Source organism: Pinus tabuliformis, chromosome 9 (assembly GCF_031772625.1).
Source record: "Pinus tabuliformis cultivar Carrire ecotype Pingquan chromosome 9, CPIR1, whole genome shotgun sequence".
Lineage (NCBI taxonomy): Eukaryota > Viridiplantae > Streptophyta > Pinopsida > Pinales > Pinaceae > Pinus > Pinus tabuliformis.
The window spans coordinates 1,129,803,596-1,129,875,684 of record NC_142307.1 but is presented as its reverse complement, the minus strand read 5'-3'; positions in this window follow the sequence as shown (position 1 = coordinate 1,129,875,684).

Here is a 72,089-nt window from a genome sequence, read left to right as displayed (position 1 = left end):
TAATTAAAATGATTAGATGGGGTGATGGTGGACAGGGCGGCCACATGGCCCTCTGCAACCTTTCCAAGGTCACCATGAATGGCATTCATGGCACCTTGCAAGTGTCATTTAATTCCTACTCAATTCAAGGCAAGGCCATTATCTGCTTAACCATGGAGCTAGAGAACCATTCTATCATTCTGCCCTTGATTCACTATGTATGCCCTCCACAGGTGGGAGAGCCGACTGAACGCACCAACACTAGGCGTAGATGTTAGCTTGTGAGCTACATAGATTTGGGTAATGGCTTCCACCATTCCCACGCAGACCTCTGTAATTCGGCTCACGACCTCCAGCCCTATGTAATTTCTGCGCAAAGCTCTTCTGTCAATTCTTCTTCTGCTCCTCCTGACTCTCTACCTATTCCCATTTCCACCATGGTCCTCCATCACATGCGCAGCTGACATGGTGGCATGTGAGGAAGAAGTTATTGTTCCCTTGCTTTGCAGAGCCATGACTCTACTTCTCCTGCATCCTCTACTGAAAATTCCCACCAACACAGTTTCGCAGGTCAATATCCGAATACAAGAAGTGGCAGAGGCAGAACCGGTCCTCACAGCTCAAGACGTGAAGCTGCAGTTGTTCACACTGCTACCTTTCCTTTGCCTCCGCATCCTGTTCCTCACACAACGCAGTTTTGGTTCTGTAGCTCTTTGAACCACCCGATTATTGTAGCCACTGTCTCAATTTCCATTACAGAAGAGAATGAGCATCATATTCCCATGACCATTTCTACGAAGGAGGCGAACAGATTTGGCCCGAGCAGGAACAAGGGTAACAATGATGAGCAAGCAGTTGATGGTGGTCAGAACAGAAGGCACGGTAAAGCCATTGCTGGCAGTTCACATGTTGAGATGGGCATTCATAGTGACACGTAGGCCTTGGAGAGCCATCTGGATGACACGTCAGGCCCGTAGGTTGAGACTGGCAGCATGGAGGAAGGCCATCAGGCATTGGGACATGGCAAGTTGGACAACCCGGATGACTGGGCGTGTCCTATTGTGGAGGAGCCTGCTCCGGAAGACTTCAAGCAGTGTGTCATGTTTTCCATGTGGCATTTTTTCTAGTTCTTGGTTTCACTTTCTCCAATCTTATGTGTCCTCTGGATAATATGTTGGTTAGCTGGTCTAGTCAGGATAAACTGTTGCTTTTAGTGTTGGTTTTGGTGTTGGTTCTGGTCGGTTGGTCTAGTCAGGAAAACTGTGGGCTAATTTTTGGATATATTTTGGACATATCTTTGGACTGGTTTCCCCTTTGTTGGGGCAGTCTCAGACAATTATCATGGATGCATGTTGATTGAGGTCGGGTTCCTCTGTGGCCAAGAATCACTGTAATTACTTTTTTTGGTATCATATTAATAGATTAACATTACTTAGAAAATATATATATATATATATCATTGTTGTTGTCTAGTGCATTTTAATACAATCAAATGGAAATATAAATCAATCTCTCTCTCTCTCTCTCTCTCTCTCTCTCTCACACACACACACACACACACACATTGTTGTTGTCTGGTGCATTTTAATACAATCAAATGGAAATATAAACAATGGTTCATGAAATTTCAAATAGTTCTTTCAGTGGTTAAAATGGGAAAATTTCTTAAACTCTTCCAATGTTATGCATTTCATCTTTCATAGTATCTATAAATATTTTATCTCATGTATTTTGTTGAATTATGATTAAATTCTCTCCATTTTGGTATTCTCTCCCCCTTTGACATGTTATCTACTCTCTCTCTCTCTCTCTCTCTCTCTCTCTCTCTCTCTCTCTCTCTCATTGTTGTTGTCTAGTGCATTTTAATACAATCAAATGGAAACATAAACAATGGTTCATGAAATTTCAAATAGTTCTTTCAGTGGTTAAAATGGGAAAATTTCTTAAACTCTTCCAATGTTATGCATTTCATCTTTCAAGTATCTGTAAATATTTTATCTCATGTATTTTGTTGAATTATGCTTCAATTCTCTCCATTTTTGGTATTCTCTCCCCCTTTGACATGTTATCTACTCTCTCTCTCTCTCTCTCTCTCTCTCTCTCTCATGTTTTTTGTGCCTTCATTTATTTCGTTTGATTCATGATCATCCTTGTACTATTGTTCCACATACTCTAGTTCTAATTCAGTAGGCACAGAGCGAGATGCTCCATAGAATTTTTGTAGTTTTTCCTAAAGTCTTTTAGTTGAAAAACATTGACCAACCTTTCCTTTTACAAAATCTGATAGACTACTCAAGATTTCTGCCATCACTTTTGGATTGCATTATTTTGACTCCTTTACCACTATGCTTCTGGTAACGACTGATTCCCATACCTCATATCCTAATGCCATCAAATAGTACTCCATTTTGTTGCTCCATGACACATAACTTATTCCATCGAACAGTGGAGCTTTGGAAACCTGATTTACTTATGATTTTATGACTGGGGAGGAGATATATTCAGAAGGTTTGGATCCTTCCCTTCTTGACTTTTCCATTTGTGTTCCCAAGATCTACATTCCAATTCTTAGGTTGTGCTTGAAGGAATTATTTATGATACCAGATGTTGGAATACTAAGAGGGGGTGAATCAATATTTCTTTCAATTGTTAATTCGCTAGTTATGATTTTTCTTTGATTAGAAGCCTCATATACCAAAAAATTTAAATAATAAAAAATTACTTAATTAATAAAGAAAGTGAGGACTCCAATCCTCTTCAACTTTACAACAAACATATCCAATTTCTTCAAGGCTCCAAGCTTGAATGGGAACTCCAATTCTCAAATATCAATCTAGGTTCCAACCTAGTATTTCACAAGGATTCAACCTTGTATGAGAACTCAAATCATAAAATATAAATCCAGGCTCCAACCTAATCACTCATAACGCTAGAACCTTGTATGAGGACTCTAATCCTTAAAGATAAATCCAGGATCTACCCTAGTCTTCAAGGTCTTCTTAAGATCTTCTTCAAGAAGGATTACAATGTTTTATCCAAATATCTGCTTCAAGTGTAACAAGCCCCCCCCCCATATTTACCCAATTTAATTGGCTTGTCAAGGTAAACATGATACAAAGAGTTACTATGACATGAACCAACCTCATAGCTCCATTTAACAAAGTGGGACCTACAAATGATACTTACTGACCACAAATTAACATCCTACACGGCTTACAGGACACTTAGGGGCCAAAGGACCACCACAGGTGACAAAACGCTGAGTTGGATTACGTTTTAAGGGCATGGGCCTACAACCGCATGCACAAGCCTAAAAGGGTGCGGTTATTACCCTCCAACATCACACACAAGCCTATAAGCGTGTGGTTATAGCCCAAAATCCTTAGTTCAGAGGGTACATTCTCGATACTTGAGCCACAATTCCAGGCTAGCCTTCATACCATTTCCTAGCACTTCCTAAGACTTTCTAGAGGGATAAATAACTTAATGGAAATTCTATTCATACAAAACATGAACAAGAACTTGACCTAACTATCCCTAACCATGACAGTCATTTCGTCAAACATATGGTGAACATGTAAACTACAGGTCATGAATGAATATCTGATCGTAGGAGTATGAAATTTATCTGAGAATCACCAAGAAGGTCTAATGCCCTCTCATAATAGTTTCAATAACAATTGTTAGCCCATGCATTCATTAACCATCAAATACTTATCAAATCTTGAATAAGTCATAGTTAGAGTACATTACAAATCCATGCTTATAACTAGCATATGACCATATTATTAACCATGACATAACAATAATAAAATCATAATAATAACAAGTACAAGTGTTCATAGATCACAATAATAAAATAACTCATTAACTTATGAAAAAAATAACCAAGTCAAGGACTTCTATATATCACCTGACCATAGATAGGGTTGAACCAAATATTTGTTTCAGCCAATCACCCCCATGCCATACTCCAAGCATGAATGTGGGATCTAAAGACATAAACAACCAATAATTCCTAGAGATTAAACCATCTCCACCCTCAGGCTACTGCGATCTTGCCAAAACTGGACAAGAGATCACAAGCCCAAAACAAGCTTGGATTCCTTAGAGTTTCTTCACCATTACCTTAAGGAATTTAACCCTCACCACCTTGCTTTTGAGGGCTTCCAAGTGATTAAAACACCTCCACCCCCAGCACCTTAGGAATTTTCCTGAGAACACCTCACCTAGTTCCAAAACATGTCATCAATCCAAAGCTCAACTAGAAAAGAATACCATCACACCATGGATATCCAGAAATGGAGAAGCAAGGTTGAAACCATTGTCAAACCCGATAAGCCCCATGCTAATGACAACAAATGAACCAAATGAACAAATGCATGTACCATGCATTCACACCTCAACTAGGAAATAACACATGCAACCTATTACCTACAAAATCCTCCTGCTGAAGCTACTTCATCTAACCTTCTTTGCTTGTCCTTTGATTTCCTTGTCTTTCCTTGCTTTCCTTGTCTTTCATTTTCTTTCTCTTGTTCGTACTCTTCTCTCTCTGAAACAGATTCCAAAGCCAAAAAAAAAAAAAAAAAAACAAAAAACAAACGAACAAACAAACAAAAACAATAATAATAACAAAAAAAAAAAAAAACAAAAAAAACAAAAAAACAAAACAAAAACAAAACAAAAAAAAAACAAAACAAAACAAAGACAAAATCAAAAACAAGAAAAAACAAAAAAAAACAAAACAAGAAACAAAAAACAAAAACAAAAAATAAATAAATAAATAAAATAAACAAAAAACAAAAACAAAAACAAAAACAAAAAACAAAAAACAAAACAAAAAACAATACAAAACAAAAAACAATACAAAAAAAAAAAAAAACAAAACAAAAAACAAAACAAAACAAAAAAACAAAACAAAAAACAAAAAGCAAAAAACAAAAGAACAAAAAACAAAAACAAAAAAACAAAAAACAAAAACAAAAACAAAAAACAAAAACAAAAACAAAAACAAAAACAAAAACAAAAACAATAAATAAATAATTAAAATAAATAAATAAAAATTCTCCGATTTTCCTTTATTTTCATAACTAAATGTCAATTAATTCCTCTTTTCCTTTGCCAATGCCTTTGTCAATTTCCTTAGCCATAATAAATCGAAGTCACACCTGCCAAGATGTTTTTCCCAACATTCATCTTGGAATACAATTCCCAAGACTTATTCATTTTACCTTTATTAACCCTTATTACATGAAATCTTAACCAGAGGTTGTTATAAACCCGTCCCCCTTTCGGGAAAACCATCCTTGGTGTTCTATTAGACCTATGACCAAAAATAAATTGAAAAGAAAACATACTACTTATGAAGTTTTATAACTTAGCTCGATGTAGTATATACAATAAATTATTGTGGAAAACCATGACCAACATGACAAATATGAAAATCATACCGCTTATTGGAGTTTTATAACACAACTCATTGTAGTATTTATAATAACAACCATATATAGATATGTACATATACCAAAACTCCTTTTCCTCAACCATCAAACATTGGCGAATACATAGCCTACATCTAATCAACCATCTCCCATGTACCTTCATCAGACCCAAAATGCTTCCACTGCACTTTAACTTGCTCAATTGCTCTGTTCCAGAGAATAAGTTGTTTCCAATGAAATATGCACTGAGGTTCTAACTGAAATTATCCTTCTGGATCCATGTGCAATATAGACCAGTCAATCACATTATCAACATCCTTCACATTTCTCTTAAGTAATGAAACATGGAAAACATCATGGACTTTCATTGTTGGTGGCAGTGCAAGTATGTAGGTCATTGGTCCAATCCTCTCAAGGATCTCAAAATGCCTGCAATACTGAGGTGTCAACTTAGCACATGAACCAATCCTCAAAGAGATCGTCTTTGGCTTGATGTTCAAGTACACATACTCCCCAACCTGAAACTCCTTAAATGCCATGTGCTGGTCTACATAATCTTTTTCCTATCCTTTGTTTCCTTTATATTCTTCTTAATAAACTAGATTTCTTGTTCCATCTCAGGCAACATGTCTGCCCCAATCAATACCCATTTCATTGGATCACTCCAGTTGATGGGAATATTACAACTCCACCCATAAAGAGCCTCAAATGGAATCATCCTTAGTGGCTCCTCATACCCATTATTGTAAGCAAACTCTACCAGTGGAAGATACTCATCCCACATCCTTTGTTGGTTTATAACATATATCCTTAATATATCCTCCATAATCCTTTTAACCCTCTCTGTATGTTTATTTGTCTGCGGATGATAAGTTGTACTGAAAGCCAAATCTATCCCCAAAATTGCAAACAACTCCTTCCAAAACTTGGATCTGAACTTGGCATCTATGTCAGATACAATCTTCTTAGGAACACCATGCAATATCACTATCTTCTTGATGAAGACCCAAGCTACGTCACTAGATGAATTAGTAGAATTCGTTGGAATGAAATGAGCTACCTTCGTAAACCTATCAACCACAACCATGATGGAATCTTGTTGTCTAGATGTTCATGGAAAACCTGTGATGAAATCCATAGTTACCTCCCATTTCCATTCTAGAATCATAATCCGTTGCAATAGACCACCTGGATGCTTGCACTATATTTTTTCCTGTTAACAATCCAAACACCTTGTAATGAAATTAGCTACCTCTTTCTTATGATTTGGTAAATAGTAGAACTTATTTACAACTGTCAAGGTCTTTTGATATCTCGGGTGACTTGAATACGACTGGACAGGAAATTCCCTCAAGATGAGATTATTGAGTTCACTGTTGTCTGCCACATAGATCTTATCCCTAAATCTTACCAAACCATTTGTCATAAGATGATAATCCACATCTTGATCACCTGTGCTCTATTGTTGAAACCTATGCTTAAGCTTCTGGTACCTATCATCCTCTTTTCCTTCTTGTAAGATACAATCCTACAAATTTGTCCCATATTAACTCATAGCTACAATGTGATTTACCTGCACTCTTCTGCTAAGAGCATCTATAACCGCGTTCTCCTTTCCCTTGATGTACCTGGCCAACCATCTAGCTTACCTAGAATTCATAGTAGGTTGGTTAAACAAATATCTCATCCCACTATGATCACTCATCAAAACAAACCCCCTTCCGAGAAGATAGTGCCTCCACATTTACAATGCATGAATGATCGCTGCCAACTCAAGATCATGAGTCACATAATTCTGTTCATGCTCATTCAATTTCCTTGAGTCATAGTATACCACTTGTCACTCTTACATCATGACTCCACCAATTCTTCTCTTGCAAGAATTTTTACATACCACAAAATATTTATCTAGATCTACAATCTTTAGAATTAGAGTGTTTGTAATAAACTAATTCAACTGTTAAAAACTAGCTAAACATTCCTCTATCCATTCAAATTTATTTCCTTTCCTTTAAAAATATGTAATAGGATAGGAAACCAATAAGAAGTTCTTGATGATCCACCTGTAATAACCTGCTAACCCCATAAATGATTTAACCTCATCCACATTCCTAGGAGCTTCCCATTCCATGATAGCTCTAATCTTTTCCAGGTCCACTTCTATATTGTCCTTGGAAACAACATGTCACAAGTAATGAACTTTTGTCTAAAAGAAACTACACTTACTAAGCTTGGCATACATATGATCCTCTCTCAACAATATTAACACTACTACCAAGTGTTCTGCATGCTCTTCCTCATTCTTAGAATATATCAATATGTCATCAATAAATATTGTCACAAACTTGTCCAAATAAGGACACAACACACTATTTATTAAACACATGAAAGTAGTTGGAGAATTAGTCAAACAAAAAGGAGCCATAATAAACTCATAATGACCATACCTGATCTGGAATGCAGTCTTGTAGATGTCCTCTTATTTGATGCAGACTTGATGATATCCTGATCTCAAATCACTATATGAGAACACTTCTCCCCCCTTTAGCTCATCAAACAACTCATCAATCCTTGACAATGGATACCTTTTCTTGATCGTCACCTTGTTCAACTATCTATAATCAATGCACAACCTAAGAGTACCATCCTTCTTCTTCACAAACAACACTGGTGCATCCCAATGGGATACACTTGGCCTTATGTATCCTTCGTCAGGCATTTCCTTCAACTACAATATCATTTCCACTAACTTTGGAGTACTCATCTTGTAAGGTGCCTTTGAGGTTGGTGCTTCTCTTGGTACCAACTCAATAGAGAAATCTGCTTCCCTATGAGGTGGTAACTCTAAAATCTCTACTGGATATACATCTTGAAACTGATGGAAAACTGTATACCTCTTCAACACTTCAACATCCTCAACATCCTTCCCTTTTTCACTGGAAACGTGTACTGCAAACAATACACACCCTTTCTACAAATGCACTTTTCTTGCATATCTGTAACCATTATCACCTACGTAGGCCTCTTCTTTCCCTGCAATATTCTCTTCTCCCTATCTTCATTGAAGCATTCGACATACTTCTCAGAAAAATCCACCTTGGCCCTATGAAGGTACAACTAATCCATACCCAAAAGCATATTGTTGTTGAGGTATAAAATGTGTCTTTTTAACTCCTATTTATCCTACATTAATTATCAAACCAGGAACGATTCTCTATTTCAATAGTGTACTCAGTCTGAGGTGACAATTTAATCCAAGAGTAATGTTTTCCAATTTGCAATATAGTGCTTCAAATACAAGAGTAAACTGATGCTTGAAATAAAACCTATTTGCAAATAAAAGAAACTCAATGCTCTGAAACTAAATCATTCACTCAGGAAATTAACAACAACTATCAGTCAAGGATGCAGTAGCAATAAATCTATCCTTTGTCAATTGATGAAAATGAAATCAAACATAAACAAGATACACAATCTGAGAACTCTGACAATAGTAGCCAATGTTCTTTACAGTTGTTGATCTCACACTCCACACTAAAGCAACTAATGAGAAATGACAAGGAATCAAATCAACAATGCTACTAATGGAATAAATGCGCTAACTGTAATGATGCTAAAAGGCAAAACCAAATACTTGCAGAAAAGAAATGAACAACAATGTTATCTAGTAGAAACGAACAGCAATGTCATTCAACAGAAATGAACAACAATCTTATTTAATAGAAACAAACAGAAATCTGCAATGAACAACAAAGTTAGTTTACTAGAATGAACAACGAAGCTTTATAATTGAAATGAATAGCATAACAATATAGTTTCTCAAGATGATAATCTTATTATGATGAAAAAGGAATGGCAACGTGATTCAGTTACAGTAAGACAATTCATAAACTCTGGAAATGAAGAATAGTAAAGTAATGCGATTTAAATGAATGAAAACCGAACCATCACATGATTGCGATTGAAAGTAATGATACAGATAGCAAGTGGATCCACTAGGGCTGAGCCCTTAGCCACTAGTGAAGCACCACCAAATTACTTCAGTATAAACGAATGGAACATCAACCGAATTATGTATTAATCATATGAAAATATTACAGACAATCGTACTCTATTTTAATCAACGAGAGTCAATAATCAAAGTAGGAATACAACAGTGAGTTCTGAATAACGATAATTGATAATCCATCCCCTAATCTTTACAAGCGTTGTCCCTTTTATAATGGACATGCGGATAAAATAAGGAATAACAGATAGACTGTAAAACAGTGATCCCTCGGAATCAAAAGATCCTGAGGGATATGCTCCATCTTCTAACTCCAATCAATCCCTCTGTCTTCTTGTGATGATGCTGCGATTTTCCATCCTTATCCTTAATTCTGTGCTCCGATTCTAATCTGCTTGTCTGGATACAGCTTTCTGGTGAAGGAATAGCAGTTACTCTGTTTTGTCTTTTTCTTCAAAATGGTAGTTTTCCATTTCTTCTATTTTCTCCATGGAAAAAGACAATAATTAACTAATCGCAATAATAAATAACTCCCTAGTTTTCGCTATAATTCTTTGATATATTATCATCATAGGAATAAAAGGATTTATGATAAAAGGAAAAGATAAGGAAATAAATGGAAAATTCATACCTTTTCCATAGCTCAACACACCCCCCTACTTATCCTTTTTCATGGCCTCATGAAAACCATGTAATTTGCATGCAAAGCTCTCAAAGAATATGTTGGAGAGGGATTGTTAGGCAGTGATCTAAAACCACGATTTGTAGCTATAACTTCAAAGATGGACCCTGTCTGCCCTTCAAGCAACTCATATATGGCCTTGTACCCTTTTGCAGGATACCAGATAATAGGGCTTTGAAACCTACAACCAGGCCAATACAGGCCTTCCCTCAAAATGAGGTTACTATAGGTAACCAAGCGATCTACAACTAACTTCAAGTTCTTGTAATTGAATGGCTCTTTGTCTTGTATATTCTGATTGGAAGTCTTCCATCTGAATTTAGCTGCTTCCAAGGAATTGTCTTTGATAGAGAGGAAATATTCTACCCCTTGTTGGACAATTTCTTTGTGGATGGGTCCCAAGGTTTGGATCACTCCTTCCTTTTTCATTAGGCTTGTATGTTTAGCCAGCAGCTGTAATGGGTTTTTCAGTTCACCCCTAACCCAAAGTTCTAGCCCGTTTTCTTGTCTCTGAAAAGTATTATGGGTCTTGAGCCACTTTAACTAGTTAACAGCAAATGAAATAAATGTTTGAAACTGTACATCACCCACAAAAGGACTGGGATTTTTCTCCATTTCCTCTTCCAATATAAAATTACGTAAATAAAACTCACAGAGTAATCATTGAACTTTTACTCCATGGTGTTTACATAAATTTATAAAATCATCAACAATTTTTAATTCTATAGATTTCCCTGCCTTAACAGCCTTAATTTTTAACTGTAAATATCTTTCTAACAAAAATAAAGCATAGTTTTTGGTAGATGACCTACATGCTAGAACATCTGTATATAAAGAACAGAGAGTATCCATTTGAATTCTGACTGTTTTCAGGCTGTTCTTTACCTCTTCAATTTTTTCTTCTACCCATCGATATTAATCAAAGGCTTCATTCTCTAATGCATTGATGTTCCTTAATTGTTGCTGTAATTATTGGTATCTCTTCTGAGGAACAGTATCTTCCTCAAGCTTTTCTATAGTCTATTGAGCTTGTGCCAGATCCTCTTGGAGTTTTGTTATACCAGGGTGGTTGTTTATCAAAACATCTTTGGGTTGAAGATTTATCTAGGTACTCTTATCACAATTCCAAGTGCCCATAGTCTATGTCTCTTTATCATAGAATGTTTGGGTGGCCGTATTGCTGGAGGATAGTGCCTCTGTTTGAACATCTTTATCACAGACATATGCCTTTTTTGTTTAGGAAGCTTCATCTGTAACAATTGCATGTTGTTCCTTACCATCTTGAATGCGTATGGGCTCGGTTTGAGTCTCCGCGGCCTTTGTATCATGGGGTTCAGTTTGTATAGTTGCTTCCACTATTTTCAGGGCTTTTCTTGAGATTTTCCCCCTTTTCAGTGCCCTTATCTTCCATCTGAGTTGTTTTACTAAATTTTACAATTTTTTTTGTTCCTTTCACAACCTCTTAATTTCACTTTTCTTCTTCTTCTCAGGAGGAACAACTATTTCCCTAACTGTCTCTATTCTTTCTGGGCTCGGTTGTTCAGTTGGATTTTGCTCTTCAAGGGTTGTGCCTTTGCCCTGGCTGGTTTCCATATCCTCTATTTGGAGCGTCTCTTCAGCGTTTACATTCTCCGGACTAGGTTCCTCTGGAGGGGTAACCCTAGTTTGGTCTGCCACTTCCTGAGTGGCTTCTGCTCCTACTTCTTCCTCATTATTTATTTCTTCTAATGAATTCTTGGTGCGAGCAGAGTGTTCCTGTGATTGCTCTGCCTCAATATTGAGGTTGGGCGGACTTTGGGGCTGAATATACTCACTCATATTTGTTATAGACATTTTTGTGCCTTACAGCATGAAGCATGAAATGTCGATAATCTAAGGGATCCAAAGTCCCTAAACATGTTGTTCCTACCCCTAGAGGAACAAGGTCAGCAAACCACAGCACTAAATATCAGTTCTCCACCTGAAAACACTCAAAAACAGGCTAATTCTGGATCATGTCAACTGCTCCACTAAGCATCTGCGCTGAATGTCAACTGCTCCACTATGTACCTGCGCTGAATGTCAACTGCAAAGAAGGCTACCTGCGCTGGGCGAGTTTGGCCAAGTGGCATAGTCATTCCTCAAGGTGTCAATGCCCAGGAAGCTTCCAAAATGACACTTGGATCAGGGAATTCGACTTGTGATGAGTAAGAGGGTCTAGATCTCCAAGTGGAAGCAAGAACCTCCAAGTGGACTCAAGAACTGAAGAATAACTGAAGTGGGAGAGGACACTAGTCAGCTTCATGCCAAGCTCAAGTTGACTCATCCTTTCTCCAAAATCCTATATATAGATCTCTCTCATGAGGTCTAGGGAGGCTGGAATCTTGTGAATGTAAGGAAGTGCTGTTGGTTTGAGTATAGAACTATTGGGTGATTTGCTTGAAGGAGGTGAAGAGGAGATTTCTTTCTGCTGGGAGGTGATGCTGGATTGGGCCTTTTATGGTTGTATTACTTCCTGAACTTTACTTCTTCCATTAATAAAGCATTTGAGGTTCTTCTATATGCATGTGTCTTAATGGTGTATTGTTATACTTGTGTATTTGATTTATTCTAATCCTTGAATCAATTATGAATGTATGCTTCTTGTAGTTTCCCTCTCTTGCCATTTTGCAGGATCTTGGTGTAGCTGGGCCAGTGAAAGAGCAAGGAGCTGGGAGCAAGCAACAAAGAGAGAAGATTGGATCAATCATTAGCGGAAGACAACGGTTAGTGGATCTCTTTCTCCCCTCTCTTACATCTCATAAAGAAATAATCTCGAATAGCTTTGCTTTGATTGTTGCTGAGGTACTATCACCCTTAGAGTGGGATAGGGTCATTCCGTATTGGATACTTTTCCCAACAACAAATTGGCGACTCCGCTGGGGATCGTATCTTGTTGGTTGTTTGTGTTTTTGCTATTCATTTCATAAACACAGGGAGTACCGAATCGAACTGCATTTGGATCTTTCAAATGCAAAGTAGAGGGCAGCTACTCTGGCTCAGTTTCTGGGCAAGTTTATGATTTGAAGAGCTGATCCACAAGGACTCTAAATAGCTCTTAGTGATAGCTTTTCATCCTCCTTTTCATCCCTTAGTGTGTACTTGACTGATAGCTTCTGATTTGGCCAAAAACTGTGAATTTTTGAGCAATCTGTGACCCGAAAACTGAGAAAAGCGAAAGTTTATCTCTTTAGTGCAGGCACTGTGAAGGCAGTCTGCATTTCAGCGCAGTTCCCGAAGGGGCTACCTGCGCTGAAGGTCAAAATGCCAGTGTACTACCTACGCTGAACCAGTTTTGCCTAGAGCTACTGGGGTTCCCTCCTGTTTATTGCCCTGTTTTCACCCTTGTTTTTGCAGCCTGTTACCAGTCAATGTACCTATCTGAAACCAACTTTCCTTGCCACTATTCCGCCTCGGTTGTATAAAGAAATTGTATTTGTTCTTTGTGTATTTCTTATATCATTTACAGTTTCCCGTAACGAAAGTGAACTAGTCTTGCTGTGGCCTCTTAGATCTAGACCTGTATTAAGTATCGTTTTGATCTTAAGAGTTAGTTTGTTTACTGTTCATAGCTGATTGAGCTTTTGCTTTCGTCATATGGTTTGAATTTATATATTTCTAGTGTCGAAACAAGTAAATCTTAAGGTGTCTTTTGATTTTGGACAAGCTTGTTTGCTTTCACTTGAAATTGAATTCGAAATTATACAACAGCTTTCTTTTTGTATTGCACCAACATTAAGAAAGAGAAAAGAAATACCTGCATTGTGCATGTGCATTTTGACAGCTTGCATGTTGATTTAGGGAAAAGTGCATTAGTGTGTGGTGTGAAAAGATGATGTCTTTCTTTTCCCTCAGTAGTTAAGATTTTCAAAGTTGAAAGATTGAAAAGCTTGCTTATCATCTTAGACTGCATTTAGGAGTGTTACTATACATTCGTGGTGATCCATAAAGGCAAACTGCTAAACAAGATCAACCTTAAAATAAATTGAATTTACATAACAACGCATTGAAACATAACGCAAACACATAGAGGTCTAAGCTAGAGACGTGTTTCGGCATCGTTAAACGTGATATCTTAGCGTTGAGTGGTTGGGTGATTCCTCCACGGTGAAGCGATAAGTATCAATACGGACTTGTGCTCCCACGTACCGTCGCGTATATATTGGGAGACCCCTATAGGAATAAATCCTTTATCCATAGGAAACTGTGTCGGCCGCCCTACTGATCGCAATGCAGTGAACACAGCATTCATGAAGATCGACCACTCGTACCGTAAAACGTATTATGTGGTTTTGCGAAAAGTTTGGCACACCCTCTGCCTAGATCTCCAGAGCAGTTTCTTTTGGCCTTTTTCAAACTCTATAACTGAAAAAGTCCATCCGAGCATTTGTCACTTCGGGCTCGTTAAAACATCGAAGGAGACTAGAGTCATCTTTAGCTTTTTCTCGACTCTTAAAAAGTGAAAAAGCAAGTTGTGTCTAAAGCGTCGTTATAAAATTTATTTTAAACGGAACATAATCACCTCCTATTCCTGCGTTGATCTTTAGGTTGAGAACATGGAACGCCCCAACCAGGGGATTCCACATGATGGAAATCCTAGTCCTTTCTCCTCTTGGGGAGAAGTTGGTGCGCCCCATATGGCCACATTGTCGCTTCCAGGACTGACAATTGGCCTGCCTATTTGGCTATTCTCAACCAATGTAGTTCAGAACACCATGGTTCCTGAACAGTTGAGTCAACAGTTAGATCAGTCTAGAGCTGCCCACCAGCCTTCTACTTCCTATAACTCTTCCTCCAATCCTTCATCTTCGCAAGGTAGAGCCGGCAAAAGCCAAGCTCCCATGGAGAAGAAGGAGAAGAAGAAGAAAGAAAAGAAGAAGAAGGAGCCTAAGGCGACTGGGGGCAAGCAAAAGACATCTGACAAAAATCCACACACAGCACAGACCGGGCCTAAATCGCCATGTGTCATATGTAGAGGAGACCACTTCCATAGAGATTGTCCCTGTATTCCCCGGATAATAAGGGACTGGTCCCCTCGGTTGCACAATTTGGGAGCATCAACCTCTGATAGCCATGTTGAATGCTTACCGTCAACCAACGAAAGTGAAGGTTCAAGACAAAGAGGGGGAGCAAGATCCCCCTGCAGACTGTGTGAAGGCGATCACGCTATCCACCGTTGTCCCTTCTTAGATGAAGCGAAGAGAGTTTTGGAAGATCGTCCGGTTTCACCATTAAGACTTCCTCCTGGATACAAAAAACTCGTGCCAAGTCCTTCGTTGGTTGAAAATACAGCTGGCCCGCTCAAGTGGTCAGCTGAAGTGTCAGTCATTGAAAATGAACCTACTGAATCCAGACCAGACGAAAGTCCAAAGGTCGAAACGGCAGTTGACCCGGTTCCGCCTTCAGAGGTTTCATCTTCAAATGACACCGTCAATGAAGATTCATCTTCAAATGACACCCTCACTGAAGAGAATAAGGATGACACCATCCAGATTCTTTTCATCAACACCGACTCTGATGAGCATCAGGGCAATGCGCCCATTCCTTTATCGCAGGAAGGAACATCGTCAGGGTCATATCCGGCCGTGTATTCGGTCCCACCACCAAGCAACCTGGTTGTGTCCTTTGATTGGAACCAACTAGGCAGACCCCGGTTGCCAGCCAGTATACCATTCAGAATCATAGTCCAAATTTACAGAATGGTAATGGCTGGAACTATCATTGATGAAGGGGCATCTGTGAGTATCCTTTCCTCTATTGCTTGGAAAGCACTAGGTTCCCCGGCGCTTTTGCCTGAGATAAGAAATCTCTTGGGTTTTGATAAAGGAACCAGTCGACCATTAGGGATCCTCCCCAATGTGCTTGTTACATTGAAAGGGAAGACCATTCAAATGAACGTGATGGTCGTTCAAGGACCCTTGGATTATAATCTACTCCTTGGACGAGACTATATATATTGCATGGGAGCTATAGTCTCCTCACTCTTTAGAGTAATGTGTTTTCCACACGAAGGAAGAATGGTCAAGCTCGTAGACCAACTTTCATTTCCGGGATCACGCATCGCAAATAGTCAAATACCAACCCTGAATGGTCTATTCAATCAAGAAATGTCTCCACCCCCAGTCCTCCTTCCCGATGAGTGCGAGTGATTCGGAAAGATGGGACTGGAACCCAGGGGGCATGCATCTTGGTCTGCTTCGGGCAGAGGAAACCTTGGGTATGAAATAGAATTTCTGCGGGAGAATATGACTAGTCCGTACCCCGTCCGTAGAGGAAGAGGGGTTGTTCTGGAATAGGATTCTTTTGTCAAGGTTACTTGTTTGACAAAGGTCATTCACCATTGTCTACTTCGGTAGACAGTGCCGAGGAAATGTTTTCGTTTGATGGTGTTAACAAAACAATCTTTGGGTAACCAGAAAGAGGCAAGCCTCACCCTTTAAAACAAATGTTTTATCGGATAAGTAGGGGCAGCCTTGAAATTGTACTTTATACCTGGGGGCATGCAACCTTTTGGAGTGCAAGCAAGGGACGACTATTTATTTTTTTAAATTTTTAGGTCCTCCCTTTAAACCTGTAGGTCTAACCCTTTAAACTCGTAGGATTAGCCGTTTCCAAACTTGCATAAAGAAAGGAGCGGAGCATAGCTTCGTGAGATAAAGCTCCATAAAAAATAGCTATCTCACAGGAGACATTCTTATCTTATGACTGGTATATCGAGCAGTTTTACCGCGGAATTTATGCTCGTTAAAAAATAGAAAAGCGAGATCCGAGCAGTTTTAGTACATAGTTCATGCTTGTTAAAAAATAAACATGAGATTGAGCAGTGTTTTGGTGCATTCAAGCTCGTTAAATAAAAAATGAACCTACCCCAGTAAATAACCATTTGTGATCGTAAAATTATTAGCCATAAAAAGCCTTGGTCGTGTTTGCACCTGCCACCTCCATTTCATTTGGCCGATCGTTCACCTCCATATGATTGTTTACCCATTTTGAGGAACAGCTGTGAAGAGTGATTTCACCTAGCCATCCTTGTGACACTGCCGTGATTGGAAAATTCCAACCTATACCTGGAATCAGTTGCTATCCCTGTTTATCACTCGTTCCTCAAAAGACGAGTCTTCTTTGAGCTCTTTTCATCTGACTCGTAAAATATGAAAAGTTTGCCGAGTTTTGGCCTTCCAGCTCGTTAAAAGGACCAGAAGAGCTATCCCTCCCGTAGATTTTAATCTTTTTGGACCTGAGGGATTATTGCACAAAAAGGTCGAGCGCTTGTTTTATTCGGCTCGTTAAAATTATCGAAAACTCATCCCTTCTGTATTGTTTTATACTTTTTCGGACTTAAGGGATTAGATGACGAAAAAGGAATTTTGGAGTTAACTTTCCGTACCTTTTCAGACTCTCTAAAAATGAAAAGGACCGAGTTTTCCTTGTCGTTAGACTCGTTAAAATGATTAAATAGCGACAAACTTGTCTTTAGACGAGAACGAGTTTCCCTATCGCTAGGCTCGTTAAAACATAGCGATGGGCTTGCCCGAAGGGCAGGTTATAGAACAAGCATATGTTATCCTCCTCAAGCTTGACAAAAATAAAGAGGTACTGGTCAGAAATGACTGGGGAAAAATTGGGAGAACCTCAAAGCTTTAATGGTAGCAGGTCGCTCTTGAACATGACACTTTTCCTCCGTATCACATCGGGTTGGGTTGTTTCATTCACCGGTCTCATCACCATGGTCTTCGCCAAACCATCCACACTTGGGGTAATGCTACCGATCCATCGCATCAGTGTCGTTATATGTTCAAGAGATGTTGTTCAGAAAGAGTCAACCGTGTCCCATCCACTGCCATACATTATCCTTCATCCACCCATGATCGCCACCCTGAATCATATTTCACAGATTGTTTTCACCTCCACTAAAATCATTAGCTCCGTTCCATGTCACTGATGTGGGATTCATTAAGGCCCTCCTTTGACGGATCGCTTCTTGTCGACTTCAGCTCATTATCCAAGAAGTTGATCTAGGAACACCCCCCTCAGTACTTTGAAACTTGCATGCCTCAATGGAAAGTTTCTCACTTCCGGCGACAGGTATACATCAATGACCTTCGACCAGAAGATTTTGCGTGGTGTTCGACGCCAAGTCCTTTATTCACACCACGTGAATTGTACTGCAGTACCTTGAGGGTCATTATCATTATCGGTGATTCCTCTCGCGCTTGTTAACGGTTTTCATCATTGACCGGTAATCAAGCGATGTCTTTCCATGTTCGACTTCAGCACAATTCTCACATGGATCGACTTGTACTTAGAGTGAAGATCGAATGAGTTTGAAGACCCCGGATCTAGTTTCATCAATCCGGGCTGCGATATATATTCAGGAAATATAAAGACATTTGACATGTACATCATTACAGCAGATGATCATCCTACTCAAAGGATGATAATTTCAGCAGAGAATTATCAGTCTACCATCAGACGATCGTCTGTTCTATGTACCAAAATGAATTTATAAATCTGAGCATGGGAATGCCCGCCTCAGCTAGATCATGAAAGCAGAATGAAAAATAATGTATTGTATTGTATTGTATTACAGGTCACCTCTCAGCGATTGAATGAACTTCGGATCCTCCTGATAAAGCATTTCACCCGATAATCGACCTCATACTTTAGGGGGCAACTGTTATAGACATTTTTGTGCCTTACAGCATGAAGCATGAAATGTCGATAATCTAAGGGATCCAAAGTCCCTAAACATGTTGTTCATACCCCTATAGGAACAAGGTCAGCAAACCACAGCACTAAATATCAGTTCTCCACCTGAAAACACTCAAAAACAGGCTAATTCTGGATCATGTCAACTGCTCCACTAAGCATCTGCGCTGAATGTCAACTGCTCCACTGTGTACCTACGCTGAATGTCAACTGCAAAGAAGGCTACCTGCGCTGGGCGAGTTTGGCCAAGTGGCACAGTCATTCCTCAAGGTGTCAATGCCCAGGAAGCTTCCAAAATGACACTTGGATCAGGGAATTTGACTTGTGATGAGTAAGAGGGTCTAGATCTCCAAGTGGAAGCAAGAACCTCCAAGTGGACTCAAGAACTGAAGAATAACTGAAGTGGGAGAGGACACTAGTCAGCTTCATGCCAAGCTCAAGCTGACTCATCCTTTCTCCAAAATCCTATATATAGATCTCTCTCATGAGGTCTAGGGAGGCTGGAATCTTGTGAATGTAAGGAAGTGCTGTTGGTTTGAGTATAGAACTATTGGGTGATTTGCTTGAAGGAGGTGAAGAGGAGATTTCTTTCTGCTGGGAGGTGATGCTGGATTGGGCCTTTTATGGTTGTATTACTTCCTGAACTTTACTTCTTCCATTAATAAAGCATTTGAGGTTCTTCTATATGCATGTGTCTTAATGGTGTATTGTTATACTTGTGTATTTGATTTATTCTAATCCTTGAATCAATTATGAATGTATGCTTCTTGTAGTTTCCCTCTCTTGCCATTTTGCAGGATCTTGGTGTAGCTGGGCCAGTGAAAGAGCAAGGAGCTGGGAGCAAGCAGCAAAGAGAGAAGATTGGATCAATCATTAGCGGAAGACAACGATTAGTGGATCTCTTTCTCCCCTCTCTTACATCTCATAAAGAAATAATCTCGAATAGCTTTGCTTTGATTGTCGCTGAGGTACTATCACCCTTAGAGTGGGATAGGGTCATTCCGTATTGGATACTTTTCCCAACAACAATATTGGCCAAAATTTGGGCCAACTCATCCTCCTGCAATGGGTTTTGTGGTGGACTTGCGCTAGGGTTTAAAGGAAGTTCAGTTCCCTCCCTCTTCTTCACTAGTGTGTTCAGTTTCTTCCTCCAATTCTGACTCTTGGTTATCTCTTCCTTCGGTTTGTGAAGGTTGCTCATTTTTAGAACTGAGTAATTCTAAGGGTTATTTGCTTCTACCCTGGAGGTTCTCAAACATTCCCCTACCTATTCTTAATCTGGATGAGTGTCTCTGTTTCATAGGCATGTTTGTTGTGTTGGCGGTTCTTTTTCTTTTTGGGGCTCATAAGGCTAGTCCCCTGTCTATGTAAAACACCAATTCTTCCCAACTGGTTTGTTGTTGAGCAAGGCTTTAACTTACTATTAATCGAATTAAACAATGGTGGCTCACTACAGTACCTATATGACTAGATTTCTTTACGCTCTCAGCAGCGTCATGCAGCAAAAAATTTAGATATGCAGGGAGATTTATGGCACATTTATGTTTTCATATTGACAATAATTTGAGGTGGCGTGGTCTTACCAAATCCTTTCTCCCATCACATGTAATGTAGCTCTGCACTACTCTAGCTAGTTCCATCCATGGTTCCCCCAGAGATGAAGGCTGGACTCCTTTTCCTTTAACGATCAGGTTCTGTCTCTCATCCCGAAAGGTGGCCATGGCATCTTGAAGTCTCACTTTCTTATGTGTCCATATGGGACCAACTGCTGGTAGTCAAAATACTTCTACAATTAATGTATCTGTCATTGTTATTTGCCTTCCTCTTACTATGGAACGATCGTCCTGCAAATTCTGCAAAAATTCGATAGCCACAGTTTCATGGGGCTGTTGTAACCATGTAAAATAGGTGATCCATCCTATTCTTACCAAACTTTCTCGTGCAGCGTCAGAAACTATTAATTCCTGTGGCTTGCTGCATACTAATCGACCTCCCATTTCATCTAAGTTCTGCACACTGTTAATTTTACACAGCAATACACAGAGATAACAATGGAATAGCAAACTATGCATATCAGATAATATCCCTTTTTTAACATCAATACTGTTAAAATTTTCTATTAAGGGATTTGATGCAGTCTAGTACCTCCAAATACGAAACTAACACATATACAAGAGTATTTTGGAAGTCACACGCGCCCCCCTTAAGGATGATAGGTCGTCCTCGACCGATTTAAATGGAGGAGCAGCATACTGGACAGCAATCGTACAGTATAAAAAAGGAAAGGTGTACATATCCATGACAAGAGCATAAAAAGTATCAAGTTGCTAAAATCAAGGCTTATGATGAAAATCGTGAATAGATATGGAGATGATATGGAGTGATGCGAAAAAAGGGAAAAGGACAGCTGACATAGGTAAAATTCTTATGTGGTCCTCGTCCCACTTAAACCATTATGATTGATTTTTTAAACAATATTCATGCATGAAAGGTTCAAAAAGGAATTTGGGAACATAACCTCTTTTGAAATAAATATAAAGAAATAAGAAAAGGGTTTATAATTACTATTGGTGTTGAAAAATATGACTCCAATACCATCAGTAGAGCTCTGTTGCCCACAGGTGTTTATAACCTTAACAAAGTTGCTTTTTCACCCTTGGAACCATAATCCTTTATATATGCCTAGGAAAGTGCTTTGTGATGTCAGAATGGAGGCCATTGTGCTGACTTGGTAACCAATTGAATCACAATGCCATTCACCAGGAAGGAGTGAAAGGTGGGCAGGCCGGCTTGTGATGAGACCTCATGTTCCAAGGACTTTTATTTTTTCTGTTGTTCCCATTGGATCATATCCCTGGTGCGGTGGCCATAGTGGGAATGCCACTTCACTGCTTTCTTATGATCATGGTAGGCTGGCTCTTGATGAGACCCCTATCCTCCATTTAACAAATCATAGAATTGTTAGTAATCATATAGATATATTTTTTCTTTCTTTTTCTTTTCTTTTATATGTCACTTCCTATTTATATATAGAGGATGGCTCGACACTCCTTAAGAGTAGGGATGGTGGAAGAAGTTTGAACATCTCAATAGGGGAGAATTTGCCCTTATTTTTATTCAATAATAATAATCAAAGAGAATTATGAGAATTAGGGAAGAACCAACATGATAACTATAATCACTCAATTTAAGTTTAAGTGAAGATAAAGATAGCAAAGTGATATAGATAGTTGTGTCTTCTCTTTTTTCTTATCAATACAAAGCAATCTCTTGAAAGATGACAATTTTTCTTTGGTTTTCTTATTTCAGTAACCTCTAATTTTTGTGTCCTTGCATGTATTTGTATCTTTGGCTTGAAAGGATCATGAAGAGTGAAACATTATTCACAAAGATTCTCAAAAAAATGATGTTCTTTAAGAGAAACAGCGAAAAATGCACTCAAAAAGTGTTTTTCCTTAGATGGAATAGTTGTTGTTCCTTAAGAGGAACAGCAAAAAGAACATCTGCACATAAAACTGCGGTTCCTTTAAGAGGAACGACAAAAAAAAATAAAAATTACATGCAAAATTGTTGTTCCTTAAGCGGAACAGCAAGTAAAGAAAGCGCAAAATAAAGTGCCAATCCTTTAGTGGAACAGCCAAAAAACACTCCAAATCGAAACTGTTGTTCCTTAGAAGGAATGGCAGAAATTAAAAAAATAGCAAAATTGTTGTTCCTTTAAAAGGAACAGCAGTTGTTCCTTAAGAGGAACATCACAAATGTAAGCAAGTAGTATTGTTGTTCCTTAAATGGAATGGTTGTTGTTCCTTAAGAGGAACAACAGTTGTTCCTTTAATAGAACAGCTAAAAAAATGCACGCAGGTTGTTGTTCCTTAAGAGGAATGGTTGTTGTTCCTTAAGAGGAACAACAGTTGTTCCTTAAATAGAATAGCAAAAATATGAATCATGCAGCATTGTTGTTCCTTAAGAAGGACGGTTGTTGTTCCTTAAGAGGAATAGTAGTTGTTCCTCTAGAGGAACAGCAGAAAAATAGAGGCAAGCGAAGTGTTGTTCCTTAAGAGGAATGACTGTTATTCCTTAAGAGGAACAACAAAAATAGAAACACGTGAAAATGTTGTTACTTAAGAGGGACGGCTGTTGTTCCTTAAGAGGAATAGCGAAAATACAATCATGTGGAGGTGTTAACCTTAAGAGGAATGACTGTTGTTCCTTAGGAGGAACAGAAGTTGTTCCTTAAGAGGAACAACAAAAATACAAACACGCAGAAGTGTTGTTCCTTAAGAGGAACGATTGCTATTCCTTAGGAGGAACAACAGTTGTTCCTTAAGAGGAACAGCAAAATGCAAACATGTGGAAGTGTTGTTCCTTAAGAGGAATGGTTGTTGTTCCTTTGGAGAAACAGTCGTTGTTCCTTAAGAGGAACATCAAAAATGCAAATGTCAAAAGGGACATACAGAAAATGTTGTTCCTTAAGAGGAACAACAAACAAATATAAGCTCATAAGATTGTTGTCCCTTAAGAGGAATACTAGCTATTCCTTAAGAGGAACAGTATGAAAATAAAATAGAATAAAGAAATCATCTGCTGCTCCTTAAATGGAATGGCTGTTGTTCCTTAAGAGGAACAGCAACTGTTACTTAAATGGAACAATAGTAAAAATATGTACAAAAAAACAAGTTTATATAGGCGAAATTTAAAAAGAAAAGTTTATGTACAAAATTCAGAAACAAAGGAATTGTTTAGTGAATTAATGCTGAGGAGGGGTTATCTTCCTCAGCTAGAATCTGCATAGTGGAATCTTCCTATAATTGCTGGTAAGAGGATTCCCGACTAAGCGATTTGTGATAAAGTCGCACTCGATGACCATTTGCTTTGAAAGAATGTCCAGATACGTCAATGGTAGTCAATGTAATGGTGCCATTGTCATGCACTTTCTATATCTCATAAGGTCCAAGCCATCATGTCTAGAGTTTACCAGGAAAATCCTAAAACCTAGAATTGTATAGGAGTGCCCAATCTCCTTCAAGGAAGATATTCTTTTTAATAAGGGCATCATGCCATTTTGCTCTCTGCTATTGAATTAATGTAGTGTGTTGAAGAGCTAAAAGCCTTATTTCATCTAACTCATGGATTTGTTATAATCTATTAGTCTGGGCCTCATTTAACTTCAAACCCACCTCCTGCACTGTTCTTAATGTTTGAATTTCGAATTCAATTGGAAATATAGGTTTTTTTTCCAAATACTAATTGATATGGTGAATACTCGGTGGTGTTTCTCCACGTTGTTTGGTATGCCCACAAGGCTTCTGGCAATCTTGAAGCCTAGTCACATCTGTGTGATGTAACTGTTTTTGTCAGTATTGCCTCAATTACCTTATTAGTGCTTTCTACTTGGCCATTTTCCTGTGGGTGGTATGGGGTTGTAATTTTGTGCCAAATGTGGTAATTTTTTAATGTTGTAGTGATTTTATTACCTACAATTGCGGTCCCCCATCTGTAATTATCTCCATCGGGAGGCCATATTGCACAAATAATTGAAAAATAAAATGTATTGTAGAATCCTTTGTAGCTCTTGGAAGTGCCTCTACTTCAACCCATTTGGTAACATACTTTGTTGCAACCAATATGTATGTTTTTTTATTTGATGATGGGTTAATAGGACCAATAAAATCGAGCACCCATCACTCAAATGGCTCAATTACTAACTGTGGGTTCAGAGGCATTTCATCAGATTGTCCAGGGCGTCCTGCCTTCTGGCAGCTATCACAGGCTTGAACAAACTTTTTAGCATCTTTAAAAATAGTGGGCTAGTAATAGCATGTTTCTAGAACCTTGTGACCAGTACTATGGTCTGCAAAATGTCTTCCACATGGCCCATCGTGGCATGCTTTCAAAATGTCAAATATTTCATCTTCTCGGATGCATCTTCTGATGTGCATATCTACCCCTATATGAAATAAGTAGCCCCCAATCTAAGAGAATCTGGTATTATGCTGCACTATCTGTTTTTGTTCATTAGGAATTAAATGCTTAGGTAATTTGCCTACTGCTAAGTAATTTGCAACGTCAGCATTCCATGGTGTTCTGACAGTAACAGCAAACAAATGTTCATCCAGAAATTGATCTTCGACTATTGTTGCATCTGCTAGCTTTGGCATTCGTGAGAGAAAATCAGCTACAAGATTCTCTTTTCCAGGTTGATCCTTAATTATGATGTCAAATTCCTGCAAGAGAATCAACCATCTTGTTACTCTTCCATTTGTAACCGGTTTATTTGCTAAATATTTTATGGCAAAGTGATCTGTATATAAAACTACAAGATACTAGTTATATAATGTCTAAACTTATTTATAGCATGTATTAAAGCTAAAAATCTTTTTCAGTCACAATATAACTTAATTCAGTAGGAGATAGATTCTTGCTAATATAATAAATTTCATATGGCTTTTTTTCTTCTTCCTGCCCAAGAACTGCTCCAATTGTTGTGTCTGAAGCATCAAATGAAATTTGGGATGGCAAATCCCACTTTGGGCCCCTAAGCACTGGGGCCGTTGATACAAGCCTTTTCAGATCCTCAAAAGCACGGTCACACTTATCTGTCCAGATGAAATCAACATTCCCTATTAGTGCATATAAAGGTGCAACAATTTGAGAAAAATGTTCTATAAATCTTCTATAATAACCAGAAAATCCCAGAAAACTGCGTACCTTTGTTTGTGTGGTAGGAGTAGATATTAACAAAATTATTTGAATTTTAGCTGGATATACCTATATTCTAGCTGTTGAGATATAATGACCTAAGGTTAATCCTTCAGTCATCATCATATGACACTTTTCATGGCTCAAGTAGAGCCTAGTGGTAATACATCTTTGTAGCACTTTTTCTAGTGTTTGTAATGCTGGCTCAAAATCATCTCCATAAGGTATGAAATCATCCATATATACTTCGAACCCTTCATTTATTAGATCTAAAAAAATGCTGAGGATGGCCCTTTGCATGTGGCCGGAGCATTGCATAACCCAAAGGGTAAAACTCTGTAAGCAAATGTTCCCCAAGGACAGGTAAAAGTGGTTTTATCCCGATCTTCAAGGCCAACCTGAATCTGATTGTATCCACTGAAGCCATCGAGGAAAGAAAAGAATTTTTTTCCTATTAATGTGTCTAATACCTGATCAGTGAATGGAAGGGGAAAGTGGTCTTTATGTGTTTCTTTGTTCAATTCTCTGTAGTCTACACATATGCACCACTTCTCATTCTTATTTGGCACCACTACTAGTGGAGAGACCCACTTGCTGTTAGATATTGGATAAATAAAGTTTACATCCAAAAAAAAAATTAATTCAGCTTTCACAATATCCTTAAGATGAGGGTTTAATCTCTGTTGGGGTTGGCGAACGGGTCTAGTGTCCTTTTCTGTATAAAAGTGACGTGTACACAATTGGGGATCAATTCCTTTCATGTCTGGGTAATCCCATGAAAAATCTTTGGTATATTTTCTCAGTAGTTGGACCAGATTTTCTTCTTGTTCAACAGTCAGATTTTTGTTAATGTTCAAGTTTTTCCTGGTTCAATTTCTATAGTTTTGTTTTTGTAAACAGAGGTGGTAGGTATTGATTGATCATGAGTGTCTTTCAGGGGATCTTCTTCTACATCATTATCAAATGTTGCCTCAATCATGTGACATTGTAAATGGGATCTGGTTTCTAGTTAGTTAATGAAGCTATTAATGATGTCATCCTCTGTTTGGTCTTTAAATCTAAAGGGAATATTCAATGGTTAATGGTGATCTAATGTTTTCTATCAGGTATGATACAGGTTGTTTCTTTGTTTTAATTACTGTGAGGCTTGGCTGGGCTGGAGGGTATAAGGCTATATTCTTGACATTACTCCCTCTTGCTATAGTCATGTTGCCTTGTCGATAGCCAATGTAAGCATCAGCAGTTGCCAGCCAGGGTCTACCTAAAATTAAAGGGTGTCCATATAGTCGGTTTTTGGGATTAATAGTTAGAATGTTTGCAGGGTATTCCCAGGAGTCTACAGATACCATTACATCATGTAGTGTACCTTCTGGTCTGACTACTGATCGATCAGCCAACTCCAATAAGGTTGTGGTTGGGTCTAATGATGTAATTCCAAGCCTTTGACAAGTGGTGGTTGTTAAAATATTGATTGCGGCTCCTAAATCAACCAAAGCATTTGGGAAGGAGCATCCATTGATTTGCACCGTAACTATAGGATTCCCTGGGTCCTCATATTTTACAGGTACTTCTCTTCCTGATAGTAAGTTAGATAGGGTGCCGACTACTTGGACAGTTGGGTTAGTTTTTATTCTCCTCTTTGACCTTTTTATTCATAATTCTTTAATGGTTTCTACGTAAATTGGGATATCTTGGATAGCTTGGAGGAGTGTAGTTTTTATAGACAAATTTTTTAGTTCTCCCAGAAGCTCAAAATCAGGATTTTCTATTGGGCGCGGTATGATTAATCGTTCTGGGAATGGAGGAGAAGAGGTTGTTTCTTGTTCATGAGTTTGTTGTCTAACCAAATTATCTTCTTATAGTGTTTGTTCTAAAGGTAACGAATTTCAACTTGAGCATTTTTATCTCCCTCTATTTCTATTATGCACCCATATCTTTAATTGAATGTCATTGCAATCCCTTAACTCGGTTTCTAGTTCTGGTCATTCAATTATTTGAACAGATTGAACCGGTATATTGTTGGGGTTCGGGTTGGGTTGGGCTGGGAGTTGCAGTCTTAAGTTAGTCTGGGGATTTTGTTGCAATGTATAAGGTGCTGGAAGTGTAGGTTGAGGGAGAGGAATCATTCCAGCTAGCTAATTCATTGGTCTTTTCCAGTTCGACTGCTAGGTTTGACTCTGCGAGGTGGAGGGTGACCATTGTGTTGGATATGCATTGTTTTGCCAAAATGGTGGACAATAAGGAAAGTTCGGCCAATTGGTTTGATTTGTTTGATTTGGCCATGATGATATGGGAAATGGTTGTTGTGACCAACTAGGTAAAGGAGGCTAATTCTACCATATTCCATTATATTGTTGAGAATTATATTAAGCAGGCTTAAAAGAAGAGGATGGATCAACGGGCATACCTATTTGTCGTGGTTGCCACTGGCAGCGCTGATTGAGTAGGTAAACCCATTCTGTTTCTTCTTCTACTTCCTTGTAAACTGCTTTCAATCCCAATAGTGAGGGGCAACTTTTTGTGGAGTGATCTTTCATGCAGATGGCACAGATTTGGATTGTATCCAGCGAGTACTCTTTGTGGCTATGTTTCTTTCTGTATCTGGGGCAGAATATTGCCAAATTTTTTCTTTGCTTCTTCTTGCTTTTGTTTAGCTTGCATGATGTCAAACTACGTTGACAATCCCTAGAATATCAGTTTTGAAATCTTCTAATAGATTGTTGATTTTTGCATGGGTTATACCTCCACTGAGGACCTTACTATCCCTTGTGATCATGTCACGTTCTGCAGGGTTTAGTCTTGTGCTGCCTCTCGAAATCCTGATACATAAATCAATGATGTCAGAAAAACTTTCCTGATATATGTCACCCTTGCCCATAGTGTTTAATGTTTCAACCCATTGTTCTTTCATCACTTTAATTAATGTATTTTTTAAGACTTTGTCAGGCAAGGGTAAAGATGCATAAGGAGATCTCTAAAGATTGTATTGAAAGTGTTCTACATATTCCTCTAGTGTTTCATTAGGTCTTGTTGTCATTTGAAATATTTCATCCTTTAATTCTCTGGACCTACAATAATCCTAATATTTATTCAAAAAAGAACCTTTCATCTGATCCCAGTCATTTATAACACCTCCACCTAGCCCCATAAACCATCGTAAAGTTGCTCCTTTTAATGTGAAGGGAAATAGTTTTAGTTTTTGGGGATCGGTGGTATAGTCATACCTCCGACATAATACATCGAATTCAGATAGAAATTCTTCTGTATATTCCAATGTTAGGCCATGGAATGTAGCAATATGCTGGAGAGGAATGACCTTCATAGGTGCATTAACTACAGTGTCCACAATGGGATATTGCAGTGTGGAGGTTTGAGGTGGTTATTGGTTCTCGACCATTTGATCAAATATGTGCCAATATCCTTCTGGGATTTCTAGGGAGTTATTCCTATGCTGACTAGAAGGAGTAGGAATGGCCTTGACAACACTTCCTTGAGCTGGGATAGTGAGCGGTCCTTACTAAACTCTTATCTGGGGGATTTTGGCTCTTCAAGTTCTTCTGTTTTGTTTTGGATGATCTTAACAGCACTCCCCTTATTTGGGCTACTAAGTGTTAGAACTATTTCGAGAGGGGATTTTGGCTCTTCTATTTCCCCTGTTTCTCCTCCTTCTTCGTGGAGATTACTAGAGTTCCCTTCTTGAAAAGAAATTTGGCGAGAATTCTCAATTTCTTGAAAATCTTGCTCAGTCTCTTCTATTTTGTTGTTCACCTCAGCAAAGGCTATAGATGGTGAACCTGTGGCCCAAAGGAAGCCAGTAGGTTGTCTAGAAGTAACTTTTCTAGGGCCCATTGATGCCTGAGATTCAACTTGCTTAATGATATCGTCTATGAAGGTTGATCGACCAAGGGTCACCGGTTCCTTGGCTTTGTCAGGTTTGGGTAGCAGTTTTGGATTATTTTCAATTTTTTTCTTCTTAGTCATAAATGTTTATCTCTACCCACAAAAAATTAACAAATCTACTAGAAAGTGGGCGGTGGTGCAGGGCTGTTACATGCTCCGTACGCAGGTTCTTACCTTCCGTTTTTAATACCCAATTCTTTCCTAGCAGGCACTTATCAGATGCACACTATTCTCTGAATGAAAAAAAATGGCTACATTCTCCCAGAAAACGACGCCAAAATGTTGAGGTATAAAAGGTGTCTTTTTAACTCCTATTTATCCCACATTAAGTATCAATCCAGGAACTATTTTCTATTTCAAGAGTGTACTCAGTCTGAGTCAGAAATTTAATCCAAGAGTAATGTTTTCCATTTTGCAGTACAGTGCTTCAAATACAAGAGTAAACGGATGCTTGAAATAAAACCTATTTGTAAATAAAAGAAAATGAATGCTCTAAAACTAAATCATTCACTCAGGAAATTAATAGCAACTATCAGTCAAGGATGTAGTAGCAATAACTCTTTCTTTTGTCAACTGATGAAAATGAAATCAAACATAAACAAGATCCACAATCTGAGAACTCTGACAATAGTAGCCAATGTTCTTTACAGTTGTTGATCTCACACTCCACACTAAAGTGACTAATGAGAAATGAAAAGGAATCAAATCAACAACGTTGCTAATGGAACAAATGTGCTAACTGTAATGATGCTAAAAAGAAAAACCAAATACTTGCAGAAAAGAAATGAACAACAATGTTATCTAGTAGAAACGAATAGCAATGTCATTCAACAGAAATGAACAACAATCTTATTTAATAGAAACAAACAACAATCTGCAATGAACAGCAAAGTCAGTTTACTGGAATGAACAACGAAGCTTTATAATTGAAATGAATAGCATAACAATATAGTTTCTCAAGATGATAATCTTATTATGATGAAAAAGGAACGGCAACGCAATTCAGTTACAGTAAGACAATTCATAAACTCTGGAAACGAAGAACGGTAAAGTAATGCGATTTAAATTAATGAAAACCAAACCAAACCATCAAACAACTGTGATTGAAAGTAATGGTATAGATAGCAATTGGATCCACCAGGGCCAGGCCCTTAGCCGCTAGTGAAGCACTGCCGAACTACTTCAGTATAAACGAATGGAATAGCAACCGACTTATGTATTAATCATATGAAAATGTTATAGGCAATCATACTATGTTTTAATCAACGAGAGTTGATAATCAAAGTAGGAATACAACAGTGAGTTCTAAATAACGATAATTGATAATCCATCCCCTAATCTTTACAAGCATTGTCCCTTTTATAATGGACAGGCAGATAAAACAAGGAATAATAGATAGACTGTAAAACAACGATCCCTCAGGATCAAGAGATCCTGAGGGATTCGCTCCACCTTCTAACTCCAGTCAATCCCTTTGTCTTCTTGCACTGATGCTATGATTTTCCATCCTTATCCTTAATTGTGCACTCCGATCTTGATCTACTTGTCTGGATACGGCTTCTTGGTGAAGGAACAACAGTTACTCTATTTTTTCTTTTCCCTCAAAATGGTAGTGTTCCATTTCTTCTATTTTCTCCATGGAAAAAGACAATAATTAACTAATTTGCAATAATCAATAACTCCCTAGTATTTTCTATAATTCTTTGATATATTATCATCTTAGGAATAAAAGGACTTATGATAAAAGGAAAAGATAAGGAAATAAATGGCGAATTCATACCTTTTCCATAGCTCAACAACTGTATGATCCCAATGGAATCACATTTAGATGTGTTGATGTAAACATATCGTTTAGCTCAAATGCACAAGATCTCACCCAATGATGAAATCTTTTCTTAGTACCTATAGGGAGTTGCACCAACCAAGACTTTGCATGTACTTATTTTCTCAAACCACACTTATCCACCAAGTCAATATTAACATAACTATAATTAGATCCAAGGTCAATAAAAAAGGAAACAACTCGATCACAAGTCTTACCTTTCATCTCAATAATGGATGCCTAGTGATCTGTTTGCTTGTTATCAAATGCTACATAGATATGAGGAATGCTATATCCAACATCCCCAACTTTCTACACCTCCTGAGCATTGTAGATCTAAGGTATACCACCCTGATACAATGCAAAATCATTCTTGCGATGATCTTTGACACATATCAAACATGGAAACAGTTCTCTGCCACTTCCCTTATTCTGTTGCCCTCCAGGATGGGGTCCATGTCCCTTCTCTACCACATTAAACTTCTTGTAAGGAGCAACATTTTCCTTCTCACTTGCATCCTGGTGTCTTCCCCACTTTGGTAGCCACTTTCCTTTAGTCTTATCATTCCCTTTCCAACCTTGCTTAGACTTGAACTTACGCTTCGATTTCTCATAAAAATGATTCAACTTTCCAATGACTTCCTCCAATGACTGAGGCTCATCATACTCAATTTGATCCTTGAATGTTAATGGTAGTCCACTGATGAACCTTTGATTTTTTTCTTCTCATTCTTGAGGTAAGGCACATACCTCAATAACTCCAGGAACTTAGTTGTGTCCTCATCTTTTATGGATCCCATCTTCATCTCATATAACTCCTTAGCTTTACCGTCATAGTATCTCTCAGACAAGTACTTGTTCCTGAAGAGTCTTTTAAATTTGTGCCAACTCAATTCATCTATCCTGATGTCTCTAACACACTTCACATCCTCCCATCAAATTTTTTCTTTCCCTTTGAGGCTGAAAATAACTATCTTGGCTTTCATGTTCTCTATATAATCATGCATCTCTATGAACTTATTAATCCCAAGAAACCATGCTTTTGCATCCTCTAGCTTCTTCAACTCTCCATTGAATGTAGGTGGCTTGCCATTCTTGAACTCATCGGAAAACCACCCCCTCTCACTCCTCCTTTAAGGATGATAGTGATGATGACCATGCTACCTATCTGAATCAGAACTAGAATAGAACCCATAACCACTACCTCTCATGTAAATTTTTTCTAATAACCTACCACCTCTGATTGTGTCATCCCTGTCTGATCTGTGCCATCCATGAGACCTTCTACCATACCCCCCATTAGTCTTTTCCTCATGTCCATAACTAATACGTGGTTTTCCATGTCTTTGAAAATATGACAAACTTTGAAGGATAATTGCATTTACTTCTTCTTGTTTCTCCTATGCCCTAGCAAGTCTTTCCTATAACTAAATGATTATTTCATTATCCCTCTTGCAAATTCTGATTTATACCTTTGGACTTCTCAAGGTATCTACTATGTCAGGAGAGTACTCATCTCTTGGTTGCTCATCTAATCCATCAGGCGAGTTTCATGAACTGTAGTCCACCATTATTCTAGTCATCTATGAACTTCTTCCTACAAACATACAATGTCAAATAACCAAATATAAACATAGCCAACAAAACTCAATGAAGTTCAGGGGAGGGTATCTCATCTACAAAATCAATCCAGATTAGCACAATACATATATATACATAATCATGTCAATATATGGACATCATGCATGATAACACTAACTACATACAATTACATCATGCATGGCAACCATAACCATGAAAATTCATGCATAATGACATGCATTTATCCCATCTAGTCCAAGTATTTGAACCATGCTCTAATACCAATCTGTAACACCCCCTTCCCACATTTACCCAATTTCACTGGATTTCCAAGGTAAACATGAGACGAAGAGTTACTTTGACATGACCCAAATTCCTAGCTCCATTTAAGGAAGTGGGGCCTACAACTGAGACTTACTAACCACAAATTAACATAGTACAGGGCTTAAGGACACTCAGGGACCAAAGGACCACCCTAAGTGACCAAACACTGAGATGGATTTATTTTTCATTGACTTGGGCCCATAACCGCATGAAAAAGCCTGCAAGGGTGTGGTTATGACCCTCCAACTGCACGCACAAGCTTGTAATAGTGTGGTTATAACTGAAAATCCTCGATTCAAAGGGTATGGTCCTAAAATCTAAGCCATAATTCTAGGTTAGCCTCCATACAAATACCTAGAACTTCCTGAGACTTTCCAGAAAGATAAATGACTTAATGAAAATGCTATTCATACAAAACTTGAACATGAACCTGACCTAAACAAGCCTAACTGTGATAGTGATTTCATCAAACATATGGTGAACATGTAAACTACAGGTCATGAATGCATATCTTATCATAGGAGTCTGACACTTATATGAGAATCATGAAGAAGTTCTAATTCCCTCTCATAATACTTTCAATAACACTTGTTAGCCCATGCATTCATTAACCATCAAATACTTATCAAATCCTGAACAATTCATAGCTAGAGTACATTACAAATCCATGCTTATAACTAGCATATAACCAAATCATTAACCATGACATAACAACCTTAAAATCATCATAATAACAAGTGCAAGTTATCATAGATCACAATAAGAAAATAGCTCTTATTAACTTATGAAAATCCAACCAAGTCAGGTACTTCCACGTACCACCTTACCATAGATTGGGTTGAGCCAAATCTTTCTTTAGCTATTCTCACGTGTGCCATATTCCAAGCATGAATGTGGTATATCAATATGTAAATAATTATGGATTCTCATAGATTAAACCACCTCAACCCTTAGTCTACCATGTTCTCGCTAAAACCGGTCAAGAGATCAGGAGCCAAAAACAAGCTTGGATGCCTCAAAGTTTCTTCACCATTACCTTGAGGAATTTTCCCGTCTCCACCCACCTATTGAGGGCTTCCTGGAGATTAAACCGCCTCCACCCCCAACCCTCGAGAATTTTCCTGAGACCACCTCACCCAGTTCCAAAACCTTTCGATAATCCATAGCCCTACCAGAAAATAATCCCATCACATCATGGCTATCCAGAAATGGAAAGGAAAGGCTAAAACCATTGTCAAACCTAGGAAGAAACATGCTAATAAAAAAAAATGAACCAAATGAACAAATTCATGTACCATGCATTCACACCTCAACTGGGAAATCACACCTACAACCTGTTACCTACAAAATCCTTCTGCTGAAGTTGCTTGATCCAACCTTCCTTGCTTGTCCTTTTCTTTCCTTGCCTTTCTTTGCTTTCCTTGTCTTTCCTTGCTTGCTTGCTTGCTTTCGCCTCTTCGTGCTATTCTCTCTCTGAAACTGATTCCAAATCCAAACTGACAAAAAGTTATCTACTTATCCTCATAAGCATTTTTATTATTGAGGCCTCTATTTTCTTCAATTTCCTGTATTTTTCCTTCAATTTCCCTCTTATACAAATCTATGACCCTTCATCTCACTTTTCTCCTAATTTCCTTTATTTTCATAAATAAATGCTAATTAATGCCTCTTTTCCTTTTCCAATTCCTTTGCTAATTTCTTTGGCCATAATAAACTAAAGTGACACCCACTAACATGTTTTTTCAAACATTCATCTTGGAATACTTGTCCCATGACCTTGGTCTTATTATTTTTTCCTTTATTAACCTTTATTACATGAACTTTTAACCTGTAGTTGTTAAATCAAGATTCCTTAGGAAGTACTCCTAAATGTCTTCACAAATCACCTTAGGGACTCTTCAAATGTCACCTTAAAGTATGATCAAGGTGTCCTTCAAATATAGTCCAATGTCTTCACCAAATCTCGCTTCAACTCTACTCGAAGGGTGTGTTCCAATAAATGGTAAAAACTTATTTAATAAGAATGATACAAGATGCTTTTATTCAAAGATATGCTACAACAAGGCATCAAGTATACTCCATGGAGGCTAATTTGAAAGGCCTCTTAAGATTTAAAACAATTCCAAACAGTGCTCCAAATTGCAAACTTTAGTTCCAACAATCAACCTAAATTTTACACTAGGGTCCACATATATGCCTTCTAACAGTAGATTGATTACTTTGAATGTCACTATATAGAAGGTCTTCAACACAATGTCCTAGCACACATTAGTAGGGCATATTTCAACACATCAAATTATCATATAATCCCCAACAAATTAGCCATTTTCTTTCCATTCCTCGCTCACTCTCTGACAACCATTCTCTTGTCCCAAATTCGCACCTCTATCCATAACATAAGGAAGTATTTTGCCTTCTTTAGGATTAGACCACACCACAAAACCAATGTGCAATTCTCTCAAGGTTTGTGGTCCTATTATTGAGACAAAATAGAACTTTATGACACCTTCTTAGGGAATCATCCCTATCTTTTGCGCACACAATATAGAGTGAATCCAACATACTTTTAGGGAAGACTTTTATAAGGTTTTGACTACTTAGAAGGAGACCTAACTAGGGCACAAAAACATTACAAAATAGTGACCTCAACTTTGCAAACCCACATCATTATTTATTCTTCATGGTATTTGTTCTCTTCTTCTTCCTCTTTCCTCAGATGATCTGAATTCTTATATTTGTTCCTAAACTGATTTCTATTGCTTCACTGGCTTGCTTCTTTAGATCTATTTTTAATACCTTGGAATATTTTCACTTCTGATGATCCATGAATATTTCTCTACTCCTTTCCTCGATGAATTAGAGTCTCAAATTGAGAAATACCATGTCTTATTTATAGTGGATCAATCATATATATTCTGAGTCTACCTATGTTTTGAAAGGGGATGACTATATAGATGCCGACCTAATGGAAATTTGGCCAACCATAAAAATACATTCCCATTCAAAGATGTTGTTGGCATCCAAAATGAATGTATGAATTTGTTGTGGGATTTCTTATTGTTGGTGCATGTGATATCAATTGCAGTATATATCTACTCCTCCATTGATGAGAAGTCATGCATTTGAAGGAAGAGGACACCACTACTTGACACTTCAAGAAATTTTATCAGTGTATATTTTTTAATAGTTTTCCATCCATTAGATACAAGTGATATCCCAAGACCTCTATAAACCATCTTAGAGCTCTCTGAATTGTAGATTTTATGTTCTCTAGTAACACAATTCCAAATTTATTATACTTACATCTCTTTTAGCCTCTAGAGTATTGCATATGGCATTATTTATCTCATTTTGATAAGGGAAATGAAGAAGATTTAAAGACATACCACAAGCATAGATACATGTTGTCACTTTTGCATCGACCTTGCACTTACTCTCAGTATCAAGAAAATCCAATATTGTTCTAGCAGGAGCTCATTCAATAGTTATCCCTCATTTAACAATCCTTCTGATTATTTTTAGGATTATTGTTTCAATGGAAAACAACTAATGGTAGAATTCACCTTTCGGCTGGGCCATCAATGAAAACAATGAAGAAATCTCAAAAAAATCTAAGTCTCCTTAGTATATCTATGAGACAATGGGTATAATTATAATAAAATGGGATCATGAAAGGTTATATCCTACATGATAATATAACAATAGAAATGTAATAACTCAATATATATTGTTTAATAATGGTTTCTACTCTTAACATGAGACTTATATAGGGCTTAACACATATCTAGTACATGAGCCTTATTTAAGAGGTATATTATTGATCTATAGCAACCTATATATATAGTTAAGGAATTTGGATAATACCTAATGTTGGCATGGAAATGACAACAGGGAAGAGATCATAGGTTCAGGCACAAGGGGCCAACAAGGCTCTGTTCTAGTCTAGAGTAACGCCAAAATTTTCACCTTACTCAGAGAGGGTAAGGAGTCTCACCCGAGGAATGTCACGACCGAAGTTAGAGGGGGTAGATTGGGGCACCAAGGGAATCGCAACAAGCAAACATTATTGACTCATAACAATCAATCATCCATATTGTTGGCATTATGAGATTGTTGCCATTGTGATGCATGTGTTGTCCTTGATGGCAACTCACTTGTAACATAACAAGTATATGGTAACTAGATGAATCCACAGGTCAGTTCAGAGGTGACAGAGTGATTGAAAAAAATAAAAAAAATGATGGGACAAAGGTTTACAAATCAGAATCAAAAGTTTGATAAAGGTGAATATTTGAAGATCTATACGTGGGTTCATCAAGTCCAAGTCACGTATACACGCAGGTACAAAGAAACAAAGTCACAGGTGAATATTTGAAGATCTATATGAGCGTTTGTCAAGGCTAATTCACATATACATGTAGGTTTGGTGAAGCACAGTCACGTACAGTTTTTGGACCATTGTATTCTAAATACCAGGGATCTTTACCATGGAATTGGCCAATAGTAGTGAGCGTGGAAATGGATATTGATCCCATCAAAGAATACCATCAATAGAACTTAGGGTTTGACCCATGGTATTGGCTAAGGCTCTAATTATATTAGGAGGTAAAGATCAAAGTGCTAAGTGTGCATGTCAAAGGGGTTTTGATGAATACTTCAATCTGAAGTATATTTGCATTGTAAGGGCCATAGTTGACACATAGATCTGAAATAATTATGCACCAATGAATACAATGATGGATTAGGATCATGAAACCCAAAATTACTTTCCATTTTATGATCTTCTCGTGAATTGACTAGATCTAAGTACTAAAGCATGTTTATATCTCTGAATATTATGATCTGGGTCTTTTTGAAGTTTTGAAGAGCTGCACAATTTTAGGTCAAAATTTGCATATCTGTACATAGGTTGGTCTCAGTGAAGTCATTTATACACGTGGGTTCACTTCTTCAAATTCACGTATATAAAGGAAGTGTTTCTTTTCATTTTTGTAGATCTATATGCAAGTTGCTCTCGGTGAAGTCACTTATAAACATGGGTTTGTTTCTTTGAAGTCGCATACATAAAGGAAGGGTTTTTGTTTATAAATGACTAATCAACCTGATCAGTACTGCTATATCTCTATTGTCTATCAATGATGTCCTCATGTTGATTTTTGTTGAGTGATAATGTCTGAAGTAGAACTGATTGAATGATGAATTTGAATTTTGTTACATGTTGATTGGTTGAAGATCTTATTGATGCTTCTAACTATATGAGGCTTCTGTAAGCTAATAGAATATTTCATAATAACTCTGGTCAACTCTATGTCTGATTCAAAATTACAAGTTTTTATTAGATTAATATTTGTATGAAGGTTTCTCTATAGAAAAGCGCGTATACATGTGGGTTTCCTTAAGCAAAGTAGTGTATACATTTTGACATATGGTTGATCAGGATTTGCAGTAATAGAATATGGCTTTTGTGATGTGCAGTATGATGTTTAATATTCTAGTTATAGTGATATGATTGTTGCAGTTGATTGGTTGAGTTTTTATTAAGTTTCATTTGATTTGGTTTTAGTGATTGGTTGATTCAGTTGTGTCAGAGGTTGATGAATGTATTACAGTGATGAGTTACAAATTTATTATTGATATTGAGCTTAAGTGTTGATAGTGGGTCTAGTGTCAAAATTTATGAAACGTGGTCCATGGATGTTGCTGAGGGTTGGAGCGTTCAATGGGTAAGTCGACCTTCTTGCTAGTAGTAGTTGGTAATCATGTCAGGGGGTTGGAGCACCCTTCCAGTAGAAGTTGGAGAACAAGTGAATGTTGTAGCCTTCTGTAGGTTGGTGCCTGCATACTAGTACAATTTTGTGCCATTACAAGAGCCATGGGGTTGGAGCTCCCTTTGAGTAGGAGCTTGAGAACGAGTGAAGATTGTAGCCTTAAAAAAGTGGGTGCCTACGTATTGGTATGAGTTTGCACCAATACAAGATTGTAAAAATATTTTTTATATTAAAAACGAGTCAGAGAAAACATCAGTAGGTGGTTTTTTCTCTCATTGGGTTTCCATTATAAATCATGGTGTTCATGTGTGTTTCTTATGTGTGATACTTTGTTCTGTTCTTATTGCACCTGATTACTGCTTATCAAAGGCCTAATAAATATCTTACATTATGGTTTAATTTTAACAGATAAATAATTAGTTGTTTTACAAGTTTACTCAGCATATGTTAGTTTCTTTTACAACAGTCGCGTACATATCCGAATTGGGTTCAGTGAATTCATGTATATATTTCAGAAAATAAATTATTATTAGGAGCTTTTAAAATATCGATTCACTCCCTCCCTCTCCATATTTTTCCCAACAAATGGTATTAGAGCGGGTCCTTTGGCAGAATCTTGATTGCTTGAAGGAGATCCATCAAGATAATGGGAAAGAAGCAAAAGAAGAAAGCACCTCAAAAGAAGAATACATCTCAAAGAGACAGTGATAGAGATAGAGACAATTGGCTATTAGATGGAAGCAAATTTTCAGATTTAGAATCACCTCAGAATGAAGATGATCAAGAAAAAGAATTATCATGTACTAATTTTTTGTCCTCTGGTGATACCTTTCCTTGTCATGCAATATTGAAGATAATGAATATGACAATGAAACAACTGAATTTTCTCTTATGGGTAAAAGTGAAAGAAATATAAATACCATAGAAGTATAAGTTAAACAACTCACAGATAAAATTAGAGATCAACAAGATCTATTTGATAAAAGGGAATGTACCTACAAAGAAGAGGTTAAGAAGTTAAAAAATCAGTTGGAGGAAGGAAACAAAATAAGGAAGCAGTACAACGAAAAGAATATCAATGTCAAAGGATGTAGGATGAAGCAACATCATTAAGAAATCAAGTGAAGGAAAAGGATACAACAACCAAGGAACATAAAGAAAGAACCAGTTACTGTAAATGTCTTAAAGATGAGGTCGTCTCTCTAAAATAAGATCTTGAAAAATCGTATAAGCAGAATGAAGAACTAATTCAAGCATTTGAAGACCAATAAAATGAGATTCTCAAATTAAAACAACAAGTGGGGGAAGAAAGAAAGGTTGAAAAAATCATGAAGAAGTAGTATCTAGAAAAGGAAAAGCAATATAAGGTTGAGGTAAATATCCTAAAAGGTAAATTAGAAGAAAAGGATAAATTTTTGTGATTTCAAGATAGTACTAAGATTTTGGATAATATTATTAGTAGTCAAAGGTCTCCTGCCATCAAATCTAGTCTTGGTTTTCATGTAACAGTTAAAGGTGAATCTAGCTCACAAACTAAGGAAATGAATTCTAATACAAAATCTGAAATTCTAAACAAGGAGATAAGAAGTCAACCCCATCAACAACGAAGGAAAGAAATTCTTCAAAGGAAATCATTAACTCCTAACTATAGAAGTGTTAGTCTAGTTTTTCCTCTGATCAATCATGTTGAATGATCTATATGTCATAATTTTGGACATGTTGCAACTAGTTGCAGAAGTATAATATTTCAAGTTGATAATTGTCTTACAGAAAGATTATCAACTTCCACGTACTTTAAGGGATATGTTTTTCTTGTAATATGTTTGGTCACAAAGCCATTGATTGAAATCAAAGGAATATGAAACATATAATATGTTATTATTGTAAAAAGTTTGGGCATGTAGCAAAAGAATGCAGTAATAAGTCTATGGATTGCCATAGAAAATATGGTAAGAAACCAAATAAGAACATTGATATCAGAAAATATGAAAAAGATGGATCCACCAATAAGCAAGAAAAGGAAGAATAGATAAGGTGTGATCTTTCTCTCTACTCAGTCGAAGGCGAAGATGAATGGTACATAGATAGTTGATTTTATCATAACATGACAGGAGATAAGAGTAAAATGGAGTCTCTCATGAAGAACCATCATGGTACAGTCAGAACAGACTCAGGGTGAGATTAAAGTGTGAAATTTCATCATTTCACTTTATGTATGTAGATCTTATGAAGACAAGTCATGTGTATACATGAGTTATAAACTTCATAGTCACGTATACCTTGGTTTGATGAAGAAACAGTGAGATAGACTCAGTAAAAGGGTCTGATATGTTCAATCAATTATCAATTGTCTTTTCTGTTTTGATGGTTGATGATTTCAGCCTTTTGATGTTATTTAGAAGTTCTTTTGGCCCTCATAAGTTGTTGATGACTTGATGTATAACTCATTAATGAAGATGCCTTGATGATTCTTACTAATATATGAAATTATCATATCTGACAGTGAACAGTTGGCACAGGTTCAAGGGGAGAATTTTCTGTGCTTCTAATAATGCATTGTTAGCATTATGTTTTCTTTAGAAGTCCTTGGTATGTAATGATTCTTATCTATGGTGATGATGCTTATGTTGCTGAAGTGTTAAATGATGCATCATGCTATGATGTGGTTATGGGTTGCCTATGATGAAATCATTAATGATACTTATATATTTCATGAGCCACATAGTTGTTTTGATGCTATTGATCAGATTTATGGCTGATTCTTTTGATGATGCATATAGTACATATGTGATGGTGATATTCATAAGTTCAAGGAGAAAAACAAAGCTTGAGTATAGAACTTCATTACTTGATAATGATAAGTGTCACTCATTACTATGTTATTGTCATCATGCCTTCAAAGATGCATAAATTTCATATGGTGCAGTTATGGATGACGATTCATATAGTTCTTGGCTCTCACATGGTATATCGTTTTAGGATTGTTGCTTTTGATGGTATCAAGAAAGTTTGAAAAATGATTGTGAGCTCATGGTTTTCTTTTCTCATTGATGAGAAGCTAGAAACATATTGCTATCTCTATGATGGATACATTATAGATAAGGATCACAAGGATGATTACTTAAGTTTAATATTGGCAAATGATGTTGGTATAAAAGATCTTCTTGTATGAATAAAATTGGCCAAGAGAATGGTGTTATTGCAGGTTTCATGAAGACATGGCTATTTGGAGATATGGCTTACTTAGTTACATAATGATGATGATAAGGAATGATGAGTACTTCTTCCTATATTACTTTATTATGATAGGCTTGGTTCTCACATATGTTCATTATCATGTTTGATGCTTATCAGATGTGGGATGTTAAAAAATCCCTAGTGATGATACATGGTTGATATATTGAGGGTTATTGTGGAAACAACATGTAGTTCTTACTACGATGATTTGATAATGATGTTGTGGTAATGAATGATGTCTATGGTGCTTTCACATGTATATGATATGATATGAATGGTTTTTTAAAGATATAGACGTGACTGCTTGGAGATATGGCATATTCTTAGTTGATTCATGAAAGGCTATGTTTTTTATGAACATAGATTAAGGCCTTTTCTACTAAGGAAAAATAGCAATTTGATCTTGATAAGGTCAAGAAGATGAGTGGATAGTAGATACATATGAAAATATATATGCAACATACTTAGTCACAGGTTGATGATATTAAAGCTACAATGTCTTATCTTGCGAATTGGTCATGGACATATACAAGTTGTTGTTCTTGATGCTACTGACAGATGCTTATGGTGCAAATGATATATGGTGTATGATAGTTGCTAATAACTATCATGGTATTGTTTAGGCCTTCGGTATTTGTTATAAATGTCATGTATATAATTTGATGTAAAGGTCATATAAAGACCTATGATGTACTCATTGTAAAATTTAGCCATGTATGGACTATTGTGGTAAAGTCCTTTTGGACATATGATGAATTTTGAAACCCCGTTGTGTTTGGGAAGTTGATGTAGTAATGATGTCAAAAATGTAATCCCACTTGGCTAGGTGGTTGAGTCAAATATGTATCCCCATTTGGTTAGGTGCTTGATGTAAGTATGATTCCTTGGTGATAGGGAGGTCATACTCAGTTGAGTTATAGATTCATGTTCTTCATTTGAATATCTTTCTAAAGATTCAACATGTGCTCAAGGGGAACATGGATAGTATGGTGAAAATTAGATCCAAAGAGGGAGATTTGGTCCACCCTTTGCCCTTGATGTCAAAGGGGGAGAGTATCTTGGTGTTTGAATAACAGTTATTTGATGTATCTAACAAGTTTCTATAGGTTGCAATGATCAACACCAACATTGTTGTCATCAAGTCCAAAGAGGGAGAATGTTGGCATTATGATGCACGTGTTGTCCTTGATGACAACTCATTTGTAACAGAAAAAGTATATGGTAACTAGATGAATCCACAAGTCAGTTCATAGGTGACAGAGTGATGGAACAAAATAACATAATAATGGGACAATGGTTTACATATCATAATCAGAAATTTGATAAAGGTGAATCTTTGAAGATCTATACGCGGGTTCGTCAAGTCCAAGTTGCGTATACATGCAGGAACAAAGAAGACAAGTTGCGGGTGAATATTTGAAGATCTATATGCGCATTCGTCAAGGCCAAGTCACATATACACGCAGGTTTGGTGAAGCAAAGTCGCGTACGGTTTTTACACCATGGTATTCTAAATACCAGGGGTATTTACCATATTATTGGCCCATAGAAATGAGCGCGACAATGGATATGGATCTTGTCAAATAATACCATCGGCATAACTTAGGGTTTTACCCATGATATTGGCTAAGGCTCTAACTATATATGGAGGTGAAGACCAAAGTGCTAAGTGTGCATGTGAAATGGTTTTTGATGAATACTTCAATCTAAAGTATATTTGCATTGTAAGGGCCATAATTGACACATAGATCTGAAATAATTATGTACTGATGAATACAATGATGGATCAGGATCATGAGTCCTGAAATGACTTTTCATTGTATGATATTCTCATGAATTGACTAGATCTAAGTACTGACACATGTTTTTATTGTGAATATTATTATTTGGGCCTTTCTGAAGTTCTGAAGAGTTGTGCAATTTTAGGTCAAAATTTACAAATTTGTACACAGGTTGGTCTCAGTGAAGTCGCTTATAGACGCGGGTTCACTTCTTCAAATTCGTGTATAGAAAGGAAGGTTTTTTGTTTGTTTTTCAGATTTGTACACTTGTTGGTCTCGGTGAAGTCGCGTATACATGCGGTTTTGTTTCTTTGAAGTCACGTACATAAGGGAAGGGTTTCTATTCATAAATGACTGATCAATCTGATCAGTATCACTATATCTCTACTATCTGTCAATGATGTCCTCATGTTGATTTGTGTTGAGTGATAATGTTTGAAGTAGAACTGATCGAATGGTGAAATTGAATTTGGTTACATGTTGATTGGTTGAAAATATTATTGATGCTGCTAACTGTATGAGGGTTCTGTAAGCTAACAAAATATTTCGGAATAACTTTGGTCAAATCTGTGTCTGATTCAGAATTACAATTTTTTAGTATATTAAGATCTATGCGTAGGTTTATCTATAGAAAAGTGTGTATACATGCAGGTTTCCTTAAGAAAAGTAGCGTATACATTTTGACAGATGGCAGATAAGGATTTGTAGTAACAGAATATGGTTTTTGTGATGTGTAGTACGATGTTTGATATTCTGGTTACATTGATTTGATTGTTCTAGTTGATTGGTTGAGTTTTGATTAAGTGTCATTTGATTGGATTTCAGTGATTGGTTTATTCATTTGTGTTAGAGATTGATGATTGTATTACAGTGATGAGTTATAGTTTGACTATTGATATTGAGCTTAAGTGTTGCTAGTGGGTCAAGTGTGAAAATTTATGAAATGCGGTTCACGGATGTTGTTGAGGGTTGGAGCCTTCAGTGAGGAAGTCAAATCTTCTTGCCAGTAGTAGCTAGTAATCATATCAGGGGGTCGAAGCTCCTTTCCAGTAGAAGCTGGATAACGAGTTAAGGTTGTAGCCTTCTGCAGGTTGGTGCCTACATATTGGTACAATTTTACGCCAGTATAAGAGCCAGAGGTTATAGATCCCTTCCAGTAGGAGCTGGAGAACGAAAGAACGTTGTATCCTTTAGCAGATGGGTGCTTGTGTACTGGTATGAGTCTGCACCAGTTTAAGACTGTAAAAGGCTTTTTTATATTAAAAAGGAGGCAGAGATGACAACATCAGGTGGTTTTTTCCCGCATTAGGTTTCCACCTTAAATCTTAGTGTTCATGTGTGTTGCTTATGTGTGATACTTTATTCTGTTCTTATTGCACCTACTTACTGCTTATCAAATGCCTCATAAATCTCTTACATTATGGTTTAAGTTTAACATATAAAGAATTAGTTGTTTTACAAGTTTAGTATGCATATGCTAGTTTCTTTTACAACAGACACGTACATACGTGAGTTGGGTTCAATGAAGTTGCATATATTTCAGAAAACAACATTATTATTATGAGTTTTTTAAATACTGATTCACCCCCCTCCTCTTAGTATTTTTCCCAACACGTATTAATCCAATCACACTGTTCTACTCATATCCTCTTAGGGAATCATACAACCTATAGACATACATTCAAAAATTTTAAAGAACCAACACAGAACTCGATAACAAATTGTTGACCCAAATTGTCTCTTTCATTAACCTTAACATAAGGAAATACATAAGGAATTATAAGAGGCTCGGAGCCTAATCATCAAGAACATAAGTAACATAACCCTCATGAATAGACATAGACTGGCAAGGAATGATTCATGTCTTTCCACAGCTCAGGAAGGCTCCATTGACCCCTGACTCACTGAACCAATCAACAACCAACCATTTCTAACCTTCCCTTCTACCTTTTATCTCCTTTTATCTTCTACCCTACACTCAGACTACCAGTTCCTCTTATCTTCCACTTGGTTGACTTTATCCTTGGTTGCCTTTGCTCTCCCCTTGCTCGTTTTCTCCTCCTCTTCTCTGCCACCTTCCCATAACTATTGATTCACTTCTGGTTCTTGTTCCCCCCCTTGACTATTAGCTTTGAAACCCCAATGGTTGTCCCCACCACCTGTCCCTCACTCTTATTTCTACAAAAACTCAAAACAAAGGCCCCAACAGGCCCCGACCACAGTTCATTGAGTTGTCCCTGAGTCAATTGACCTTAGGTGTGTTCAACATGATTTTTATTGGAGTTGTTGATGTTTCCATTAGTGCCTCTACTATTGTTGCTTCTTGATGTGTCAGTCTTGCTTCTTTCTGTGATGTTGCTTCTTCTTGTTGGCCTTCTTTTCCAAATGAAGGCCCCAACTCTAGTACTATAGCAATAGTTTTTTGGCAGAATCGAGTGTGCTCATCGAGGGTTGCTTGCTAGGGGCTGGTAATTATGTCAGCTTGCTTGAGGAATTTTGCAGCCATGCTGGAGGTTTGCTAGTTGGGCCAACTTTTCATTAGGGAGCTCCATTGCTCCTCTATTTCATCACAAATTTCACGTAGAGCGTTGACATGGGAATCGACCAATGGCCTGAGATCCCGAATCTTCTTCTTAGTCTTTTCCAACTCATCGCCAGTCTTCTGAACCCGAGCTTCTAGAGAGGCAACCTCTGCGTCAATCCTCTTCTGCTGATCTTTTTCTTTGTAGTTCTGGATATCGGTGAGGAGTTGTTGAATTTGTTGTCGATGTTGGTATACCGGTTGATTTTTCATGGACAAGTTGCCTGACTAGTTATGGAATTGATCCATCAAAATATACCCTTCGGCCAGGACATCAACAATAAAGGCTTTCATGGAGGCCACAGTAGTGATCCCTTTCTCAATCTCAGCAATGTAACTAGTGGACAGATCGAGCAGAGCTATTTTCATAGCATCGAGGCTCTGCTTAAGTTACCTATTGGTAGAGATTAGCCCAGTGCATGCTACTTGAATATGGCCACAGCATTCGTCCAAGGTGCATACAGAAAATTCCTCTTGGGCTTTGATGATTACCTCAGCCATGGTGGGCCAGAGTGATTGAAACCATGATGTTACGTAGTCAACCTGTGTATGTAGTTGTTGATTGTTCTGATGGATCTGATCTCTCTCGGCTATGACAAAGGTGATCTTCTACTTCTACTGCTCATTTTAGGCAATAAGTTCATTGTGAATCTTCTCCTCTCACTAAATGAATCCAAACAACTGTGTAGATGACCAATTTTGAAGGTTTTTTGGCCACATAGTGGATGGGTATGGGAATCTTCTCTACAACAGTTGGCCACTAGCAACAAACTTATTAGAGTGGCTTGGGGTTGAGGTTTCTTTCTATGATGGTTCTACAAACTGAGGCATTGGAGGAATGATAAGTGGCTCAGGAACAACAAGAAAATTTAAAGACAATGGAGAACCCAACAGTTCAATCATTGTAACTAATGTGTGTGAGGTGAAAAGCACTTCACCCGGTAGTGGGCCCAACCCCATTATCAATGATATCATTCACATTGTGTTGCTTTCTCCCTCGGGGACTGTCATGGCTAACTGAACGGCTGAGTTGGCTTTCGTATCTTCAGTGCCTATTCAGGTGTCGAAGGGTATGGGGTTTGACAATGTTGTGGAGGTTGAGGCTGTATGCGAGGATGGATCCGACGAGCAAGGTGAAACAATAGATATAGTGGGTGGGGTTTCTTCGACAATCAAGGAGCTAGTGGCAGTCTGGGGTCCCTCGTCAATGAGGTCAACTATAGTCACTACAGTCATGGATTTTTTCTTCTTGACAATGGGGGTCTTAGTGCATTTTGGCTGCCTAGGCTTGGGAATTGTTGGCTTAGATTGCGAATGAGGTCCTACAGGCAAGGATAGAAACATCTAGGGGTGTAGTGATTATCGAATTATGTTGTGAAATTATTTACAACTCAACACACTCAGAGGCCTCACCTAATGAACCAGTTAAGCTCACAATGGTTTTCTTTATGGAAGTCATATTTTTCTTCATTTGGGTGACCATTGGCCACAATTCCTTCTCCGCCAATCACTTCCCAATGTCTAAGGTTACATCTCCTAATAGCAATTGCGCTACCATTCCCCTGAAAAAATACATGTATATACCTTCTTTTATCTCGCAAGAAACTCCCGGCCATGACTTGACTTCATCGTGGAATTCTTCAGTTGATAACACGAACTTTTGTGCCCACATTTAGAAAGTGACTAGATGGAAACAGTGTAGCCTGAGGAAAGTGTTGTCGTGCGTCACCCCAAATTAGATCACCTCTAAGTATTCATTGAGCAGTGCCTTGGAAATCCTTTCACTGACCCTTATGACCCCTATCATTTTAACATACCACTCCCTGAAGGCCACTTCATTGATTTCTTTGTTGTTGGGGTCCCCTGATGTTTTCCATGGCATGTACCTTAGAGTGTAAGGTTGGTCTTCAAAGATCTGCACCTAGTCCCTTCCTAGTGGAGGGCACCACTCCCACATTGTTAGGGTCATGATCAGATAGACAAAAATAAAATTACTGTCTCTTTTGTACACATCCTTGCATGCCTCAAATAGTTCATTCAATAGGAATTTAAACCAATTTAGTGATTCCCCTTCTGCATAGTGCTTCGTAATTGAAATGGTGTCCAAAGTACATTCATTTCTTGAAAAGTATTGTATCAACTTCTTGACAATGATATGGCAAGAAAATCTAATATGGTATTTATTGATTAAGTCGATCTTTGCTCCCTTTCCTCCTTTCTTGGTGTCGTATTTTCTATAATAGTCATTATATCCCTCCTTCTTTGCTCGCTTTGAAGTTGTCTAAAATGTTATTGAGACTACATTTCCTGTGTTCAATAACCCTGTAAGACGTTGAATGTCATCTACATGAATTGGGTATTCTATGTCCAGCCAATGTGACCCCCTGTATATCCTACTGATTAACGGTTTCATGCACTGCATCGCGGCCAAAGTCATGTTGAACATGGGAAAACTTGTCAAGTTTATCAACGTTGATCAATGAATTACCCTAATTTACACCTTGGATATGGTCACCTTTGTCCCATCTTCCTTTGTAATTGTCTTTTTGTACACTTCCCACTTCATCACCGGGAATTCGGAGCAATCCTATAGGTCATTTTCCACCATCGTGGCCTTGTCATATTTTCCATACAACAGCTCTATGACTGTAATTCTTGTATCCACCTCGTCTTTAGGAACTAAAAGTATTAGCTTCGTCATCTTGTAGCATCGCTGATAAACTATAATTATTGGAGGATGACAACGATTGCTTGGGTGACAACACTGAGGATCAAACTATGACTCAGACGATTCTACCAACTGAACTTCAAACTTTAATAAATTTAGCATCTCCATGCAGACTAAGTAGACCAGCTTCGACACAACATTTTCGACTAGACTTGCTAACTAATTACTACGACAACTTTCCCTATGCAGATTTGAATGTGTTAACCCACCGTCGGTTGATCTGTCCCTAACTTGGCTGACGTATTTTGTGAAAAGACAAGGTGGAGTGGATGGGTAATAATGTTAGCGTAATGGCAGACATTTAGGAGTTAATTTTTTCTATAATGGGAAAGATCCTATGGAAATTTGGACTGACAACAGCATTATTTCCCAATTATTACAGAAAATAGACTTGGTACATGTGACTAACCTCCTCCCCCCCCCCAACCACAATCAATTGCAGTGTGGTCACATGGAAATCGCAACTAAAATTGAAACTCTAGGGTTTTTTTATTGGAAATAAACTAACCGATGAATTGACTGAATGACTCTCACTGACTCGCCTAACTCTACCTACAGGCTCTTTGCAGAGACTTCATCAATGTTGAATATGAATATTTGGTTGGTGGAAGGGTTTCAGGCATGCGTCATTCAGCTAACCTAGTATCAGTATCCCATCTAGTTGCACGAGCTTCACTACTCCAAACTCCCTAATCTTCGCAACTATGAATGACCCTAACCAGTGCATTTGTAGCTTGCCCAGAAAATTTTGGAAATTGTTGTCATATAACAAACCCTTTCCTTTGATCATGAAGGATTTATTCTTGATGTGTTTGTTGTGACATGCTTTCTGCCTTTGTTGCTCAACTGATTGGTGAAATTCTGCTAATAACCTGGCCTCATCTAGTTCTGATAGTTCCTCCAGTGGTTTCTGTAGCGACTCATCTTTTGTCATCCCTGTGGCATGGGCTATGAAGATGCTAGGGATTGTGCACTCTGCATGCACAACGGCTTCTCAGCCATAAACAAACTAGAATGGAGTCTTCTTGTGTAATCTCTTAACTGTTGTGTGGTATGCCCATAGCGTGGCTGGCACTCTTTCATCCCAATCATCTCAATTTTTCGAGCACACCTCGGTTAAGCCCTTCTCAAGTATATTGTTAAATGCCTCTACTATTCCATTAGCTCATGGATGATATGGGCTGCTCTTGTGGTGTTTGATCAAGAAGTTCTACAACAAAGCAACAACTGTTTCATTAATGAAGTTAGTTCCTTGGTCACTGGTTAGGTTTCTGGGGAAACCAAACATTGATATGATAGTTTCAAAAATGAAACTTGCAGCTGCGTCTATTGTACATTCTTTTACTAGTGTCGCATCAACCCATCTCATGAGATACTTGATCGTCATGATGATGTACCTTGCCTAGGTGTGATGCATCAATGGATTGATCGGACCAATGAAATCAATTGCCCACTTTTCAAAGATCTGCAAAGTGTGTACTAGTTGTAGCAGGATTTCATCACGGTGCAATGTTTTCACAACCCTTTGGCACACATCACATCCTTTAGAATATTCCTTAGTATCCTTGTATATTGTTGGCCATGATAGCCCTACCTACAAAACTTTCCTTGTGATTTCCTTCCCACCTACGTGGCCACCCGTGACTTTGCAATGACATTCCCATAGCACTTCTTGATGCTCGTGCTAGAGGACACATCACCGCAACACCTGATCTAGCCCCAACTTGTACAGGTGTCCTATGATAAGCTGATAGTCAGCTTCTCACATGAACATGTGTCTTCTTTTCATTGTTGCGTGCTCTTTTGGACATTTCCCTATGTCCAGGAATGTTGTGATCTCTTCTAAGTAGTCAGGTATTGCTTCCATTCTGAATAGATCGACGTCCTATAATTGATCCTCTAGGGAGCCCCCACTTTCCCTCAATTCCAATCTATATAGGTGATCAGGCCCGACGTTCAATCAACTTAGTTTGATGATTACCTCAAATGTGAACTCCTAGAATAGTAGCAGCCATCTCCATATCCTCCCTTCTAATACTGACTTGTTTACTAGTTATTTCAATGTCGAGTGATCTGTGAAGAAATTGAATGGGGCCCCTAGCAAGTAGTGCCTAAACTTTTGTAAGGAATACACCATGGCTAATGCTTCTCTTTCAGTCATGGTGTAGTTTTTCTCTATGGTGGACAACTTCCTACTGGAAAAGTAGATGGGATGGTCCAAGTTCCCATCTCCTGGTTGCTCCAGCACTACCCTGAGAGAAATGTTAGATGCATCGATATGTATGTGGAACTATTTATTCCAATAAGGATATACTAAAATTGGAGCACTTACCAACTTCTCCTTTAGCATATTTAATGCAGCTTGACAATCATCTGACCATGTGAATTCTTCCACTTTCTTGAGTAGCTTTTCCATTGGTGTGGTGATGGAAGTGTAGTTACAGATGAATCTGTGATAGTACCCTGTGTGGCCCAATGTCGATCATAACTGCTTCACATTGGCTAGTAGGTCCATGTTTATAATTGCCGCAACCTTGGTAGGGTCCATGTAGACTCCATCCTTGCATACATTGTGGCCTAGCAATGTGCCAAATGAAACTACAAATATACACTTCTTTAGGTTTAAGGAGATCTGTAATTGTTGACAACAATCAAACATTACCCTAAGTAGGTTTGTGTGCTTCTTCAATAGGTTGTATACTGTCCAGTCATCGATGTATACCTTAAGGAATTTGTGAATGTAATCTCTGAATGCAGCGAGGACAATCCGGAAGAATATAAAAGGTCCATTCTTTAGGCCAAATGGCATCACATGGTAAGCATACGACCCCCACTCTGTTGTGAAAGTGGTCTTCCTCTTGTCCTCTTCATCTATTATGACTTGATGGTACCCTGAAAAACCATCCATGAAGGAGTATGCTTCATTCCATGCAATGTTTTCTAGGACCTCATTGCTGAAGGGTGTGGGGAATGGGTCATGCACGCAAGCGTTGTTAAGGTTGTGATAGTCTATGCAAACCTTTATTATTGTGGCATATTTCTTATTCTATATCACTATTGGGTTGACCCATTCTTCCTCATCCACAGGGAAAATAAGTCTCGCTTCTAGAATTTTATCTATTTCCTTCCTGACCTTCTCCTTTACTCTTAGGTTTAGTTTGTATGGTCTATGTTTCACTAGCTTGGCATCAGGTTTCAATATGATCTTCATTTCCCCGGTGTCCCCCTTAAATCCTTTTAACTATGCAACCAAAGCTGGGAACAAATCCTCGTACTCTCATAAGAGATCAAAAATTTCCCTCGTCATTTGCTCATCCCAGTAGTCTCCTATTGATGCCATCTTAGGTTTATCCTCTGTGCCAATGTTGTGCTTATGTAACTTTAGTGGTAGAAAGTGTGGATCATCTATTATGGGTCCTTCCTAGATATCCCTCTCCCCTTCGATCTCCTGAAATGTAAGATTCCTCAACCCTTCCATGTCATCGTCCTCTGGATCTGCATTCACCTTCCCGCATGTCATCGCTTCTAGGTATCGTGACTCATAAAAGTAGTGAAGGAACTTCTCATCGATACATCCTTCCCATAATTGGCCTGAGTTGAAGAGGATCATTTTAATGGCATACAGAGCCTCTGTCAGTCATCTGTCACTATCTTTAAATGAGAAACTACTACTAAATTGTTCTGCTAGGGCATCCCAATCCCCTATTTGTCTTCAAATCTCTTCCTGTATGTACCACGCTTGAGGGACTATTCCTAAGGTGTGTATGAACGTGTACCCATGATTCCTTCGAAACTCTTTTTATGTTCCATAATTTTGTGCAGTTCTCCAGATTTCATCGGGGATCTGAGTTCCCCATGTATTTTGCAATCTCTTATGGGCTATCTCCCACCTGCTTGAATCTCTCCCTTAAGGCCCTCTTGATTCTTCCTCGGTCCTAGAGGTGGTTGCAATATACTCCCCACCAACATGTTAGGTTTTCTTGCAACGCAACATCTAGCAATGGTACTTTGTAGCTTTCTCTTACAATTTTATCAACCTTACTGAGAAATATGTCTAATGAATCTATGCTATGGAAAGTGGGAAAATCCCTAACCTCTGTTCCAATCTAGTTGATGCATCATATCATAGCACAACATCTAGTATCAACTTCATATCCGCCTCGCTACCAAGCATCCCATGCTGCCTCAAAGACAACTTGCGAGCTTTGTATACTCCTCCAGCTGACTGAGCCTTCTACTGTGGGGTTGATGTAATCTTATCTCTTTCCTACTATCATCTAGTAGAGTTGGTCTAGCATCCCTAGGTCATTTATGTCATCTACCAGTTCTATGAATCTAGGTCCTTGGTATAGGTCGAGTGACTGGATGTCTCGTACTCCTTCCACTTGAAAGAGCATAAACTCCTTCTTTAGGTTGATAAAAACATATTTTTCATAGGCCCAGTCAATACCTAACAGTGTCAAGTAAGGATATTTGTCTCCCATGATATCGATCAGCTCAAAATCGGCGTGTGTCTTCCTCAGAGCCATATCTACTTCTATGTTCTCCATTCTCCTGATCAACAATATATAGTACTGGTTGGACATCCGCAATTGGATTGGTGATAACTTCAATTGGGGTTTTCCCAATGCCTCCCACATTTTCCTTGGTAGGATATTGACATCAAAACCTAGGTCATAGTATCTTTAATTTGAAACCCCACAACCTGCGCATCAACCCTGAAGTCCCTATCCTTTCTCTTCTTATTTCTCCTTACTCACCTTTTGTGTTTCTCAAGAACATTCACCGAGACATTCCCTTCTTCAGTCTCCTCCTTTGGTGGGATTTATTTCAAACTTCTGCGCAACTCCCCTACCATCTCATCATTGTTGAAAATTTTCCGGAACAACCTAAACCATTCCTCAATCGGTCGAGAAACAGTGGATTTTGTAATGTTGAGCATATTATCCTTCTGAGATTCTATCAAACTTTCAAACAGTTTTGTCACCTCCTAGTAGTATTGCTTCTTCTGTCTAGGGTTATATGACTGCTTTGGTGAAGCCCCCCAAATGATCGTTGGCTAATATGGGGCACCTTGGTCAACCCCCATTTTCTTACCACCACAGGTGACTATGTTTATGTTGTTTATGTTGGAAAATGGAGCTATCTCAGTAATTCTTGGTTCTGCATTGATCAGGCTCATCCCTCGTTGCCTGGTCTGTTCTTCCCACCTTGAAATCAACTCAGGGAAATCCTCCATTGCGTGGGCGTTGACCTTGCATTGGGAGAACCAAGGTCTTCTTGGTAGGGGTTAGTCCCAAGTGACATGTCCCTAATGATCATAGTTATAACAACGCACAGGCCCCTTGCCCCTATTCTACCTCCTCTTGTTCCTCCTCCTCCTCCCCTCCCGCGAGCAATTTCGTTGACCATGAATGATGACTGGTCTAACCGATCAACTAGCACATCCAACGCTTGATAATGGTCTATGTGATGGATCGTAGACACACAAAACTCACAATAGTTATTATTCGGGACATTTTAATACTTCTATAGTATCGGGAATAAGCACGGTGAGTCTCTATATCCCCTACACAATTCATATTATTCTGGTGGGTTATGGCCCGTAAATGCACCTTGTGATCCTACTACCATGACCCCTGCCATAGGTGGGTCCCCTAATGGGCCCACTGGCCCCAACGTGATACCTGTGCCCCTCAACCTTGGGCACTTTGTTTCAACATGACCCTCACACTCGGCAGTTGGTACACCACACATTCAGTCTCATGGCCCGGGTTAGTTGTAGGTCTTTTAACTACTCTGTTAATCTAGCATTCTGGTGTTCTCGACCAAAGATAGAAGGATCATGTGACATGGCTCCCCACCGGTACTCGTGTGGATATCTTGCCATAACCTCAATGTGGGTCGCCAACTCCAAGGCATCCTGTAGTGTCTTGATCTTTTGTTGTGTCAATGGTGTCTGGGTGAGGGGTAGTAGCACCTTGATGAACCAATCCCTCTGATGATTCAGATCAATAGTGTAGTTGATCTAACTGATTGCATCTTTGAACCTCTGCATTAGCTCCCAAGAATTTTCTCTGTGTCGCTACTTGATCTCCCATAACTCTGATAGCCCCTACTGATTTGTCTGGGGGAGCTTGAACTCTTGTACAAAATTCTTCTTAATATCATCTATGGTCGGGTTCTAGTGTAACTCCGCCCAATTTATAAACCACCGTAGGGCTTGTTCCCTAAGAGTTGTCTGGAACTATATCAACTTCATGTTGTCAAGCGTCTAACGATCCCTCCATATATCCTCACATAGGTACCAGCATTGTTTTATGTCTTCATTGCCTCTGCCACATAATTCTGGGTATCTTATAAATGATCCCGCCATACTGGACTGCGTTCGTTCTAAAAGCACAAATCCTTGGGTTCCCATCTATTGAGATCCTTATAATCCCATATTACTATTAATATTATTTCCATTATTGTTAGCAGTACTAGTCCTATATTTAACATGCACATTATTCACTCTTATCGCCTTAAACGTAGCAACAAATTTACCAAGGTTATTGTAGAGTACTAGGGGAAGGTCAGGGGGAATGCTAGCTGAGGCTCAGGGGTTTAGATCTTCGATTCTTTTAGACGCAACATTCTCCTCAAATAGTCTTCTCATCAAAAAGCATATTTCATCCTCCATGTCTTCCTTGGGGTTACCGTTACCATCTCCATCTAACCCCTCCCCCGCAACTAGGGAGGGAGGGCTCATATCACCTTTTGGACTTCCGATCATCCTTGTTGTCTCTATCCCTCTCACCATATTCTGTCTCTCTCCTCTAGACTCTTTAACACCACTTCACTTGGTGGCATCCCTCTAGTTGCCCTCTCATTGCCTGCATGGCTCTTTCTTTCCACTTATCTTCTATCTGCACTCTCCTCTACTCTCTTACCTCCCTATCCCTCCGTGAATCTTCTGCATCCATCCCTCTAACAACATCCCGGTCCCCTACTTGGTAGAATTTATCCCCTTAGGTCTACCCCCTAGTACTAGGGGTTTATGCGCTCATGCTTAACCCTTAGAAAGGAATCAAGCCTTTTTCCACCATTAAGACATTAATCTAGACAGGTATTTCTTTCAACAAATTCCCTCTTTGCCTGGTTTGGAACACAACATCAGCCTTCAAGAAGGACTGGTAGCTTTCTGCTACGAACTGGACCACGTATCCTTCTAGGGTAGTTTTCACCCAAAAGTCTACCACTCTGATCAAATCTATGTCAAGACGATGGAGTGCTACAACATCTGTGGGAATCCAATCTTAACGAGCTAGCGTTTGTCCTCTTGTCCAACCCTTCAGTTACAATCTCTCCAACCAGTTTTACAATTCCTCTAGGAACTCACCCCAAAATATCTAGTACTGATCACTTGTAGCTTCTAAATATAAAATTTCATCATTCACTTTAGCAGTGAAGTAGGGCTTGCTGGGATACGAACTGATCCAATTGGTCATCCCACCAGTTTTGTATCTCCTTCTTAAAAATCCTTGATACCATATTTTGAACCCCCATTTTTTTATTTCAAGTCCCAGGAACGAAATCATTCGTTAGCATGGAAATGACAACATGGAAGAGGCCTTAGGTTCAGGCACAAGGGGCCAACAAGTCCCCACTATAGTCTAGAGCAACGTCAACATTTTCACCTTACCTAGAGAGGGTAAGGAGTCTCACCCGAGGCGTGCCGTGACCAAATATAGAGGGGCAGAATGTGGCACCAAGGGAATCACAACAAGCAGATGTTATTGACTCATAAAAATCAATCATCCACATTAATCCAATCATATTTTTCTACTCATATCCTCTTAGGGAACCATACAACCTATAGACATGCATTCAAAAGTTTTAAAGAACCAACACAGAACTCAAGAACACATTTCTCATCCAAACTGTCTCTTTCATTAAGCTTAACATAAGGAAATACATAAGGAATTACAAGAGGCTTGGAGCCTGATCATCAAGAACATAAGTAACATAACTCTCAGGAAAAAACATAGACCGGCAAGGAACGATTCACAACTTTCCGCAACTCAGGAAGGCTCCATTGATGCCTGACTCGCTCAACTGATCAAAACCATCCATTTATCATCCTCCCTTCTTCCTTTTATCTTCTTCCCTGCATTCACACTACCAGTTCCACTTATCTTACGCTCGATTGACTCTATCCATGGCTGTCTTTTCTCTCCCATTTCTTGGTTGCTCCTGCTCTTCTCTGCCACCTTCTCGAAACTGTCGGTTCAATTTTGGTTCTTGTTCCCCCCTTGACTATCAGCTCTGCAACCCTAACAGTTGTCCCCAACCCCTGTCCCTGGCTCTTCTTTCTGCAAAAACTCAAAACGAATTCCCCAACACCTAACAAACATGAACAAAATATAACATTCCTAATTTGATATCACCTAATTTAAAAATAAAAATAAAAAATAAATATATGTTTTTCATGTCCTTAAGTGGAACTATAAAACACTTTAACTATAGTCTTATGGTATAAACATAAGATATAGAGTACATGATCAATAAATGAGTGCTTAGAATTTAGAAGATATAGGATATTATAATTAAATTCTATGTTAATTATAGAGGTAATAATCTCATAACGGGAGTAAGAGACACATTCTCATTTTTCTCATTTGATTATAGTTCTTAATCAAATGCAATCCTTGTAGAATTTTTGATTATTAATCTTATTATAAAGAAGAAATGGCATTTCAATAAGAGGGATCATGTAAATATTTGGCAATCACCAATGTATATACATCCACATCCATTTGTCTAAATATGCTAGTGGCTTTGATTTTGATGTATAGAACAATGATGTTCTCTTCTCCTACAATCATTACCAAAAATGGTGCTCTGATGGTGATCTTACTTAATAGACATCCCATCCATTTTCCATAATAAGTCTATCTCATCGCCATCTCACTAAAATCAATAAATCTTTGTGTAACATGAAAGAGATGAGTTTTTGAAATGGATATACCAACCTAGATTCATATTAACTCTAGATCTATCAATGCCGAGAGGGGTCAAATATCTCAAGGTGCAAACCTCTTTTTTGAGTGCAAATTTGATACCTATTGGCACTTGATAGATCGAGAGTTAAAATGGATCTAGGCGGGTTTTATATATATATATATATCTTTGTGTCACTTAAACCATTTTTATTTCAGTGACCATATATGGCCCAAAGCCAAATTGAAAAGGAGTCTTTACACCTTTAAATAAGCTATATTACATAAGAATGCCATTGGCAAAACCATGGGCTTTCAAAACTTGAAGCCCAAAAACTGCCAACAACAAATTGACTCTATGACTTCAATTTTACCTGAACTACCATAACAATATCTATAACTGTTAATTTGTTATTTTTTTAATTTTATTTTTATTTTAAATAATTTGACCTCTCTATTTTTTTATTTTTCATTTTTAATTATCAATCCCACATTAATAATTAATCATTTATTTTTATTTTTAAATTTTATTTTATTTTATTTTTTTGTTTATGTTTACTTAACATAACATTACAACATCTATTCCATACTAGGCTGGAGAGCACCTCTATTCCCTTAAAATTTAAAGGTCCTACTCATCCAAGTGAATAATAATTATCGTAGTTAATTTATTATATTTTCTCATGGTGTGTGGAGTAAAGCAAAATTTTTGTCCCAATATAATCTTATCCTATGTTTCACATTCAATAAAAATAGTTTCGCTCTTTATATATTATTTTCTTATGAAATATTACATATTATTAACTATTTTTACATTGTGATATATATTTTTTTCATCATTTAAATTTCATTTCTTTAAAAACTTGGATTTCATTTCTTTAAAAACTTGGATTGCATAAAGGTAGGCTCGAGTACTCCCAAGTGTTACTACTCATGCTGCAAACATGCTTCGCCTTAATTTCGCACTTATGATGCTCATAATTGAGTTATCTTCCAAGCCTCAAGGCCATCAGGTGAATAAATATTCTCAGCACTGGAGAACACTATAACTGAGACCGCTTGATTCTGACAGGAATTTTCCGTTAGGGATGACTGAAAAATTTAATTATATAAAATGGAATTTGATTCATAATGTTCATGGCATTGGTTAACTTTGAACCTGGTTCTATTTCCATAGCCCCTTGAGCCGATACTTTGAACCTGGTTCTATTTCCATAGCCCCTTGAGCCGATGTAATTCCTTTTTTTTCAGTACGAGATGTAATTCCTTTATTGAGCCTCAGAATTAAAGTTTCGATACACATGAACGAATTCAATATATTCAAATTAATGCATTACCAGAATAATCCTCTGCAAAACTGAGGGGGTAGAGATTAAAAATTTTCTTGGTTTTCTGAACATGCCGTATTACAAGCATTGCATCACCAAAACTCGATATCTGGGTTTTCTTGTGATTGCACATCCTATACCTTGCCACAACTTTAAATATTTAGCGTGGTGGTTATTGGAGGAGATGTCTAGTCCCAAGAAAATTAAAATTTCTTTTGTTGATTGAGGTAATAGGTCTTTTTTTTCACTTTTACAATCCCTCTAAATTATTAAAATTTTCAAAATAATGATTTGAAATAAATATTTATTTTATTTAAAAAAAAAATTGTTTTTAAGTGTGATTTTTTAAAAAGTTTTCTAGTTTTTTTGGAATTTAGTTTTTTTGGAATTTAGTTTGTGTAGAATATGACAGAGATTCATTGAAATTACAAATTTGATAGGTGAATTTTACACAATCTAAGTACTCCAAAAGTTTTTTAAGGTGTTGAATCCCTATATATAATCAAAAAAATCAGTTTAAACAAAATAAATCAATATTTCACAACAAATATTTTCATTTAATTCCCATCAAAAATCCAAAAAAAATGCAAAAAATTACACTTAAAAACAACTCCTTAAAAATATAATAATAAACTTATATAAAATATTAATTGTAATATTTTTTAACCCATTCCAATATTAATAAATATGAATTTAATATAATAAAGTTAATATTAAAACCATTTATTAAAACTATAATATAATAAATATGAATTTAATATAATAAAGTTTATATTAAAACCATATATTTTTTATTATTTTCCTAATATTCATTAGGATGATATTGTGGTAAGATAAAATGAAAGTTTCGTATTAAAGAGACGAACCTATTTTCTCTTATAGGCCTTCATAGTGGAGGTTAGCAGAATGATCTGAAAGAAATATCTTGAAGCCTCATTGCCTTCCGGTTGATACATGAATCTAATTTTTCTTATATGGCTTCGCGGTGGAGGTGGGTAGAATGATCTCAAGAAATATACAATCTCGGTGTTTCATTGCCTTATTGGCGTGTAATATAGTATACAATTTCGGAGTTTCATTGTCTTTGTAGCATTGGCGTGTGTAATATATATTAATGATAAAACAATTTAATTTAAATAATTTTTGTGAGTTTCAGTTTAGTAGAGTAAATATAAAAAAAAAAATCTGCACGCGATGTGCGACGGTTGGGGTGGATGGCTTTCGCTCCTCCCAGCCGGGATCGATTTCTGCGGCCTTGCTTTGCTGAGGACCCATGAAGGATATTTGCTCATTTGCTGGTTTCGGTTTTATGAAGGATATTTGTAACGGCTTCTGCTATATGTTGTAATATCTGCTGGCTTCGGCCATATGCTGTAATATCTGCTGGCCTAGGCCATATGTTGTTTTTCTCTCTGAAAAAAAAAAAAACAAAGAGTAAATATAAAAAAAAATATAATTAAATAAAATCAAAAAATTGATGTAATGTAAAAAATTTAACTTAATTAAAATTAAAAAATATAGAAAAAAATATATATATAAATAAAAAAGATTTATGGTATTTAGGTGGAATATCACCTATTTAAAAAGGAAAATTAAACTAATATAAATTTTGTTTAACTCCAAAATTACCAATCAAATTTCTTGATATGCAAATTTCTTTTGGAATGAAAAGAAATTTGATCTCGCTCAATTGGTAAATCCCAAGTTAAAATGGATCTAAATTGATTATATATTAATTAAATATTTTTTTTTATTTTAATAATTTTTAAATATGTTTTTTTAAATATAAATATATGGACGATATATTATTGAAATCATTATTAGTATAGATTATTTTGTACAGATTTATTTTAAATCTAAATTTATGAAGTTTTGAAAGAAACAAAAAACAATTAAAGTGTAATTTTTTTAACATTTAATATGAAGAAAATAATATATTATATGAAATTAATAATTAAATAATTTATTTTTAAAAAATCACCTTTTTTAATGTTATTTGATCAATTTGGATTTAAGATAGATCTAAGTTGGTTTATTTTTTTTAAATGTTGTTACATATATGAGTCTATATTCGAATCTACCAAGCACATAGAGGAATCAAATCTCTTTTCACTTTAAAAGTTGTTTGCAAAGAGATTTGATTCCTCAGGGCACTTAGTAGATCCTCATTTAAGATGGATCTATTCTAGTTTAATTTCTCCCTTTAAATAAGCTATATTCCACGTGAATACCATGTGTCAATATCATAAGTCATTTTTTATTTTATTATTATTTTATTTTTATAGGGTTATTTTTATTTTGTTATTTTTATTTTTATTTTTATTTTTATTTTTATTTTGACTAAGTTAAAATGTTTACATTACATTAATTTTTTTATTTAATGTAATTTAATTTATTTATTTGCTTTTATGTAATTGACTTAGTCAAAATGTTAAACATTACATTATCTCTACCCTATGGGTTAGAGAGTGCCTCTACCCAATAAGTAAGAACATCTATATCATGTTAGGTTGTAGAATAGCGTGCTACTCGTACAATGAGTTTAATTTAAAAATATTTGTAATAATAATGACCTTTTCAACTATTTAATTAATCATATTTTTCAAAGTTAGAAAAAACTTTTCTCTAAACTTTTCTCTATTTTGTAGTGGTTGTAAAATGATTTGTTACATAAAATAATAATAATAATAATAATAATCATCATCAAACATGTCTACTCAATTGAAAAAGTAATAAAATAGTAAATTTATTTAATCTGATTTGTTATGTTGTAATTTTGTTTTTATTAATAAAATTAAAAACAAGTTTTTCATTAAAAAATCATAATGATGATGATGATAGTTAACATCCATTAAGACCTAAGTTTATAAGACCTTGAGAAAGAAATAGATTAATTGAGATTTTTTAATATTTTATTTTTATGATCGAAGAGGAGGGAAATAAGCCTTCCTAGATCACTATAATTCTGTTGACTGAAAAAGTCAAGAAGGTTGGTAGTGTGGTAGATGTTTTGGAAATTGGAAGATGTGGGTAAGAGTTCTTTCATCCTAGGGTGTTTTGGGGATAGACCGATGCTCGGTTTCACTTTGAAGTTCATGGGAGATAGTTTATCTTTGTAATGTTCATCTTCTTAGCATTAGTCAAGACAGGGAGATAATTCTAGTTAGTGAGATTGGGGTTGATCACCTCCTTATAATACCTTAGCTTCCTTTTACCCTCTAGCTCCTTACCAATTGACAATTTGGCCTTAAATTTGGAAGTAATATTATTTTTAATATTATATTTATTCTCCAAAGATGATCTCCTCCTTTACCCCTAAATAGTCGAGCCAAGACTGGTCATCCTTGTGCTAACCACACTTGAGTTAGAGGTGGGGGTTTTGGCTAGAGTTAGAAGAAATTTTGGGGAACTTCTTGGTTTCCACATTGGAAATATTTTTCTTATACATCAAATAAAGAAACATAGTCATACTTTCAATGGGGGAAATGCTACTTTTAGTTAAAAGTATAGGATAGGGAGTATTACATTTAACCTTGAGGTTGTAGATTATAAATTGCTTTTGAATCACCTTGATCTTCCTCCACAATTCTCTAGATATACTGCAACCTCGCACCTCACATTCATACAAAATGACAAAGGCGACAAGAGTCTGAAAGAGGAACTTATTTTTACTCCAAACCCAAAGATCAGTCGTCCTACAATTATTTTCAAGCTCATAATAAGCTTTATAGCCTCCAATAATATTTTTCTCAATGATATAATTCGATTTGAGCCGATAATGAATGGCAATACCTAAATATTTGTATGAAGAAACCATCTCCAAATAATTGCAATACAACTCATCTTTAGGTTTGTAGTAAAAGGTTCATCTTTGAAGCTCTCATCCAGTTATTACCAAAAATTTTAATCAAATTAAAAATTGATTTTAAAATATAAATTTCTTTTTAAATTTTGTATTAAAAAAATATATACATCTTAAAAAAAATAATCCACATCACCACCGATTATTACCAAAATTTTAATAAAATTAAAAATAAAAAGATTTCTATATATAAAAATGCAAAATTAATATGAGGAGTAAAGGTTGATACAAGAGGGGGGAGCTCAGAATGATGGCGAAGAACTGCATCCGCATTGCCAGAGAACGTGTGGAGAAAGCCCTCCAGTACTCCTACAGGGACCGTCGTTACAAGAAACGGGACATGCGCGGCCTCTGGATTCAGAGGATCAATGCAGGCACTCGCTTATATGGGCGGAGACGGCGGACTGCGATGACGGAAACCCTGGTTCGAAGCAGCACGAGGAAGGGGCACACAGGCGCAGATACTGACTGTGCCTCCTCGCCGGATCCCATAGGCACGACCCCGGACAAGGCGATCTTCCAGAGAGCCCCAGCAAAGGACCTTGGGACCCAAGAAAACCCTCGGCAGAGTCTGATTGACTGTACGCAACCTGTCCAGGGCAAGGTTCTGTCAACTGATGGCTACGATGCCCGATCTGGCCATGGGCAAGGCGAGTTCATTACTGTTGGGCTCATCCAGATCAGCCTCAAAGCCGCACACCCCATCAACCTTGGAAAAACCGTCTTGGCCTCCTGCATGCACACCATCGACCATGGAAAAACCGTCTTGGCCTCTTGCATGCACAGGACTACAGACTTTAAGGAGATCGGCCAGAAGCATAGCCCAGATCGGAGTTTCCAGACCCCTGGGGCAGGTGTGAGGCGGGAGGAAATGTTGATCGAGGACGAAGCCGAAGCAAGTAGACCTCAAGGCAACGTATCTGCGGTAAGGGTAACTCCATTCTTTACTTATCTTCCCTTTATACCAGATCTAGTACAAGAGGCGTCTGCAGGGCCGACTTATAGAGCTGGATCGGGTATCTGGACCACGGAAGGTGGTCAGACACTCAGATCCGCCATGATGCCCAATAAGCAGAACAGTCCGCACCAAACCCTACTCTGGATGCCAGATAACAAAAAGTCTCCTTCAGATCGGGCTCACATTAGACAGATTAGCCAAATTCCTGTAGGTCTGACACCCCAGATGGAAAATCGCCATGGCAGATCTGCTCCCGGAAGCACAAGAAGCCCTGACACTGGGTCTAGGCTCTTCTTAGACTCCTTTCAGATCCAAATTTCTCAGCCCTCAGGCAGAACCATCCTGCATTGGGTCAGTTCTTCAGATCTGGTGCTGGGTCTCAAACTGGAGCTAGAATGGCGGATTGGGATCCCTTCAGGCCTTCAGAGACTCCTCTTTCAAGGCAAGCAACTTGAAGACCTTCTTCCCCTCTCTTCTTACAGCATTTCCAGGAACAGCTCTTTGGTGGTAACCCTTCGTCTGAGAGGAGGTGCAGTGGGACAGTCATCCTCTGCTCCTCCTTTCTCATACAAAGATGCAGTACACTCTGAGAACCCCAAACCCCCGGAAGTCCATAAATCTAAGCCCTTTTTGGTTGATAAAATAGACGAAGTCCCCTCTGTTGAAATCACCCATGATGATCTTGCAACCCAACTTCAAGAATTTGCAGAAAGAGCCATCATTTGCAGATTTAACGGACTGTGGCCACGATCTCAGGATCTCTATGCATGGATCCATGCTAACTGGACTCATCATTGTAAGATCAGTTTCTGTTCAAAAGGCTACTTCATTGTTCTATTTGATAACAGTAAGCATTATAAAAAGGCTTTAGAAGAAGGCCCTTGGTTCATGGGAACTGCAGGGCTCTTCTTGACCCCTTGGTTCCCAGATTTTGCCGTCATTACCAGAACACCTGTGTGGATCAGGCTTCCAAATTTACCTGCCCACTTATGGCATACTATTGTATACAGAGCCATAGGAAACACCTTGGGCGGTTTCATCAGTGGAGATTTCTGGCGGGAAACCAAAGGTCTCCACACATATGCCAGAATATGTGTGGAGCTGGATTTAAGCAAAGGACTTCCAGACCAAATCATTCTCAAGATCAATGACTTTGTTTGGACCCAGAATCTTGATTACGAAAACACTGCCTTCCGCTGCCGCCACTTTCACCTAATAGGGCACCTGCAGAATTCTTGCCCATCGATGCCTGCAAAATCGAAAAAGGGCAACTTTGCAAAGACCAGACCCAAACGTTGGACCCCTTGTCCTCTGCCGCCAGCAGTGAGTTCTGATTCCTCAAGCTCGGAAGATGAGGAGAGTGATGCAGAACCGGACCAGGCGCCTCAGACGATGGATCCGTCCACTGATACTCCTGCGCACACCACTGTCACAGCAGTCGCCCAGAAACGCGTCCATGAGACCTCCTCTTCTGAATCAGAAAAGGAGATCCCCCTGTTGGAGAACTCTAGTCTTCAAGTTGTTTTAGCTCATACTCCCCAGGATGGTTGGATAAAAGTCAATAAAAAGAAAGGGAAAAAACATCGTGTTGAGAATTCTGCCCCTGTGGGGTAATTGTCAGTTTCTGCTCTCAAGTTAATTGATGTAGCTCCGTGAATGGTTCACCCCTTCTCCGGGACCGAGGTTGATAGTTTCATCATTTCCGGTCGCCCGGTTTCTTGTCACTCTGGATTGTACTATATTTTACTCAATAAAAATAGTTTAATTTTACTGAAGAAAAAAAAATAAAAAAATGCAAAATTAATATAAATATAAATAATATTATTAAGAATGATAAATTCAAAACTAATATAAATTTACACCGATATAAATTACAATTATAATAGTCATTATTATCCTATATTAAATTAATATATCTTGTAGTTTTTCATTGCGATTTCGTATGAAAAATAATATCATCTTTATCAAGAGATCTAGGGAATAACCCCGTTCTTTGGATGTGTGTATTTGTAAGAGAGGTTAAAATAACTATAGGCCATTTCGTTTACAATCACATTAAACCAAATCAAGTTAAATTGCTGTGAAATTAGGTTTCTTTTTGTTTTTATTTCGCATTTGTGAAACTAGCATCTACTCTTATAGATGATTAAGTAGTTGAGAGTCATCATTTACTAGTCGCCACTACACTATGTGAGAGTCATCATTCTAGTAGTCCTTCGGACACTATTTGTTGGAGATGTGACTAGATCTAGTGGCCAAATCCAGCGACCACTCGATAGTCTAGTCTACCTCTGTTGCATCTTTATACTAATCTTATGATAATAGTAATAGGAAAAGAGTTTCATTTAAAAATCTTAGAGTTGATTACAATCTTATATTTAATTAGAATTATTTTATCATCCTCATAAAAGAAAGTTTTGTTTGCATGGAGAGGATGTTATGGTTAGATATTTAATGTGTAAGAATAAGACAAATAACATGGAAAGCAAGAGGCTTTTTAAGGTTGCTTCAAAATCCAATTAGAATTATTTGCATTTTAAGTCGGGTTGAAAGAATTTGTCATCTTTGCTACACTAAGAAGGTTGATAATCGAAAGCACTTTCTCTTAAAATGCATTCGTTCTCCTTAAAAAAATCAAGCACATAAACAAATTTTAAAGGAAAGTAGATAGTTTTGATAAATCAATGTTGGTGTCCATTGACATTAATAACCATCATCATCCTCTTATAATTTTAATTTTAATTTTTTTTATTTTTTGTGAATTCAAATTGGTATTACCTCAAAATATCAAAATATATTTCTCAGAAAGGCACTATTTTTCTATAGTTCACCATAAGTAGTCTCAACCTTCCACAAGGGAAACTAAATATATTGATCACTTACTGAGGAGTAACTTTGACCAAAATAATATTATCTATTGGCTATAAAAAATCCTATCATCTATTGAACTGCATATAAAAGAAAAATAATTACTGTAAGCCATAACATAAGATTAGGAGTTCGAGGAAGTCACTAGAGCTAGGTTATGGGTGTCAATTCCTAGTGGAGATGAAGGCCTAAGTTCACACTAGAGGTGTCTCTCCAGGTGGGTTAGTCATGCATCTAGGCTCCTCAAGCATGAACATTGATAAAATTGGACTTGTTTGATTTCATTCAAGGTAGAAATTATGTCATTTCAGTCCTCATGGTTCCCTTACAACACCCTGCCAGAAGGGTTTTCAAATGCTAATGAAGAGTGATGGAGTTCAGGCGTTGAGTCCGTCTTCCCCTAGTATGACTAGGGCTAGGAACCTAATAGGATACCCCTTCCAAGTTTTCAGAGTCTGAGAAAGCTTGATGGTCATTAGCTGTGAGGGTCTTGAGCTAACAAATCTCTTCACGAAATTCGAGAGGGGTAGCTAAATGGAAGATAGTTGCAGCCTCTAGTGCCTGGGATTGGGCATGTCTTCTTCCCTAAGGGCCATGGAAACCTCCCACTGATGACTAAGCATGCATTGGTGGGGCATAATGCATCGGTAAGGGCAGAAACAATAACGAAAACTAAGGCTCTACAATCTAGGAGAGAAGGTACAAAGACTGCGAGTGTCAAAAGGAGGACTAAGACAAGATTTATTAGGTCTCTAAGTTAGTTTAAGGTGGCACAAGATGATATTACAGAGAAATAAGGTAGAAGATAAAAGTATTCAAGTAGTGTCACTCTTCACCTAATGGCCAACACAAAGTAGGCAGCAATGTCATCGACCAAAAAACACTATGAAAAAAACTTGAACTGTAATAGATAAATTTTAAGCTAAGAGAAATATGTATAGAGTCGAGAGTAACAGATAATACCTAGATGCTAGCAATCCATGTTGCCCAAGCTATCAATTACAACTGCAGTGAAGAGGGGTTCGCAATTGTTATAGAAATAACCAGTAGCTTCAAATATAGCCACATAATCTAGTATGAAATCCCTTCAACACAACTAGAGTTGATTGCTACTATGTCATTTTGCTTTCCTTGCATGAACCAAGTCATTCTGATTATGTGAACCATTCTAAGGTGCATCCAGAACCAAATCACCTCGACTCCAATGTATGGGATAAACAAGCTCTCTTCATAAAGAGGTAGATATGTGTCCCATGTGTTTACAAATAGTTCACCATACTCAGACCCCTCATTGCTAGAAGACCAAAGAAGTAATCCCACAAGCAACGAAGAAGGGCCATAGCATACAATAATGCCAGAGAAGAGAGCCTCTACAAACAAATCTATGAAATGAAAGGAAACATGTCATACAATTGAATTTGGAAAGGATCTATTTCATGCATATTTCATGGGGTGGTCATCCCCCGCTCTTAAATGTAGTGGGAAGCAACAGGATGGCAGTCTTTCCCCCAACCTCCTATGTATCCTTGATAGCCACCCTGATCGGGGTACTTCCATCTTTGTCCAAAATGGATTACAGTGAAATTTTCCAACTCGATACCACCCTTAAGGCCAAGTTACATTGACACATATGACATTGTCCTAACTACCTAAGCTAGTGAGGAAATCAACCACTTTTTTACATGTTCTCCAATAATGTGAGGTAATAACATAATGGGTGGAATGGATAAACATCCAAATGTGGGAGATGATATTCTCAAGTCTCCAGCTCTTGGACAATTTTTTTTATAGGGGCTCCATTGATGATTTTCTAGGCAGTCGCAATTTTTGTGAATCCCCATCTATTTGTAATTTAAAATACCCTTAATTGAGGGCAAGCCTCAAACTTCTTTCTAAAGCAAGGAATTTTGCTACGTTGTTTATTTTGATCCCAAATTTTGTAGCATACACCTTAAAAATATTATTTTCCCAATCACAAAAAGCACCACCATAACTTGTTGTATTAGGGTTACCTTTGGAAGCACCATAAAAATTAATCTTTATGAAACCCACCAGAGGGTGAGTGTAACAGGAAGGGGAGGAATGTATGGGGGAGGGGGGGGGGGAGACTTAAGAGAAAGGGACAAGTTCATAAAATTATAGAGATATTCTAGTTTACTTAAGGTCTCAACCTCATAATGATTCATTTTCAAACCATAATGTGACCATGTTTCTAAAAGTATAGTTTCACAAATATTTTGGTTAATAATGTTCCATATCATGTCTTCATTCTCTTTTTGCTGCTTAAAAATAGTTTGTTCCATTATTTCCATGTTGCCCACAAAACAAAACTGAAAACCAGGATCGAGGCTTTATTTACCACCTAGTTATTAAACAAACTAAGTCACCACTGCTCCAATGTTTCCACAAGGATATTAAGGTTGTGTTTCAGATATCCAAAGAGGAGTAATACCTATGAGAAAATAGACTTAGTGAAACGGTAGGCATTCAAGAGATGTTCCATAGTCGCTTTTTGGTTCCAACATAGTTGTTACATAGAGGGGCCCTTCAATCCTTTTTTATGGATTTTTTCCCATGTGAGTATCTTTTATCTTCCTATCAACTAGAGGAATTGGGAAACCTTAGGCCAAAAACCATTGGTCCAATTTTTTCTCCAGAGAGGATCTTTAGGGAGAGTTAGATCATTAGCTAGCAAATAATAGGCTTCCTTAAGAATTAACATCCCTTTTGATGCAAGAGCATCTGATCACTAGGGAAACTTCAAAGTTTAATCGGACCAAGGGTTCCTTAAGAATGATTGTAAATTATTTGTTAAAAAAATAAATCCATAGTTTGAGACTTGCTCTAGAAAAGACAAGTCGTAGGTTTTTAGAAATTTCTAAGAATGATTCATGAGGATAGGTGTCGATTCAATCTAACGAATAATGTAACTGAAATGAGTATGATGGTAGAGTTTGAGTAACGAGTCATTACGGAGATGAGGATGAATGGCTATGTTTAGAAATCAGTTACAAAATTTGTAAGGGTAGTTGTGTTATGTTGGCAATATCAAATCCATGTGTAAATGTAAATTGGAGGATCATTTTCGAGGTTAGCTAGCTTAGGAAAAGAAGTTAGTTTAATGGTCTCAATTTGAGAGGATGGATAGGATGTAAATTTTGGTTTGAGATTGAAGTAATTAAACAGCATTTCTTAGACCAGTGGCTTTTGTGGCAGAAAATTGAATCTGTATGTGTGTCTGGGACAATTATTTGCTTATGTGTTTGTGAAATTTATGAACCATAATATTAATATCAGGAGATTGAAATTGATTTGGTCTTTAAATTTTTATGTTGAATGAGGAATTCTTGCACTGTCTTTTCTCTATTATTTACATTTAAATGAGAATCGGAGAATCATATTTAGTTAATATTTTAATCCAGTACTTTTGCATCCAAGATTGTGCACGGGAAAGAATCATTTTACATTTTAGATTCGAGAATATGGAAAAATCTCTATCCAACAAACAAAAGAAAGAAAATTCATAAAAGAAAATTGTCACCAATTTTGCGGATTGATTTCTGATCAAAGAATGACGAATTTAGAAATTCTAGCATCTAGGTTTTGTTCAGAGTGGGGTCTACTTGGTAACCCACGAGCGATTTCCCAAAAAGATCCTTCATTTGGGAGTTACGAAGGGATCTTTAAACTGTGTTTTTACAGACTGCGTGATTGAAAAGAAAAACAATGTGTTCTTCCTGTAACAACACCGTAGTTTGTTGTGAGAGTTTGTAACAACACTGTAGTTTGCTGTGAGAGTCCTATAACAACACCGTAGTTGTCTGTGAGAGTCTGTAACAAAATTGTAGTTTATTGAGAGGGTCTGTAACAACACTGTAGTTCGTTGTGCGAGAAAATATTTGTTGTTCATCCTGTAACATAATTTTGGTTTGCTGGGATTTTGAGACTTGGTAGACTCGATTTGAAATCGATTGGAAAGAGGGCAAGTGCAGATCAAATAGATCAAGAAGCAGCTCATGGATAAATGAGAATTAGTCGACCATAGGGTCATTCTAATGGGCAATTGTTCATTGAAAAGGGTGAATTGATGTATGAAAGAAGTCAATTTGTTGAGTCAACTTTTTGATTTACCCTGCGATTCTGAAAGAGTAGAGAATTCAAGTTGAAGGGAAGGTTTGTAGTCTGACATATGTAAACAATTGATAGAACATGTGTATGGCACTGGTGAAGGAGTGGTTATTTGTTGAAAGGGAAGTTCAGATGTGAAAAACCCATATTTTATGAGAATGAAAAACAGGGCAATGCTGGAAGGAATGATCATCATTTAAGGTATTTGGAATATGACATGCCTAGGGCACTACGATTGCATCATTTGGTATCAGAGCAGGTAAAATATTTTTGAGGAAAAGCTTAGAGCAGGTTAAAATCTTTTTGAAGAAACTTAAGTGGGTTATGACTTTTGAAGAAAGAAGACAGACAAGAGGTCTATAGAGGAGAAGAAATCAGATTGTAAATCTGAAAAGGTGGAGGCAAATGCAGAAAGAAAAGTCAAATAGTAAAGGCTGACAAAGCGATGGTTGATTTCTCATGAAGAATGAAGATCCATTCGAATGTTGAAAAGTGGAAGCATACTGCCTTGTGAAATCATGTAGGTAGTGTGTTATGTTAACTCTGGTTTGGTCTTTGCAAGTTAAAGACAGATTAAAGATTGATAGCAATAGACAGAAAAGGAAATTTGTATGTGTTCTAAGGAACAAAGTGAATGAAAGACTCCAGAAAAAAAGGTGGCAGTTAACCTGAAGAATCTGACTGAAGGTTGGACAGAGAGGACAA